Source organism: Salvelinus alpinus, chromosome 30 (genome assembly GCF_045679555.1).
Source record: "Salvelinus alpinus chromosome 30, SLU_Salpinus.1, whole genome shotgun sequence".
Classification (NCBI taxonomy): Eukaryota; Metazoa; Chordata; class Actinopteri; order Salmoniformes; family Salmonidae; genus Salvelinus; species Salvelinus alpinus.
Window position 1 is genome coordinate 45025939 of NC_092115.1, and position 71100 is coordinate 45097038.

Below are 71100 nucleotides of genomic sequence, written 5' to 3' on the forward strand. Positions count from 1 at the left end.
AGAGAAGAGATCCAGTCAGCCAGTTGTGGGAGCCCATCAACTCGATACCAACAGTTATGGATCATGCAGGCCCTGCAATAACATAATAACAACCCCTAAACGTCCTGGGGTAGGTAGGGGGTATTGGAGCTTAAAGAACCATCAATATGAACACATTCAATTACAGTCCTATCTCCACTAATCCTGTAGTGTTGGCCTTGAGAAAGCCCCTCTGGTTAAATTAGCCTAACATTTATTGATTTCATGCGTTATCCTCAATGCTGTAGACACATTGCTTAAGGCAGGTTACAGACAAGCGTATTGCCAACCAGAGCGGGTCAATCTGGGCTACGTGGTGTTGATTTATCAGAGCGTGAATCAAACTGAGGGCTCGGGTCAGCATCAATCAGAATCAAGAGGGATGGGTGAGGGCGGGGGTAAAGGTGATGTAGGGATATTAGATAGGGTTGAGGGTTAGGGATAAGGGGTAAGGGGATAAGGAGTAGCGCATAAGGTTAATGGAAGAGTTTACAGGGGTGAGGGGTAAGGGTGAGGAAAAAGGTAAAGGAAGGGTTAAGAAGATCCACTCGGCATTCAAATCTTTCCCATCATCTTGACAGGTTGGTTGAGTGATAGAGCAACCTGATACATTAGAATGCCATGTCTTTAATCTTATACAGTATAGGCATTAAAAAGCTCATTTATACGCCAGAAAGTAAAACTGATTAAAAAGATAGCCCCCCCCCCCAAAATCAGACTGTCAAATGTTTTGGGGTGGCAGCTTTGTAGCCTTGAGATTAGATAGACAGGCCAACAACTGAAGGGTTGTCGGTTTAAATGCAGAGTCTGATGGAATATGAGCCAAACACCGGAAGCTGAACCGGACTTGTGTCCATATTCCAAGCCCATCTGTTGTGTCAATCCTGCTAAATCCATTAGTACAAATCTGCAGGCTCTCAATCCAAAATGAATGGGAAAGATTGGCAACATAAAATTCCATGGAGATGAACTATCCCGCCAATGGGTCATGATGACAGCTAGCACCACGGTTAAAATACCTAGGTGGATCATGGGTTGATGGATCTATCTGGGAGCAAAGCAGGGAAGGGGGACAAGGCCACAGCACCTCGAGTCTTTAAAAACATTTTCAGATGACTCACCACTTTGTCGCCTAGTAACCGGCGAACTCCAACACAGCACCTACTGTATTTCCCGGACTAGCTAGCCCGCGTGCCATGCATAATTATATCCCTCTTTAGCCAATCACGTCGCCCCATTAAGAACACACAACTCCCTTACTGAGCTCCAGTCTGGGCACAAAAGTCAACAAATACTTTCTTCAGTAGCGTCATTCACTCAATACTGGATTCCCCTAGCAGAGAGAATGAGGAGAGGAGAGAGAGGGAGGGACAAGAAAAACAGACATAGCCTATGATTACTGAGTCATAACCATGCAGGGGCGATGATAAGTGGGGCTAAGGCCTGAAAAACATTGGCAGTTGAAAGTCCATGCTAGCATAATGGCCTTATATGTCAATATTTCAAACACGGGTAGACTTTTTTGATCATTTGAAATGCATAAGAATGACCCAACATACGTTTTCAGGGTTTCAAAACACTCATAAGCAGTGATTAAAAAAAGTTTACAAGGCCTTACAACTATGACAACACTGCTTTATAGTTACTAATGGTTTTCAATGGCCAGATCTTCTATATATCAAATATTTTAAAGACTAATTGCCTGGTGGACTATTGGCAGCTAATCCAGAGTTCTGCAGAGTCCCCCCCCGTCCCCCCCCCCCCAAGACATTTTCACCAGTTATCTACGGTGTCACTGTTGACGGGGCAAGAAGTTACGGCCAAAATTACTATCACATCACAACATGGTTTCGTTGGAGAGATCTTTTTCTAAAGATGCTGGGCGGGTGCTGAAAGATAAGAGTTAGCGAGGTGTATATGAAGACTCTTAAATGTGTAATAACGCCCTTCCAGAGATTCCAAAGCCCTGCTTATCATTCCAGGGCGTTGGCATCTCAACACTCAATCTGTTTTGGCAATGATTACTGTTTTTTCCTGTGCACATTTCAGAAGTCACTCCTTCTTTAGGCTGCGGTCTAGGCCGCCGCAGTGTTCTTCACTACTGATCCTGGAGATCAGGCTTTTGTTCCAGCCCAACACTAACATTGGTGAATCAACTAACTATTTCACAATCAAGCCCTTGATTAGTTCAATCTGTTTTATTATTGTTAGACTGGAACAAAAACCTGCGAACCCTTGTGTGTCTCAAGTTGGCCTACCAGGAATTCAGTTCCCTGGTCTACTACAGTCATCACATTCTTAATGCAGTCATAACACTACACCCATGTGACAATGTCATATGATCCAGTAGTTACGGCAGCCACACTGAAATATCCCGCGCGATCAGAAAGAGGAATGGTGACATGCACTGAGACGCCCTTTGACAGTTATCAGATAATACAACAGATGTGCCCTGCATGGCTGCTGCCGTCCCTCCCCCTCTCACTTTCATTAGGCAGCTCACACTCCAAGTGGTGCCACTTTCTGAACCTCAGTGTGATGTCTCTCTGACTCGAACCATGCCATTTCACTTTGTTCTGCAATGTTACTGTGACCCAACCCGTTGCAATGGAAGACACGGCAATGGATCTGCAAACACTGGGGCAACTCTGATTTCCCTCATCCAAAGTCAATGTAAACTTTAATACTCTTGTGACTGACATGGCGCACCAATTCTAATGTACTAAGTAGGCTTAGCAACTCTGTTTTCTCTTGTCGCGCCTGATATGGGGTGTGTTCAACTCTACTGATGTACTAGGCCTACTGAAGTTATACGAACTGTGTATGCATTCTATGCATCGACCCTTGTATATGGAAGTAAACAAAACATGTGTATTGACTCTCACAGTACACAGTAGAATTTACAACACAGAAGCCCAGAGGCGCAGAGAGAAACTCACGGCCATTATACAGTGGACAACATGGCAATACATCTCATCCCTGTTGCCCTGAATATAGCCCTTGATATTTTCTCAGTAGCCAATGAGAAGCGAACACTATTTCAAGGTCAACACCAGTAAGGGATTAAATTAGTCCTCCAATGTTGTGATGTGGGCACACAGACAAAAGTGACCTGGCTAAAATGATTAAACAGGGATACCGTAGTTAAGCAGCGTTTGTTTTCCTGACCTTCCTTGATGTCAGCGCTTTTCGGATCAGTGGCTGTGCAACTTGAACGTTGGGCCACATCGTAGCTGAAATCAACCGCAGCCATTCACAGCACTTCTGCATTTACTGAAGAAACTACAGGTATGACTGTTCTGCCTTCACCACGACGTGTATCTACCGTTTATCGCAAACTTCAACAAACAAACGCACAAACGTTGACATTTTTCACGTACCTGTCTGTCCTGACTTTGAATTTCTGTCTCCTCCTCAATTAGCTAATTTACAGCATGTTGCCAGGTATAGGCCCACACTACAGCAACAACAGAAAAAAAAGCACACGACACGATACTGACATCAGCAGGTCGATATTGTTACTTCAGTTTAAAAACAAAAGACTACATTTTCTATAGACCCCTTTCTGTGTTTACAAACATTGCCGCGCGGGGGCGATGCGCGCAAGTTGGTGGCAGAACAAGGGGGGGTTCATATAGGACGTCTGCAAAAATAGCCTCTATTTACATGTTGCTCGTGTTACGTGAGTGCATTTCACACTACTTTTGGATTATACTTGGATTTTAAGGCTCGTATGAATGTCCTGCTTAATATAATGCTTGTGTCATCATCGCAAATCAGCTGCATTATTCTGTTAAAAAAACTTCCAACTTCAACGGTAAAATTGTAAGAGTATGAGAACCCAAAAAAGTATATCTAGGCTATGTTGAATGGGCACAGATGGCGTAATCTTTCTTACTGCCGACAAGAGTCACTGACATCAGTGTGACGTGTACTGGAAAAGGGTCTATAGATATACACTGAGTATACAAAACATTAAGAACACCTGCTCTTTCAACCTGGTCTCAGAGCATTTCGTATTATTCTGTAAGTAAATCTGAGATACTACATTTAGTATGATATGTTACGTTTTGTACAGTATATATTAATTTGTGACCGTCCATCACCCATTTCGTATTATATATTACTAATGTGCTAAACGTACAATATATGATATGCAACTATGATACAGTAAAGGTTTCTTTTCAATGTCACCAAAATTAAATTTCGCATTGCCATTAATTTCCCTAAAGTAACCTACGATCCTCATTTGCCCATTATCTACAGATGCATTTCAGACCTCTGGGTCAACTTATGTGTTTACACAACACCATGACAGAGAGAGAGAGAGGAAGTCAGTCTATCTGTCAGCTGTCATTATCAGCAAGCAAACAGTAGTTGAGCCACTGTTCTGTGGAATGGGAGGAACTCCGAGCACGGGCTACAGTGTTGATACATGCCACTATGCACTCACAGATTGCATCCTAAATGGCACCCTATTCTTTATATAGTGTACTACTTGGTCAAAAGTATTGCACTAAATAGGGAATTAGGGTGCCATTTGCGAGGCAGCCACAAACAGCACACACTCTCCTAAACACACATGTACACACATACCTATGTGCTTATGTCGGCCAATGAACGTTGAATGACTTATTAGCACAATAACATTGGTTAAAATAACATTGGTTATTTTATTTCAAGCCTGTCTCACTCACAGACAAACAAAACAAAAAACATTATAGGCCTACATACATTGTAGTATAGCAGCGGTCGGCAACAGGTGACCAAAACCAGCCATGAGTGATTTTCTTGGGCCCCCCAAAGTTTTTAGTAAAAAGGAATTCAGCAAACAAATGGTTTAATTTCAGAAATCTGTTCCCAAGTATTCGCACAAATAAAAAAAGAGACATAATTATGTGATTGTGTCTTAATGTAATCAAGGTATACAATTATTGTTATTTTCAAATACAATCTTTTTTTGGGCATAGGTGTGATCAATTTGCAATTTTGCAGACTATTCTGGCTATAGACACAGTTGGGGTTAGCGCTGTAGCGCTTGGTCTACTAGACGCCACCCAGGTAACTTTCAGCACAGTTCACATGGCTGCTGTCCTTGTCCCGGTCGCAGGTGGAAAACCTCTGGATGTTGTAGTGTGAGAGGGCATCACCTGGTGAAAGAGGTTCAGGATTTAATTGAATTGAGTTGATCAATCGGGTCGAGTTGAATTGAGTTTAGATTGATTGTGAATTTAATTGAACTGTGAATCATTTTGAATCCAGATGTGGTATTCAACATAACACCCACAATAGAATAAGCAGAAACAATCAACCATTTTGTTTTCTACTGCGGTGAAAAATACCATAATATATTACAAATGAGTCATTCATCAATCTACCAATAAAGTGAGCAGCTCTGATTTCTATGCCACCTGCCCCGCCATCTTAAAGTTGAAGACGTGGAGCGTGTATCTGTCTTACTCTGAGGGTGTTTCTCAAAATAAATACTACTGTGCTCCGAGCACACAAATTGGAGCATGGGAGGGTCAGAGTATGAGTCCAAATCAAAGTATGCGAAACAGAGCACGGAGAGCACTTCTCGAATGCGTACTCCGTTTACACATATGTTGAATCTTGCTTCAATTCAAGCTTCAACGGAAACGATGCAAAGAAATAGGACGCAACAACGTACGAAATGACGCAAAATGTATTGAAATCACGGCAGCCATTATTTGAGCTGAAGCGAGAAAAAATACACTCCGACTTTGGAATGACATGTTGCCTATTCACATCTCGTACGTTGCCTGACTACAATACTTTATCTTGATACATTAATAAATACATGCTGTGTTAATTTTGGAATGTTTACCTGCCTACATACCATAGATCACAAGCACATAATAAGCCAATAGCGCTAACTGGCTGGCTACTAGTACTGTTAGCTAGCCAGCTGGCCACGAAGAATTGACATCTTGCATAATATTAGTTTTAGGTCATTTTTACCTGTTAAAGTATCTGGTTATCTACATTATTACGATTCAGATACAGTGCATTTGGAAACTATTCAGACCCCTTCACTTTTTCACATTTTGTTATGTTACAGCCTTATTTTAAAATGGAGGAAATTTTTTCCCTCATCAATCGGTACACAATACTCCATAATGACAAAGCAAAAACAGGTTTTTAGAAATGTTTGCAAATAAAAAAAATGGAAATATCACATTTACATAAGTATTCAGAGCCTTTACTCAGTACTTTGTTGAAGCATCTTTGGCAGCAATCACAGCCTCGAGTCTTCTTGGGTATGACGCTACAAGCTTGCCATACCTGTATTTGGGGAGTTTCTCAGATTCTTCTCTGCAAATCCTCTCAAGCTCTGTCAGGTTGGATGAGGAGTGTCACTGCACAGCTATTTTCAGGTCTCTCCAGAGATGTTTGATCTGGTTCAAGTCTGGGCACTGGCTGGGCCACTCAAGGACATTCAGAGACTTGTCCCGAAGCCACTCCTAGGTTGTCTTGGCTGTGTGCTTAGGGTCATTGTCCTGTTTGGAAGGTGAACCTTCACTCCAGTCTTAGGGCCTGAGCCCTCTGGAGCAGGTTTTCATCAAGGATCTCTCTGTACTTTGCTCCGTTCATCTTTCCCTCGATACTGGCTAGTCTCCCAGTCTCTGCCGCTGAAAAACATCCCACAGCATGATGCTTCCACCACCAGGCTTCATGGTAGGGGTGGTATTTGCCAGGTGATGAGCGGTGCCTGGTTTCCTCCAGATGTGACGCTTGGTATTCAGGCCAAAGAGTTCAATCTTGGTTTCATCAGACCAGTGCCTTTTGGCAAACTCCAAGCAGGCTGTCATGTGCCTTTTACTGAAGAGGGCCTTCTGTCTGGCCACTCTACCATAAAGGCCTGATTGGTGGAGTGCTGCAGAGATGGTTGTCCTTCTAGAAGGTTCTACCATCTCCACAGAGGAACTCTGGAGTTCTGTCAGAGTGACCATCGGGTTCTTGGTCACCTCCCTGACCAAGGCCCTTCTCCCCCAATTGCTCAAAGTCCTCCATGTCCACCCTCAGCTCTGTCTTCCTACCCCTGGACAGGTGATGGAGGGTCTCCAAACCGGCAACCCAATTTAGTAAACTACTAGTTATAAAGTAATGGATTAAGTAAGAACTTTACAGTCAGTGGTGAACATAACTTACACATATCTGGTGCAATACAACCCAGTCCACATCAATAAAAAGCCCTTACCCCAGCCAGTGGTCTCCTGCAGCATGCTCAAAGCCATTCTTGTAGTGGTCCAAGTCTGTAGAAGTTCACAGACCCATCAATTTGTCTCTGGAAGAACTGGGAAAGAAACACAAATCACAGTCTTCACTTTACCCCATCCCCTATGTTTTCTCTCACTGTTCTCTCTCTCTCTTCTCAGTCTCACTGTTCTCTCTCTCTATCTGTCTCTCATACTCACAGTCCATTTCACTCCATCAGTGTCCATGTCACAGTAGGCATAGACAACAGACGTGGGGCCAGCAGGGTAGATGGTAAACACTCCACTGTGGGTGAAGCTATTGTCATATACCTCTGAGCAGTCTTGAGGCTGGTTCTGAGAGACCACAGTCATAGAGAAGAGCAGCACCAAATGCGTAAAGCCCTGCATACACATACACAGGTTTAAAGTGGGTGGCAAAAAACTACTCTTGGTATACGACAATTCGGTACCTTGTTGACTTGTTATTTGGCAAAACAAGTCAACAAGACCAACAAGACCAACAAGCAACATTGCATACATAGAGCATCATGTCTAAAATGTACTGTCAAATCAAATCAAGTTTATTTTATATAGCCCTTCGTACATCAGCTAATATCTCGAAGTGGTGTACAGAAACCCAGCCTAAAACCCCAAACAGCAAGCAATGCAGGTGTAGAAGCACCTGTCAAACTGATTTCCTGTCCATCTCGCTCCCTCTCCTTTTCTAACACACACACACACACACACTGATGCTCATCTTCCCTGAGTTTTTGGAGCTATTGTGTAGCAGGGCTTTAAGTGACTGCAGGACCGCAAAGAGAGCCCAAGGATAACAGCGTGGGAACTGGAAAAGGTGTTTCTGACTTCGAAAGCATCAATTTTGAAACTAAATGGGGAGAGAAGGGTGAGGGAGTTTGACCTAGATCTAATTTTAGAGCTTTTAAAAAGGTGATAACAGAGACTTACTAGGCCTACATTAGACATGTCTAGAAAAGTCTAAAAATGTCTACACGCTTTCTATATGAATCACCTAAGTAGGTCGAGCTCATTCTGAAAAATAGGCCTAGTTTCAGTGATTGGACCAGATGGAGAGCATGCAGATGCAGATGAATGATAGATGACAATAAACAAGAGAGCGAGAGAACTGATACATTTTTAACTCGAGCAGAGAAGGTGGGAGGCATGGGGTCTCAGGGAAGAAAATGACACGCTCCTAGAAGGCCTACATCATGTGATTCTGACTGCAGTGGTGCCATTGGGAGGGTCATTTTTTGTTTTGTTTATAAAGAAAGGAAGAAAACGATGCTCCACATGGATCACAAACCAGGTGCTCGGCTATTACATCGATAACCGAGATGGGGGGGGGGGGGGGGGGGAGCATGTGACTGAAATAGTGTACGTACAGTTGAAGTCGGAAGTTTACATACACTTAGGTTGGAGTCGTTAACTCGTTTTTCAACCACTCCACAAATTTCTTGTTAGCAAACTATAGTTTTGGCAAGTCGATTGGGACATCTACTGTGTGCATGACACAAGTCATTTTTCCAACAATTGTTTACAGACAGATTATTTCAGAATATTCAGATTATAATTCACTCCAGTTGGTCAGAAGTTTACATACCCTAAATTGACTGTGCCTTTAAACAGCTTGGAAAATTCCATTAGAAAATTGCAAAAGGGTTTTCTAATGATCAATTAGCCTTTTAAAATTATAGACTTGGAGTAGCTAATTGACATAATTTGAGTCAATTGGAGGTGTACCTGTGGATGTATTTCAAGGCCTACCTTCAAACTCAGTGCCTCTCTCCTAGAGATGAATGTACTTTGGTGCGAAAAGTGCAAATCAATCCCAGAACAACAGCAAAGGACCTTGTGAAGATGCTGGAGGAAACAGGCACAAAAGTATCTATATCCACAGTAAAACGAGTCCTATATCGACATAACCTGAAAGGCCACTCAGCAAGGAAGAAGCCACTGCTCCAAAACCGCCATAAAAAAGCCAGACTACGGTTTGCAACTGCACATGGGGACAAAGATCGTACTTTTTAGAGAAATGTCCTCTGGTCTGATGAAATAAAAATAGAACTGTTTGGCCATAATGACTATCGTTATGTTTGGAGGAAAAAGGGGGAGGCTTGCAAGCCGAAGCACACCATCCCAACCGTGAAGCACGGGGATGGCAGCATCATGTTGTGGGGGTGCTTTGCTGCAGGAGGGACTGGTGCACTTCACAAAATAGATGGCATCATGAGGATTGAAAATTATTTGGATATATTGAAGCAACATCTCAAGACATCAGTCAGGACGTTAAAGCTTGGTCGCAAATGGGTCTTCCAAATGGACAATGACCCCAAGCATACTTCCAAAGTTGTGGCAAAATGGCTTAAGGACAACAAAGTCAAGGTATTGGAGTGGCCATCACAAAGCCTTGACCTCAATCCTATAGAAAATGTATGGACAGAACTGAAAAAGCGTGTGCGAGCAAGGAGGCCTACAAACCTGACTCAGTTACACCAGCTCTGGCAGGAGGAATGGGTCAAAATTCACCCATGTTATTGTGGGAAGCTTGTGGAAGGCTAAATTATTCTTTCTACTATTATTCTGACATTTCACATCCTTCAAATAAAGTGGTGATCCTAACTGACGTAAGACCGGGAATTTTTACTAGGATTAAATGTCAGGAATTGTGAAAAACTGAGTTTAAATGTATTTGGGGAAGGTGGATGTAAACTTCTGATTTTAACTCTATGTATGTAGGGGGGGAAAAGTTGAGGAAATCAAGGTATCTATTTGTCAGGTTAGGCAAGTGGCTAGCGATTAGATATTCTATCTCAATGGCACTACTTTCCACGCAGACATACGTTTGTCGTTTCAGCAACATGGACAGCGAACAGAGGCTCACGAATGTGATCAGAGAAAGGCTGTGGGAAATCAGAAAATTGGAGTTTGAGAACATGAGGCTGAGATGTTGGAAACAAGTCACGAAAGAATGCTACCCACCCCTACATTAGTGGCTGAATACGAAAGTGACTCAATGCTTCACATTTTCCTATTCTTGCTATTTCTTTAGTTTGTAGCCTGGTGTGGAGAGAACATGGCATCAGGGGCATGGCATCAACCTGAAATTGGCATTTCTAACACACTGACCCATTGTTTTTCTTGAGGCCCCGTGATAATTTAGTGCAACAACAACAAAAAACAAGTTAGACATCTGTTGGCCAGTCTGCCCCTGCATGGGACAGTTAGTGTTTGACTAACTGTCTATTGTCTTATTCAGAGAGCAGCGTCATGACTGTGAGAAGATATTCCATCTTCCAGTCCTTGGTCCATCATCACCCAGGGCCAGGGCATTTCAATGTGACCAGGGTGCAGATAGAGAGTTGGAATAACACTCTGATGGAGGCACAGGGGACAGCATAATGTGAAATGTGACATTTCTTTTGTTGTTTTGTTCATCCCCTGTCCCTCATCCGCATAGCCTAGGATTGATAAGAGTGCAACGTTACCCTCTTGTGAGGGTTCACTGTATTTCAGAGGAGGCTTATTATCATGCATGTGGCCAACATTGGCAATTTGCATTTATTGAACAAATACCAATAGTTATTTTCACACAATATCTTTTGCATAGCCAACAAATACAAATTATTATTTAAAATGTCCCCCATCTCTATTTTTATTTCATCATCTCATTTTATATTAGGCCTAGTGTATCTAGACGTATAATATCTAGGCCTACAGTAACCATAAGAAAGGCCCATTTATTGGGAAACAGTCTGAGGCAGATATGAAAATATATATTTTTTTACGTTTATTAAAGGCTCAAGGTGTTCAGTAAATGCAGCTTGTACATTTCAGATAGGCCTACCATTCACTCTTCTCTCCGTCCGGGGACACCGCAATGGTATGAGGGGGTTTGGAGCCCAGGGCAATGAAAACGGTCACCAGCCAGAAGGCTAACTGCGTTGCATGGCTTGTTGGGGGGGGGGGGGGGGGCAGGTATAACAAATGTAAAAGCTAAAACTCTTAAAAACAGATGTAGCCTGAGTTGGTCAAATAATACGGTCACCACATTTAAATTGTAAGAAAATAATAGGGTGTAAAATCTTGTGATGGAAACGTCATACATTTGCTTTTCTTAAAACTAATTTCTGTGTTTTATTCATGTGCTGTTCTATAAACCAATTTCTATGTTCATGCGAGTCGCTGACTGAACGAATCCTCACTATCAGTAGCTGCAATTTGGCAGTACGCCCAGACCTTGTTTTGAGAACAAAAGATATCTCAGTGTCAAGGTCTCAGCTTAAGAAGGCACATCTGTTGACTGAAATGCATTCCAGGTGACTACCTCATGAAGCTGGTTGAGAGAATGCCAAGAGTGTGCAAAGCTGTCAAGGCAAAGGGTGGCTACTTTGAAGAATCTAAAATATACAATATATTTTTATTTGTTTAACACTTTTGTGGTTACTACATGATTCCATATGTGTTATTTCATAGTTTTGATGTCTTCACTATTATTCTACAATGTAGAAAATAGTGAAAATTAAGAAAAACCCTTGAATGAGTAGGTGTTCTAAAACATTTGACTGGTACTGTAAAAGCAACACTTTTTTCAGGTGAGATCAGAATTTCTTGAAGTACTTAAACGTGTACCACAGGGGCCGGTTTTGGGACCTATTCTCTTCACTATTTATATAAACACCATTGGCCAATCTGTTAAAAATTGTAAATTTAATCTATATGCGGATGATACTATTATGTATGCTATTGCCCCGACTGTTGATCTGGCTGTATCAAAACTACAGTCAGATTTTATAGCTATGCAGGAATCCCTTGCTGATTTAAATCTTGTGCTTAATACAGGCAAAACCAAATTATGTACATGGTGTTTTCAAACTCTCTGAAGAATATTTCAGATGAACTACATGTTCACTCATTAGATGGTTCTCCAATCAAACATTTTCCTGCATATACATTTTTATTTATTTATGTAACCTTTATTTAACTAGGCAAGTCAGTTAAGAACAAATTCTTATTTACAATAACGGCCTACCAAAAGGCAAAAGGGCAACGGTGAGGAGGGGGCTGGAATAAAATATATATAGGACAAAACACACATCACGACAAGAGAGACACCACAACACTACATAAAGAGAGACCTAAGACAACAACATAGCATGGCAGCAGCACATGAAAATGCAGCATGGCAGCAGCACCACATGACAACAACATTTGGATTGATAAAGATTTGAAAAAACATCTAGATGAGCTGGTTAAGAAGCTAAGATTGAAAGTTGACTTTTTCTACAGAAACCGATTGTGCCTTTCTCTTAGCAGCAGGAAGCAGATTATTCAGTCAACCTTTTCATCTGTTCTTGATTATGGCGATATTATTTATCAAAGTGCAGCTGCTTCTGCTCTTAAACCTTTGGATGCCATCTACCATAGTGCCCCTTTGTTTTGTTACAGGTGACAGTTGTGATACTCATTACTGCATCCTGTGTCAAAAGGTTGTCTGGACTACGCTAAAGACACGTAGATATCTATATTACTCCCTTTTTGTTTATAAGGCCCTACTTCATGAACTTCTGTCTTATCTAACTTTGCTGTTGAAGTATAGGCACCTGGTTCCTAGGGTGTCCACCAAGCTAGATTATTATGCTTTTAGTTTTAATGTACTGTATTGCTGGAACAAAATTCTAAATACATTTCATGTTGATGTTCTGGTGCCATTTGGTCAAGTTCAAGTATTGAAAAATAAAATTGTAATATTTAGAGCAGGGTTGAGTAGATCACTTTCTAAATGTAATATGTTACAGTTACTACTTACCTGTCCAAAATTGTCATCAGCAACGCAACTTTTGGATTACCCAAACTCAGTAACATAATCTGATTATTTTCAGTTACTTTTGGATTACTTTCCCCTTAAAAAGCATTATGAAGAAAACAAAAAGGATCCATCAAACGCACTTGGTGTGTCATCATAGTGGTCTCTGATGTATTTTTCCCCTGCAAACCTGCAAAATATTTTTGCTGGTAACGTAACTGATTATAGTTCGTTTTTTTGTAGTTGGATTACATGTAACTGATAACTTGTAATCAGTTACTCCCCAATCCTGATTTAGGGTCCCATGGGAAACATGGACAGAAACTGCAGATACTACACTGTCATACTATTAGGCCTAGTAACATCACAATACCCCTCAGTTTACCTAAGCACAGTGTCTTGTTGTATGTAGGCATATGCATGGTACATGCCACATACACATGCACACTGGTAGCCTACTTAAACGCAACAAAATAGTAGGTGATCGGTTATGTGATTGAGACTGTTGCCTATTGGCAATCTCATCATAGTAGACAGTGCATGGGCACTGACTACTCAATAAGGTATTGTAGTTAAGTAGCAAGTGAGTGCGAAGAATGATAGATTTTTAAATGTGCACATTTTTGTAATATTAAACCAATCAATGACACCTCCAATTTCGACTATTTACTGAAATGCAATAGGATATGAATTTCATAGACTGTATTTAAACATAAATTGTCAATACTAGTTAAATCTGATATTTTACAGTGAGAACCTATTTATAATTAAGCAATAAGGCCCAAGGGGGTGTGGTATATGGCCAATATACCACGGATAAGGGCTGTTCTTATGTATGATCCAACGCGGAGTGCCTGGACATAGCCCTTATCCGTGGTATATTGGCCAGTGGTGGAAAAGTACCTAATTGTCATACTTGAGTAAAAGTAAAGATACCTTAATAGAAAATTACTCAAGGAAAAGTGAAAGTCACCTAGTAAAATACAACTTGAGTAAAAGTCTAAAAGTGTTTGGTTTTAAATATGCTTAAGTATCAAAAGTAAATGTAATTGCTAAGATATACTCAAGTATCAAAAGTAAAAGTATAAATCATTTCACATTCCTTATATTAAGCAAATCAGACAACACAATTTTCTTTATTTCATTTTCTTTTTACAGATAGCCAGGGGCACACTTCAACACTCAGACATCATTTACAAACAAAGCATTTGTGTTTAGTGAGTCTGCCAGATAAGAGGCAGAAGGAATGACCAGGGATGTTCTCTTGGTGTGTGTGACTTGGATCATTTTCCTGTCCTGCTAAGCATTTGAAATGCAACGAGTACTTTTGGGTGTCAGGGAAAATGTAAAAAGTACATTATTTTCTTCAGGGATGTAGTGGAGTAAAAGTAAAAGTTGTCAAAAATAAAAATAGTAAAGAACAGATACCCCAAAAAACTACTTTAAAGTATTTTTACAACACTGATATTGGCCATATATCACAAACCCGCGAGGTGCCTTATTGCTATTATAAACTGGTTACCAACATAATTAGAGCAGTAAAACTAAAAAATGTGTCATACCCATGGTATATGGTCTGATATACCATGTCTGTCAGCCAATCAGCATTCAGGGCTCAACCCACCCAGTTTATAATTGGATTTAGTTCCAATTTATAATTGGACATAGTTCCAATCTATAATTGGACATAGTTCCAATCTATAATTGGACATAGTTCCAATCTATAATTGGACATAGTTCCAACTTGTTGAATGAGGAGGATGAACGTTCTGTATCTTTTGTGACTTTATTTTTTCGACAGTTAATCTCGCGTGATTTCGGTGCGCCGTTAACACTGCGCAGTAGAAGATTGTTGTCCGCCATCACTGCAAGAGAAGCTAGGCAAAATTTGAGAGAAGTGTGACAACAACAGCGCATAGAGACGGACCCAAACCCAAGGGGAAGGTCGAGGGAGATCTTTACCACTTTGCATTTGAAGGCCTCCCTGTTGCAGCCTAAAATAGTATTTCATGTTAACTTAGAGACGACGGACGTACTAACTAATCATGTCCAACCTCAAAGGCGGCGTCAAGAAAGACACCAAGATGAGGATAAGAGCCTTTCCTGTAAGTAACGTTACTGGCCGGGTACGCTGAGACGCGAGTACCGGGGATGTCACTTGCTAGCTGTTTGATGCTAAAGATAGGCCAGACTAACTGAGCAAATACGTTTCACTGTCAGCTAACAACTAGCTAAACGTACTATTTCGTTGATTAATAATCGCTCGTTGGCTTGCTAGCTAGCCTGATAAGCATTGAGTCGATCGGGTTATGTTAGCTATTTGTACAAACTGGAAAATATCCACTACCTAGCTACTAGTTTACGTTAGTTAACTTGCAGTGTTGCTGACAAACCTGTCAGCCAGCTAGCTAACTTAACTAGTTCTCAGATTAACGTAGCTAACTGGCTATCTACATGGCTAGCTGGCTAACTAACCTACAGTATGTCAACTATCTAACGGTACCTAGCAAACAAGTTGCCAGGTCAACCTTAACTTGGCTACATAGCTAGCTAGCCTACCAAGTTCGCCAGTCTTAGTAACTAGCTTACTCGAGAAATGTCACTTTTAAAATGTAGCTAGCGAAGGTTGTTTTGATTATCATTCAGCCTGACCAACGTTAGATAGCTAACGTTAGTTGTTAAGCTAGTTAGCCAGTTTGCGAGGATAGATATGGTGCATTCATGTAAAGTTGGAAACTCGGAACTCCGAGTTAAAATTAACGTACTGTCCAAGTGTGAAACTCGGGCCTCATCTTTCTACAACGATTTTATAAATCGAACATTTCCGAGTTGCCTTGAACATAGCCAAAGATTATCTATTATATTGACAAGATACTCCAGTGGACCCACCAATATAGTCGTTTTTTCCCAAATTTGCTTAAATCCCACGTGCGTCCACATATCAGTGCATTCGTAACAACCAAACCATTACAATACAAATTTGACACTCGCATTGACCTCCATACAAATATTCCTCACTGTGGTCTTGTTTTGGGCAGAGTAAACGTCTTACTTCTCCTCTTCCTCTCACACAATAAGGAATTCCCTCGACCACGCCCACAAATTGGGGAAGGCAAACATTCTTTCCCATTGACCCCCAGTGTAAAAGAGCCAACTGGGTTGTAGTTTTTTTTTAAATACAAAATAACAAAACATGCAGAAAAGCTGCTGTGTTGTTCATTGTACATATAACCAGGTCAAAAATCAAGACCTATGGTTCGCAATGCTCCCACGTAGGGACATGGAGCCTGCGAGAAGAGTCCTTGTGGCTTCAAGCTATTCGAAATGGGAAATGTCGTAAATCGGTGTAGAAGTAGGCTACACGTAGCTGTGTGTGTGGGAAAACATTTTAATCACAGGTAAGACATTTAACTTGTTTAGTATAGTCTGTCTGTAACTCCACTCACCAGTAGTAGTTGTATAGTCTGTTTGTGTTGTGATGCTTGGCTAGCTAGCACTCACTCGTGGCTGCTAACAGCGTCATAAAAAGGGGCAGCGCCACAATATTGCGTTTTTCTAACTAGTGAGAACACTCGGGAACCGGCAATGCTGAAAAGTAATCTTTAGACATGTACTTTGCTTAAATGTAGTTTTGTAATTGACTAAAACAAGCAGACAAAAAAATTAATTATGTTTGAAAGAGGCAAAGTATTTGCTGTGAGACAATGGGCTAACCACAGGTTGTTCCCCACAGGTGGGAGGGGCCGCAACGTTTTATCTAATACCGACTGGGTCTATATAGGGTTTAGCATTCGCGCATGGGTGTCCTAGACGACTTCAATTAGAGCCTGGAAAATAACTAACAAAATGCTTTAGAGGGGTACTTGCTTCCCGAAAATACTGTTACTGAAGGCATATCTATAATCCCTAACTGCTTGTCTGCCCATCCAAATTGTATAATGTGTGGATAACTAAAGAAAGCTTCTGAGCCAAACTTCTCTCCAAACCGGCATCTATATATCTATCTATTTATATACTTGGCTGGGGTAGACAGTGGTAGGCTATGTGTAAGATCAGAAGTTATAGGTTTGGAGAAAAGTTGTCTCAGACAGTTTCTTTACAGATATCTGCACATTATACAGTCTGGGTGGACAAGGAGTTATGGATTATAGATGTCTAATAGGATTTTACAAATACCCCTTTAAAATAATTGTGGACTTCTAGGACACCCATGCGCAGATCTTGACTGTTCCCTAGCTGTGCTTTTCTGGTACTAAAGGTACCAGAAAAGGTAGCTGACTCAATTCCACGATTTATGATGGAGTTGAGCGATGACTAGTGTGGGCGGACTGGAGCCCCGACCAGTGTAAAAACTTGACGTTGACGCTGCTGTCTGTACACACTAATCACCACTCAACTCCATCGGAAATCGTTGAGTTTAGTCAGCTACACGAAATGTGAAGTATATAACTTGACTTGCTAGCTAGCCACTAATCTGTTGTCTGTCAGAACCAATTCATTATCTTGGCCTACTTTGAAACAGTTAACGTTAGCTAATCGAGGAGCACAGCTAACTACTAATGTTAGCTAACATTACCAGGTGGTTTGGTTATTTTTGTCAAGAGCTTTTGTTGATCAAGACACGCATTACACAACGTTGCTTACGGAGTGGAGTTTGGTTCTCTCTTACTGAGTACTATTATTTGGTGATCAAATAGTATTTTCCCTTTGCCCATTTGTCAAAGTTTATTAGGTGTTTTTTGGAGATGTGACTATTTATAGATATTTAAAAATAGGCCTGCTGTGTTGCAGAACTAGGTAAACATGGAGAGCAATATGCTGTAGTAGTCTTTATGTTGTTGAGAGGAGCCTCACATTGTTGGATGCCAGAATTTGGCAGCATATGTGAAGGAATGACATTGCAGTCAGGGCCCTGGGCTTAGCCAGAAGTGTACTCCATCTCAGTCCCTGAATTCTGCTCTCTGTCTCTTATCTTGCTCCTTCTCACACACACAGTGTTACACTCTGACAGCTTGAATGCTGCAGGAATAACGGCGGCATCTGTGACCCCCAGGGTTGCAAAATTCCGGGAACTTTCAATAAATTCCCAGGTTTTCTGGAAATCCTGGTTGGAGGATTCCCGGGATACGCAGGAAATCCGGAACAATGCAACCAGGATTTATAGAAAACCAGGGAATTTATCTAAAGTTCCTGGAATTTTGCAACCTTAGTGATCACACACTGTCTGTGTGTACCTGGACATGTAGCCAGGGTATGGGATATGCAGTTTTTGCCTGCCAACATATCTGCAGCTAGCCTGGCTGACGCGAGCCACGTGACTTAAAGCGTGGGGAGAGCTGTGACCACACTCGACCACAACATCAAAGAGCCATTACAGACTCTGAAGTCCAGAGGACTTGAAGAGTTAGGTTTTAGCCAGACTAACCCTCCACAGCCCCACTGAGAATAATAACTGAGCATGAGGATTAGGCCTAGTTTAGAAGTAGGGAGAAGCTGCTGTGAAAAACTGTTACTATTTAGGCAGTTTTTCCCCTTGGCACTTGTTGGAGCATCCTGTTCAGTTGTTTGCCCCAAAGTAATGGGATGGATTATATAGTTACTTTCTGAAGGGGAGGCACTCAGTGCGGAGGAGAGACTTGATGGAATGGCTCTCTCTCTTTTTAAACTTTGATCTCTCCCCCCCATTACTCCTCATGTGTCAAAGTGTGAGTTGAAAAGCCGTCTCTTGGTAGACAAACAATGAAGTCAAAGTTACAACCTCCAGCGCTAGCCTCTAGGTGTATGGTTGTGGCTGGAGTTCTTCTGCACCTAGCTAACTATTAAATGACATGACACTTTTCCCGAACACATTCTCTCCTGAATTAATGTGTTTATATGGGCAGGCTAGCATAACAACTCCACTGCTTTGTTGTAGTGATGGACCATTTCTGCATTAATAATGTCATCGCTTATTATCATTTTCATGTAGGCTAATGCAGATATTTAACTTCCTGCTGTGTACATTCTGCTATTGATCATTTCCAGTGCAGGTCCATCTTGTGGGTGATTTGTTATTCACAGCCTTCAACACCTATGAAACAATTGACTAATATCTCATCTGTGCAGATTTGCAGCACGAGGAAACAACACTTTGTAAGAATGAACGGACACATGTGAAAAGGGTTGAACTTTTCTGTTATAATTTTCTCTTCGCCATTGTGTCCTACTGCCATCTCTCCCCTAGATGACAATGGATGAGAAGTATGTCAACAACATCTGGGACCTTCTGAAGAACGCCATCCAGGAGATCCAGAGGAAGAACAACAGCGGGCTGAGCTTCGAGGAGCTCTACAGGAACGCCTACACCATGGTGCTGCACAAACACGGCGAGAAGCTCTACACAGGCCTGCGTGAGGTCGTCACCGAGCACCTCGTCAACAAAGTAAAGGACTACGCTTCCCACCACGCACTACTGTATTTATCTTAGCGAAAAGCATTTCCCATAATACGCTATGAAAGTGACCTCCGCCTTGTAGCTTATCATGTTTTCTCATTATTTTGAATGGTTTTCAAGTGCGAAAACGTACGAGAAAGAGAACACAATTGAAGATCTTCATGAAAGGCATCTGGTGGAAGTAAATTAAAGACTTTAGATCGGTGTCTACAGGCAACTTCAACATAGTCTCAGCAAAGATATAGCTTTTGTCGTTATCAATACTTATGTCTTTCCACAGGTACGAGAAGATGTCCTCAACTCATTAAACAATAACTTCCTGCAGACATTAAATCAAGCTTGGAATGATCACCAGACGGCAATGGTCATGATCCGAGACATCCTCATGTACATGGTAGGTGGCCTGCTTTCTGTCTTATCGAATGGTTATTTAACCATGAAAGATCAACCATTTTGTTGTGAGACTGAATTGGAGTGCCCTAGCAACCCTGCCAAGAAGCAAAACCACGGTCTGTATAGCGGGGATTTGCTGGAAAATATGCATGATTTGAATGAATCTGCAGAATTCCTGAATTCTAGTCCTGAATGATTCTGAAGATGTTAAAAACCTCAGATAGGCCTAATCAGTACTATTGCTTCTCTAGAAAGCTGTCTAGAGTATTTCCTTGAAGTGTAAATAATACATTCCTCTTATGATGGCATGACCCTGGCAGACTCCCCTCACCTCTACATCTCATGGCGAGTCGGTGGCCAGGCACTGGGCAGGCTCAGCCTTCTAGTAGCTGTTTGCCCTGGGCAGAACAAAGAGCTACTATTGTTTTATCTGCTTGATTTACTGTCGCAGTAAGGCCGTGTGAGTGGTTGTGCGAGGGTGTGTGTGTGTGTTTACTGTGAAAGCGCATGCGCCTTGGAGGTGGGGGGGGGGGGGCATGACTCGATACAACCAATGACACAGCTGCATTTGCGACTGCAGAGTTCTCTAAGGGGATTCTTTTGTTTCTCTTCCTCTCACTCAGAACTGAGGTTTCAGGCATATTTCATCTATTTCTCTCATGTATTACGGGCAGAGTATAGATTTGCATTGGTTAGTGTGACCAAGCTGACCTGCCTATCCAGTATCATATATGGCTTTTCAAAGCAGAAAACAAGACATTCTTCTGATTCCTTCATCTCTTCCCCCTTACCCCTGCCTGAACTTTTAATTTGCGTAAAGTAAGCTCTGGCTAACTGCAAATAACTTTCTCCTTGGAGGACAATGAAATAGTCAAATGTGTTCCATTCTAACTTATCTCCGTGTTATACTCCACTCCAGGACCGGGTGTACGTGCAGCAGAACAACGTGGAGAATGTCTACAACCTTGGCCTGATCATCTTCCGAGACCAGGTGGTGCGCTACGGCTGCATCCGAGACCACCTCCGCCAGACCCTGCTGGACATGATCGCACGGGAGAGGAAGGGCGAGGTGGTGGATAGGTACGGACTCTTCCAGGGTCTGTCTAACAAAAAGACCTGGCCCTCTATTCACAAATTGTCCGAGTATGAGTGCTGATCTAGGATCCGTTTTTCCTTACAGATCATGATGAGTATGTCAGGGGTGGGGGGGCAGGGGCTGATCCTACTCAATGCTTTGTGAATAGAAGTTCTGCCACTGTTTATCAGGTAGTGGCTATTTGGCGAGGCTGGTGTATGAAGGTCATGTGCTGGGTGACAATAGCTTGCTGTGTGATGTAAGGTTTAAGCTCTAAAACGGCTCCATATTTTTCTTTGACTGTTTTTGTATGTAAGCCTATCATAAGGGCAGTAGCATAACCTATTCATAGAGCACTGACCTTGTTTGTATGCTCTCAACTTGGGAGATACGCAGCCGAGGCTAATGCATGAAAACCCACACCATGACCGCTCTGGCATATGGTTTTTACTCAATGTGATCTCTTTTGAAGAATCTGTGGTTGTGTAAGGAATCATAAAACTCAAACCTTATCAAATTAAATGTATTTATGTCACAAAGTGCTATACAGATGGTTTTTACTCATGTAGTTGAGTCCAGCGTTATGTGCGTGTGTTCAGGGGAGCGATCAGAAACGCCTGTCAGATGCTGATGATTCTCGGCCTGGAGGGCAGGACTGTGTACGAGGAAGACTTTGAGGCCCCCTTCTTAGAAATGTCTGCAGAATTCTTCCAGGTAGGTTGGGTAACACTTTAAAAAAAAAATTTGAGTTGTTATTTTGTCTTTGTGATTGGACAAATCTGCTGAGATTGTTTGATGTTGTCATGGATGCTAAAACAAAACAAAAACTTAACCAAGCTATTACAAAACATTAAGATTCATTAACCTGTCTAGGACTGGGGAACCCCGTTCCGCTAGCGGAACCCCTCGCCAACAGCCAATGAAATTGCAGGGCGCCAAATTCAATCAACAGAAATCTCATAATTCAATTTTCTCAAACTTACAAGTATTAGACACCATTTTAAAGATAATTCTCGTTAATCCAACCACAGTGTCCGATTTCAAAAAAGCTTTTCGGCGAAAGCAGAACATATCATTATGTTAGGTCAGCAACTAGTCACAGAAAGCATACAGCAATTTTCCAACCAAAGAGAGGAGTCACAAAAAGCAGAAATATTGATAAAATGAATCACTAACCTTTGATATTCTTCATCAGATGACACTCCCGGGACAACATGTTACACAATACATGTATGTTTTGTTCGATCAAGTTCATATTTATATCCAAAAACCTCAGTTTATATTTGGCTTTGCCTCCAAAACATCCCGTGAATTTGCAGAGAGCCACATCAAATCACAGAAATACTAATTATAAACATTGATAAAAGATACAAGTGTTATTCACAGATTTAAAGAATATACTTCTCCTTAATGCAACCGCTGTGTCAGATTTTAAAAAAACTTTATGGAAAAAGCAAACCATGCAATAATCTGAGTACAGCGCTCAGAGACCAACACAACCCAAGAAGATATCCGCCATGTTGGAGTCAACATAAGTCAGAAATAGCATTATAAATATTCACTTTGATGATCTTTGTCAGAATGCACTCCCAGGAATCCCAGTTCCACAAGAAATTTTTGATTTGTTCCATAAAGTCCATCATTTATGTCCAAATTACTCCTTTTGGTTCGCACGTTCAGTACACAATCTAAACTCACGCCGCGCGGGCAGGTTCAGGCAAAAGTTCAGGCAAAAAGTCATATTACAGTCTGTAGAAACATGTCAAACGAAGTATAGAATCAATCTTTAGGATGTTTTTAACATAAATCTTAAATAATTTTCCAACTGGAGAATTCCTTTGTCTTCAGAAAAGCAACAACAAAGCAAGCAATGGAACAGAGCTCGCGCTCACATGAGAGGGTCACGAGCTCAAAGCATTCTGCCAGACCTCTGACTCATTCCCCTCTCATTTGGCCCCACTTCACAGTAGAAGCATCAAACAAGGTTCTATAGACTGTTGACATCTAGTGGAAGCCTCAGGAGGTGCAACATGACCCATATCGCACTGTATCTTCAATAGGGAATGAGTTGAAAAACGACCAACCTCAGATTTCCCACTTCCTGGTTGGATTTTTTCTCAGGTTTTTGCCTGCCATATGAGTTCTGTTATACTCACAGACATCATTCAAACAGTTTTAGAAACTACAGAGTGTTTTCTATCCAAATCTACTATATATAATATGCATATATTAGCAACTGGGACTGAGTAGCAGGCAGTTTACTCTGGGCCCGCTTTTCATCCAAACGTGAAAATGCTGCCCCCTATCCATAACAAGTTAAGTCAGTGACACTTCGCACTATCCTAACCCAAAATAGCGATTTTCCAACATGTAGGTGTGACATATCTTTGTTTGTGGTCATGCAAATCTTGATGGCCTAATGATGCATCCTTTTTACACTGACTACATTCTGTGCGGGCTTAGTCATTTTGATAGCCGGGGATGTGATTTCCTGCATTTCTGACATTTATCTGCCATTTTATATAGGAACTGATTTTCCTGCCCTGATCACATACCTTCTATCACCTTCTTTTCTGTCCTCCAAGAGTGTCTGAATAACCCCAACATCATGATCCTCAAACATGCTCTGCTAATCTATCCCCTCTTTTAGATGGAGAGCCAGAAGTTCCTAGCGGAGAACAGTGCCAGTGTGTACATCAAGAAGGTGGAGGCCAGGATCAACGAGGAGATAGAGCGGGTGCTGCACTGCCTGGATAAATCCACAGAAGAGCCCATTGTCAAGGTGGTGGAGCGGGAGCTCATCTCCAAACACATGAAGACCATCGTGGAGATGGAGAACTCTGGCCTGGTCCACATGCTCAAGAACGGCAAGACCGAAGGTAAACAAGGAAAACATGCTTGTTTTACAGGCATCAGATTAAGACTGAATTGCGTTATAATCCTTACTAATGAGAACTACGTGTGTGTTGAATTATTTCTGGAGACCTGGGCCCATTTTTCAAAAAGCGTCTCAATGGAGGACTTCTGATCTAGGATCAGTTTCTCCTGTCCATATTGTCTTATTCATTATGATCTGAAAGGGAAAAGGTATCCTATATCAGCATTCCTACTTTGAGACTTTGTGAATATGGACCCTGGGCTGAGGGGGATCTTAATAAGATTGAGTCAGGCATGTTATCCAATGGTGTTGCACGGTATACCGGTATCACGGTACCAAAACGTCATGATACCAACATTTTAGCAACTGGTCTCTTGTATGCGCCAGTCCAATTTATGTCCACTTCACTTTCATGCGCATCTCACGTGTAGCAGCTGTAATCCACCGGCTGCATCCCCTTCCAACCGTCACTCACCTGCTTCTCTCAGTCCGCTCTTCCTGCACATCCATTCCTCCATCAGTTTAAAAAATATATATAATTCAGCCGTAATGGCGAGCGGGGATGCAGACCCTGATGTTTGTTATATTTGTAAATGTTCTATATTGGAGCAGTGCGCAGAGCGTTCAAAGTCATCGCCTGGTATAAACAAGAGCACAGGCAGTCTGCGTAGGCTTTGCAATTGCACATTTGTTGTCACGCAGCCTCTGAGTGACCGAGAGGAACACGGAGCACATCTTCGCAACAGGCATGCTTGCAGCTTTGGTTTTATTTAATTTCACAAAACACGTCTCGGGCCGTTTAAAACTAATCCCGGGTCGCTAATTGTTGGTTTAATAACCAACAACAATGCTCGGTCATGTTATATAGCTATCAAAAAAAACTGTTAGCTTGACAGTAGGTCTTGGAAAATTTGATTGGCACAGTAAGAATGGAAACAGGTCTGCTACTCATGAGATGCGCTTCAAAGTTAGGATTCATATAGGCCTAATGTAAGCCTAAACTATATTTAAAAATGATATCTTTCTGGTGCGCCTTAGGCACCAAATTCTAGCGTTTTTAAAGTTGGGAGTTGAGAGGTGTGTGTGTTTGAAAGCGAGACTGTGAGGCAGTGTTTCCACTACAGTAATTTAGCTGCAAAATTGTTGCCGCCTCGCCCTCAAAAATATGGAACACGAGAAAATATTTCTGCAGTCGCACTTTGAAGATGCTAGTAAAGTCAACTTTTACTTTCTCTGCAAACAAAACAAGTAATTAATAGTTTATCTATTTAACATCTACGAGATCGGTGACCCCCCCCCCCACGGGACGGTTGCGCTAATGTGATTAGCGTGAGGTTGTTAGTAGCAAGAGAATTTCTCAGGACATAGACATGTCTGATATGGGCAGAAAGATTAACACGAATTTAAGCTAACTGCACTGGCCAATTTACAGTAGCTATTACAGTGAAAGAATACCATGCTATTGTTTGAGGAGGGTGCACTGTTATGAATTTGAAAATGTATCAATAAGCCAATTCGGCACATTTGGGCAGACTTGATACAACGTTTTGAACCGAAATGCAATGGTTCATTGGATCAGTCTAAATTGCTAAGCTGGAACCCCCATAGTAGAGTAGTTCATCTATTTACCTGGTCGGCTTGTTTGTTCTGTGAGAAATATTCCTCGAGGCGCATTCAAGTTGCGAGCGCCATAGGCAGGTAAACATGGGTTCTGACATTGTGGGAAACAGCAGTTTTAGTGGCATTTGATAAAAAGAGGGGAATCTGCACTATTTTAAACCGGCATGATTTAAGCACGTTACGACTCTGCAATTCTCTGAGTGCATAGGGGAGAGATGGTGGCTAAATGTAACACGGGTCTATGACCTTAAAACATTTTCACTGCCCTGGAAATCTAATTAAACTAATTACTAGCAGGGCTAGAGCGGTGTTTGTCAGACCATGAGAGATTACGAAAAATCTGTCTTCTCATGAAAACGTCTAAAGCGTCCGGACAGTTTGGCCTACAAAATAATGACCCCTCTGTGGAAAGGTGAGTCTCACGAACGCGTACATGCCGGTTGGAACACGTACATGCCGGTTGGAAAGCGTACATGCCGGTTGGAACGCGTACATGCTGGTTGCTCTAGGACGCTCACAAGACTTGTCTGAAGATCCCCGGTAATTCCTGGAAGTATATATGGAGATAGTTTAGTGCCTAAAATAAGGGTATAAATACATAAATCATAGTTTCCTGATATTTCTTGTCTCAGATATAGGACCGACACGTCAGAACAAACTGTCTTTTGATGTTTTAGTTTGATTGTTCCTTGTAGTGAATCTGTTATTCAATGCATTTCTATGAGCTAATAGCACTAATGCCAAATTCAATGTTTCAGCAAATATTTTTTTAATATACAGTTCCGGTTAAGTTTGGACACCTACTCATTCAGTGAAGTGGGTTTGTTGCTGTTGCCAGTCTTAAAACACTCTGTCAGCCTGTCTGGTTTCCAGCATATTTAAAAAGATAGTGTTTAATGTTGAACATGATCTGGCATACGTTGACTCTCTCAAACACTCTTAATAAATCAGTTGGAGATCAATAGTTTCTCACTCACTCGGGCATTTACAGGTTCAGTTTAATTTGCTTCAAATGCATCTCTTGAGCTCTGCATGCTCACCTGACAAATGAACGCTGTAACCATGGCAAAGCCAGACACCGAGTTAGACAGACGGTGCATATCTAACAGTGCTTAAACAATGTAATGTATCATTGCAATTTTGAGTGTAGGTCTGTATATTTTGAGTGTAGATCTGTATATTTATGAAGTTCCTTCATAACCCATCTATTCTTTCTTCCTTTCCCTCGCTCTCTCTACTTCTCCAGACCTGGGCTGCATGTACAAGCTGTTTAGCCGTGTGCCTAACGGCCTGAAGACCATGTGTGAGTGTATGAGCTCCTACCTGAGGGAGCAGGGCAAGGCTCTGGTGTCAGAGGAGGGAGAGGGCAAGAACCCTGTCGACTACATCCAGGTACGCTGGGCCTAATCTCAAAAAATCTAAGATTGTCAAATTCAAAACATACCCATAACAAATCAGGGTACTGAGTATTTCCTGAACAGGGAAAAAGTCAGGACTAAAAGTCTAAAGTGTTTCAAATAATATGAGTAACTACCCCCATAAGCATTGAAGCTAATGTTCCAGACCACTCTTTTACGGCATCCCCAAGAGTTGACCACTTTGACTCTAATAGTATCTGTGTTTATGTTAATGTTAAGTGTGCTGTGGTTTTTCTTTTAAATAAAGTTGGATTTGATTCCCCCTCGAATAGGGCCTGTTGGACCTGAAGACGCGGTTCGACCGCTTCCTCCTGGAGTCGTTCAACAACGACCGGCTCTTCAAGCAGACCATCGCCGGAGACTTTGAGTACTTCCTCAACCTAAACTCCCGTTCCCCCGAGTACCTCTCCCTCTTCATCGACGACAAGCTCAAGAAGGGAGTCAAAGGGGTACGTCACCGTCGTGTTCAATCTTCTAAATTTGACGTCACTACACTTCAATGGGATAATCTCATGTGGTACCCTATTCTCCACCAGGTGCTCTGGCCAGAACCACACAGTGCACTGGCTCTGGCCAGAACCACACAGTGCACTATTTGAGTATCATGAAGTGCATCTGTTGCTGCCTTAACACACTTATCCTTTTTGTATCAATAACATAAACATAACATAAACATAAACATGCTTTTGTACTTTTTTAAAAACTTTTTCAAACTATTCTAACACATATCCCAACCCTCTCTGTCTTTTGGCATGATCTCCAGCTGACAGAGCAGGAGGTGGAGTCGATCCTGGACAAGGCCATGGTGCTCTTCAGGTTCATGCAGGAGAAGGATGTGTTTGAGAGGTACTACAAACAGCACCTGGCCCGGAGGCTGCTCACCAACAAGAGCGTCTCGGACGACTCGGAGAAGAACATGATCTCTAAGCTCAAGGTGAGGAGAGGGCGAGTCAAGTCTGCTGTCAATTAAAATTGACATTTTTTTTTTATCCAATGAATTTTGTATTCATGAATTAGATTTTCAAGAGCAACTGAATGCAAAAAAAAAGTTTCTGGTTGAAACTGGTGTATGTGGCATCAATATTAGTCAAACATTTATTCCAGTGCCAAAATTGACTAAGAAGGGTAAGTAGGATCATTTTGGTCATGAAGTCAGCATATTCCAAAACTGAGTTTGTTAGATTTGTGTACCTAAGGGTCAGGGTCATATTCCAACATTCTAAACCCATTCGTGAGCGTCTTTTGTCCCGCCTCGACTTGTTTTGTAACATGATTCCCTCTGGACCACTGCCAGACAGACGCACACTCTGGTAATGGATAGTGAGAAAGTTATGAAGTACTACACAACGCCAAAGCGCACACATCGCCAGTGACTTGATGAGCTGATTCATCTGTGGCCTGCCTGCTCTATGTGCCTGCTAGCTACTACTAGCTAGCTTCATTGACAAACCCAGAGATGGAACTTAGCTAGCTAGTGATTTTGGGCACTGACAAACAGCGTGTAGCTTGTGCTTTTATTTACGATAGTTTGGCAGCTTTCTGATGATGAAGTTGAGACTGATGATACTCGGTACACTGACTAGTTTTTTCCCCGTGCACATTTCTTTTACTTGAATTTCTGCACCAAACACCTTAGCTAGATGTAAAATTGCTTGACTAAGACATCTGCAAAAATGTCAATTTATGACAGATTTCTTGATTTATCTTAGATCAATTCTGACTATTTTGAGGAAGTGATCGTGGCTATGTTGTTGCTACGGTGTCTCAAGAGGGACAAACACCAGTAACTGCCAGGGTACGCTATGCAAACCTAACACACCCACATCGAACCACACCCCCAAGACCCTAATCTAATTCTTCTTAATGAGCAGCAGAAAAAACGTTGAATCGGTGTTCAGCCCCCCCCCCCCCCCCTTAATTAATAATAAAAAGTTACATTGTTACTTTTTATTATTAATCAGGAATTTAGGATGTTCTTAAATCTTCTATCTTAGCGTTAAAAATGGACTTGTAGCTGTTTGACCCGATTGTCCGTATTGTGCTGATCCCATCCCTGAACCAGTATGACTTACTACGCTGTGTTGTCTCTTCTCTGTGTAGACTGAGTGTGGCTGTCAGTTCACCTCTAAACTGGAAGGGATGTTCAGAGACATGAGCATCTCCAACACCACCATGGACGAGTTCAGACAACACCTACAGTCCACGGGGGTAAGACGGTGTTGCACTACTGTACCTCTCCGCTCACAACACACACCTGATCGTACACCTTTCTAAACACTCACACCTGGTAGTACACAGGCATCACTCAAAAACACACCTTAACAGTTCACAGGTTTAAGATATGATACCCTGGACCCCTTTTGTGTCTTGGTTTTTGTTTTCATTTTGTGACCGTGTCTGCTGTTTCCTCCAGGTGTCTCTAGGGGGGGTCGACCTCACCGTAAGAGTACTCACCACTGGCTATTGGCCCACGCAGTCGGCCACGCCCAAGTGCACCATCCCCCCCTCCCCCAGACATGCCTTTGAGGTCTTTAGAAGGTAGGATTCATTCTCTTTTTGCTGTTTTTCCACCTTCAATTACAACGATACAATAAATTGCATTACAGGCACCTCTTTAATGCAACTACTAGATAAACCAACTCCTTGGTTGATGAAAAGTATAGTTTGTAACCAGTTATTTACCTCCCCCTGCAGGTTCTACTTGGCCAAACACAGCGGCAGACAGTTGACACTCCAGCACCACATGGGCTCAGCAGACCTCAATGCCACCTTTCACGGTCTCATCAAGAAGGTGAAGGGCCCTGCCTGCCACAAATGGATGGAGGGGCTAGCTTTCCTAAATGGCAATTCTCAACTTTTATTACCCTGTCTCACTTTCTCTTCGTCTCTCCCTTTTCTACCTGCCTACCGCTTCAGGAGGATGGTTCGGAGGTAGGAGTGGGAGGAGCACAGGTGACGGGCTCGAACACCAGGAAACACATACTGCAGGTCTCTACTTTCCAGATGACCATCCTCATGCTCTTCAACAACAGAGAAGAGTCCACCTTCGAGGTAAGAGCCAGACACTTGTATAGGCTTGTCAGTCTCAATCACATGGACGTGTTAGACATCAGATAAATGCAGTCTTCTATTTCTTCTCCCGTTCATCGTCTTCTCCCGTATATTGTTTTACTCTGCTTCCCTTTTATTTCTCATCCTTCCCCTTTCTGCTCCCTCCCGTCCCCACTGTAGGAGATCCAGCAGGAGACGGACATCCCGGAGAGGGAGCTGGTGCGAGCGCTGCAGTCGCTGGCCTGCGGGAAGCCCACCCAGCGCGTCCTCACCAAGGAGCCCAAGTCCAAGGAGATCGAGAACGGCCACGTGTTTACAGTCAACGATCAGTTTACCTCCAAGCTGCACAGAGTCAAAATACAGACAGGTGTGTAGTCTGGGCCTTAGATGTTGATCTATATTCTGTCTGTTATTCTAATGAGATTGAATTGATTAAACTGAAAACTACCCGGCCGTATCACATTGGTTTCCCACTCTGGTTTGGGGAGCGAAAGGCTTTTGTGGCTGCAGTTAGGGTCAACTTCTTAGCTATTCCTCATTTAACCTCTGGGCATGTTGACCTTTGACTTTGCCCTGATGACCTGTACTGAACATTTCTTTCCCTCCCTCCCTCCAGTCGCTGCTAAGCAGGGGGAGTCTGACCCTGAGAGAAAAGAGACGCGGCAGAAGGTAGACGACGACAGGAAGCACGAAATTGAAGCAGCCATCGTCCGCATCATGAAGTCCAGGAAGAAGATGCAGCACAACGTCCTGGTAGCAGAGGTGGGTGTGGCCTTGACGTGTTTGTAGTGGTGGTGGGCGTGGCCTTTAGGTCCTGGTATCGGAGGTGGGTTTATTTTGATCCACATTAGCTGAATAAGCAGCAGCTATTCTTCCTGGGGTCCTCACAAAACATAGAACATGACAAAATACAGAACACTAATAGACATAAACAGCAACACAAATCTTAAACTAAGAACAAAGGTCTTCACATTTTGGTAGCAAAGGTGGGTGTGGTCTTAACTTCCTGGGCTAAAAAACTAGCTCAATGGAGAATATACATTAAATGTTTAGTCCCGGATTAAGCCTAATCTGTTCTGGGAAAACCGCCCCGCAGGGTCTGCACAGAACTCTGCCTTTGGCTTTACTTCTCGACTCTGAGCCAGGTGTGGAAGAGACACTTTATAAATATATTTATTTTTTTTTAACTCTGGATTTGAGGCAATTTGATTGAATATTAGATTTAGTTTCTCAGCTCATTTTTATGAATGTGGAAGTTGCATCCTGGAGTATTTCAGTAAGTACTTTGAGGCGATTCTTTTGAGCACAAGTACCAACTTAATCATGTTATGATTTCTAATTTCTCAGAAGTTTGATTGTGCTGAAATGTCCTGTACTATCTTTTGAGCCAGAGAAATGATAGTGTAGTGTCTAATAGTGCTATTGTACTTCCTCTCTCCCCAGGTAACCCAGCAGCTGCGGGCCCGGTTCCTCCCCAGCCCCGTGGTCATTAAGAAGCGCATTGAAGGACTTATAGAGAGAGAATACTTGGCACGGACGCCCGAGGACCGCAAAGTCTACACCTACGTTGCATAAGTGGAGGAGAGGAGCATTGTGGATAAGGAGAGATGGAGGGGTGTTTTTTTGGACTGTTGTTCGCATGGACTGGGAAGTTCCTTTTAAAAGAAATGCTGGGAAGCTGACTCCTCCCTTTACTAAAAATAAAAAAAGTAAATGGCAAAAAAAAGTACAAACAAAATCCATGAAGCCTTGTAGATTTTAAAAATCAGGCCCACTACTCTTCTTACTCCCTGTGAGAACTTCAACATGTATGGATTCCAGCTTCAGGCTTTTCACTGTTTTACCCTTGTAGAGATCAACCTTAAAGAATCCCTTGGGAAAGATGTGAATGCACCACATTATTTTTGTTTTCAATACTGTATAAAAATTAGAAAATGAAATATTAAAAACAAAAACGGCAAATGTGGATTGCTACAAAAATCAATAAAAAATATTGAATATTGAGGCTTTATTACCCACTTTGGGTAATTATTACCCACTAATTTTATCCAGATCCTTCAGGCTAGCTACAAAATCGTTGCATTTTTAAGCGTGTGTCCTGAAAGATTCAGACCGATACATCATCTGGGTTCAAGTCCAAGTTCTTTATTACCAACGAAAGACATTGAGGACAGGTTAGGGATACTTAAGAGTCAAATGAGAAACCATGAATACTATGATTTGTAACTTTCAAACTGTAGCGTCAGAATGAGCTACCTACCTCAAGGTCTATGGTCACATACTGAACCTTTAAACTATAAATAGTAGTTTTCACTAAGGGTCGATGTACATTGACATCAATGCACGACAAGTGGAAGTTAGGAATTCTAAGAGCTGAATCAATTAGAATTGGTTAGATAAGAAAGTTTATCAAAGTGGTTGTTTGGTTACATTGGGGTTGCAGCTTGAGACTGGATAAATACTCTTATGGTGCTGGTGGGTCACAAGACCTTTCAATAAGTTGGGTCAAAACTGGGTTGTGTGTCGGTGCGAGGCTGCTTTGCAGCCTGGGCCAAGATCTCTAGCTGGGTCATAAAGGACCGGACCTCCTCGGGGGAACTGTGGGTCCAGGCCAGGGGCAGGTGGGCCGGGACCGCCCGCCGATCTGAGAAAAATCACACCCAGCCCATTAGTGTTACAGTGTGCACTGACTGCTGCAGGGAATGCATTGTCATTTTCTGCTCAGCCCTAGTTGATTAAATGAAGTAAATGCAAGTCAATTTAATGAAACATTTTAGGGGATCCCCACTGGTACTAAAACACACTGGTGTTAAAAAACACACCTTGGAAGAACTTTCCGCTGCGTGTTTTGCTAGCAGCACGGGTCAGTGCCAGCCACACCACAGTGTCAGCTCCCTGCTCTGCACTACGCAGCCTTTCCCCCATCATCTGGTGGAACTGAGGCATAGATGTAGAAACCGCTGGGGGGGGGAGAAATGTCATCTGACTGCACCAATTAACTAACAATCTTATGTTTACAATCAATATTTGCAATTCACAGCACATTACTCAATCTGTATAAAAGTATCTTCAATCAGTGTATACCCTAATATACGGTACATGATTCAATGTGTCTGTACACATTATTTTGGGTGTGATTTCTATCTGTATCTATCCCCCTGACCTCCCCATGGTACCTGGTCTCTATCCCACTGACCTCCCCGGTCTGTCTATCCCCCTTTTCTCCCCATGGTACCTGGTCTGTCTATCCCCTTGTCTCCCCGTGGTCTATCTGTATCTATCCCCCTGTCTCCCCATGGTACCTGGTGTGTCGGCCCATCCAGGGTGCATGACGGAGAAGTGGATGGCTGGGTGGTGTTTGGCCCATTGTTCTGTCAGCACCACCTGCTGTCTCTACAGGGGACAACAATATAATATGTGCTAATTTAGCAGATGCTTTTATCCAAAGCGATTTACAGTCATGCATGCGTACATTTTTCATATGGGTGGCCCCGGGAATCTAATCCACAATCCTGGCGTTGCAAGAGCCATTCTTTACTTACTGAGCCAAACAGTTGGCAGAGCAGCACACTGACACTCACTAAAGGGATCATATCACACAGGTATCTAACATATACATGCAATACAATCTTAATGTGTGCTGTACAACATTACACAGCCATGCAACCCCAGGCAAGGTATCCTACCACAGTGGAGGCAGCTGAGGGGAGGATGGCTCATCATAATGGCTGAAACAGAGCGAATGGCATCAAAGACATGGAAACCATGTTTGATACCATTCCATTAATTGTGCTCCAGCCATTACCACGAGTCCCCCCCCCCCCCAAATAAGGTCACAACAACCTCCTGTGCCCCCCTACCGTCGTTGGAACCCTGTTCTCCTCTCCTACCTTATTCTGGGCGTAGACCATGGTGCCGTCAAAGGAACCTTTTGCAGACTGGAGGTCATCAGGTTGGAGTTTCTGGACCAGCATGCCCCCTGATGTTACTGTTATCTGGGAGGACAGGGGGGGTGAGAGGGTGGTCGTCACTAGATGGCTATGCCAGAATGGACAAAAGAGACAATGTTGCAGGATATTGGCCAACATTGACAGATATTTATTTTTATTGTAGAAACTCCCACGCCGTCTCCCCACGCAATATCCAGACCATTGGTTTGGTTGTAAATTAGAGTATCTATCCATCCGTGTGTGCATATACCCACCACCCTCGCATCCCTGCTCTTCTGAAGTAGTGGAATGAGGCTCTGGGTGAGAAGATACACTCCTAAATGGAAGGGAGGAGAGGAGGAAAAAAAAGAGAATTATACCTCTACAACTCATTGATCACCCTGTATAGACAGTAAGTCTTACCCAGTGTGTTGGTGGCAAAGTTCTTCTCCAGACCATCATCGTTCACCTCTCTCTTGTTCATCATACACCCAGCATTATTAATCTGAGCCAACACAGAGAAAAAGCATAACCCACTCAATAACTCCTTAATTAATATTCACTCTTATTCTCAACACATTCAATGCTCCATAATGGAGTTTAGCAAAAAACGATTAAAAAAGTGGAAGAGGGAAGAGAAAAAGTCTGTGGTGCCTACCAACACATTGAGGGAGGGGTATTGCATCTTAAAGGACTCAGCAAACTCACACACCTTGTGTGTCTCGGACATATCCAGATGGTGAACGTATACTTCCTGGAGTGAAAAGTAATACAATAAACCTTTGCAGTATGGCCAGATGTTGTACATTATACTGTATATAGTTGAGTTTGACACAAACACACACACACACACGCACACCAGTGGCCGGTGGCCACAACCGGTGGCCACAGCCCCCCCTGAAATCTGATTAGACACTCTAGTGGCCACACCAGAAATTCTGAGATCTGATAGGTCGTCTCTAAATATATTCATAATTTTGACCAAGACGTGCACCGACAGCAAAACTCAATCTCATTGGAGAAAGCATCCGAGCGGGCGAAACAGCGCCCCGCTGTCTTAGAAGACAAATTCTTATTTACAATGACAACCTACAGTTGTGCGCAGCCTTATGGGATACCCAATCCTGGGAGTCGAACCAGGCTGTCTAGTGACGCCTCTAGCACTGATGCAGTGCCTTAGAGCACTGCGCCACTCAGGAGCCCTAATTTAATGTGTTGAATAATCATAATTGTATTTTTTTAAATCCACCTTACATCAATGAAGGTTCAAAATGTTTTCGCCCCCTGAAACTGGGTCTGTGCCCAACCTTAGCCACCCCATTTAAAATGTTTTGAACACGCCACTGATGCGCACACACACGTCAAGCTTACTGTGTTTCCTGTCTCCCTGACAATATCTTCTTTGGCCTTCTCAGCTCTCTCCTTGTTCCTGCATAACATGTGGACTGTACCACCTGGCAAACCAAAGAGGGAATGTTGGTAAAACAGAATCATGATTCTTCTGTATGACAGCATTACACAGTGCAAGGGTGGTGGAGTTGCCTTCCTGACCAATCTCTGGTTCCGTACCTTTCTTAGCTATAGCCATGGCAGTGGCTTTCCCTATGCCACTGTTAGCTCCTGTTATTATGAAGGACCTTCCTACCACAGCCACATCCAGCTCCTTGGCCACAAAATGTTTAGCTGCTTGCTCATAGCCACTCCTGTTGGGAAACACAACACACCAATCAATCAATTAATGAACCAATCCGTCTAATGCAACAATGCCATCGCATTGTATGTCGAAGTAGACATACCTCTTCTTTGCAATGACATAAAAACCCAAAGAGCAAGTTTGAAGTCAGGATTCTTCCGTCAGCTCTTATAAAAACTAATCAGCTGTTGGGGTGACTGAAGGAGAATGCGACCTCAAATGACAAGACACTTCATCTGTCAATGGGACTATTGTAATGCGAGTGAAAAGAGGGGTTGTGTGTGTGGCTGGTAGTGCCATACAGTGATCTACATTTGCATATGGCCTACTGTAACAGTAAGAGTAATATCCTTGCAGATGATGATCAAATAGACAAATATTTGATCGTTATTATAAACCAGGAGCAGCATAGAATACTCTGAGACATGGGTACTTGCAAACAGTGTCTCCACCAACTACCTTCTCATATACCCACAAAAACAAAAAAACACCTTCAAAAAACTACTTTCTCATATCCCTAAAAAAGCCAAATGCAACAGATTTATGTCGTTTTGCAATTCACTGACCTTGTGTATTCGTGAATTCCTTTGAGAAACCAGACGATGTTGCGATAGAAAGACATTGCTTTTCATGATCAAGTGCTCTCTCCTCCGAAGCCTGTTGAGTTGTGGCCGGTTTACCAAGCCCACTGTAGCATGGACTGTGACAGACAAGCGTCACGTGTGCCTACTAGTTCATTTCAGAGTTTAGTGTTGCCCTCTCTAGTCTGTTCTGAGAACAACAACTGCACCAGCCTACAAAACACTTTGTCAGATGACACAATCGTTCGTTGATTATTTTGTCTACTTTTGTAAAAGGGATAGGCCTATGTCTGCTCTGCCCATGATCAGTACTAAAACAAAAAAGCTCAATCAAATCAAATGTATTTATATAGCCCTTCTTACATCAGCTGATATCTCAAAGTGCTGTACAGAAACCCAGCCTTAAACCCCAAACAGCAAGCAATGCAGGTGTAGAAGCACGGTGGCTAGGAAAAACTCCCTAGAAAGACCAAAACTTAGGAAGAAACCTAGAGAGGAACCAGGCTATGAGGGGTGGCCAGTCCTCTTCTGGCTGTGCCGGGTGGAGATTATAACAGAACATGGCCAAGATGTTCAAATGTTCATAAATGACCAGCATGGTCAAATAATAATAATCACAGTAATTGTCGAGGGTGCAACAAGTCAGCACCTCAGGAGTAAATGTCAGTTGGCTTTTCATAGCCGATCATTAAGAGTATCTCTACCACTCCTGCTGTCTCTAGAGAGTTGAAAACAGCAGGTCTGGGACAGGTAACACGTCCGGTGAACAGGTCAGGGTTCCATAGCCGCAGGCAGAACAGTTGAAACTGGAGCAGCAGCACGGCCAGGTGGACTGGGGACAGCAAGGAGTCATCATGCCAGGTAGTCCTGAGGCATGGTCCTAGGTCTCAGGTCCTCCGAGAGAGAGAAAGAAAGAAAGAGAGAAAGAAAGAGAAAATTAGAGAGAGCATACTTAAATTCACACAGGACACCGGATAAGACAGGAGAAATACTCCAGATATAACAGACTGACCCTAGCCCTCCGACACATAAACTACTGCAGCATAAATACCTGAGGCTGAGACAGGAGGGTTCAGGAGACACTGTGGCCCCATCCGATAATACCCCTGGACAGGGCCAAACCGGCAGGATATAACCCCACCCACTTTGCCAAAGCACAGCCCCCACACCACTAGAGGGATAACTTCAACCACCAACTTACGATCCTGAGACAAGGCCGAGTATAGCCCACAAAGATCTCCGCCACGGCACGCCTCCGCCACGGAGCTAGTTTCTTATGACAAATGTTTTTAGTTTTTAGGGGTGCAACTGCATCTAGGGTATTGCGCAAGGTTAAATTGAGTTCCTCAGTTAGGTAGTTAAACTGATTTTTGTCCTCTGACGTCCTTTGGTAGGCAGAGTGAGTCTGGAAGGGCATCAAGGAATCTTTGGGTTGTCTGAGAATTTATAGCACGACTTTTGATGCTCCTTGGTTGGGGTCTGAGCAGATTATTTGTTGTGATTGCAAACGTAATAAAATGGTGGTCCGATGGTCCAGGATTATGAGAAAAAAATTAAGATCCACAACATTTATTCCATGGGACAAAACTAGGTCCAGAGTATGACTGTGACAGTGAGTAGGTCCAGAGACATGTTGGACAAAACCCACTGAGTCGATGATGGCTCCGAAAGCCTTTTGGAGTGGGTCTGTGGACTTTTCCATGTGAATATTAAAATAACCAAAAATTAGAATATTATCTGCTATGACTACAAGGTCCGATAGGAATTCAGGGAACTCAGTGAGGAACGCTGTATATGGCCCAGGAGGCCTGTAAACAGTAGCTATAAAAAGTGATTGAGTAGGCTGCATAGATTTCATGACTAGAAGCTCAAAAAACAAAAACGTAGTTGTTTTTTTGTAAATTGAAATTTGCTATCGTAAATGTTAGCAACACCTCCGCCTTTGCGGGATGCATGGGGGATATGGTCACTAGTGTAACCAGGAGATGAGGCCTCATTTAACACAGTAAATTCATCAGGCTTAAGCCATGTTTCAGTCAGGCCAATCACATCAAGATTATGATCAGTGATTAGTTCATTGACTATAACTGCCTTTGAAGTGAGGGATCTAACATTAAGTAGCCCTATTTTGAGATATGAGGTATCATGATCCTTTTCAATAATGGCAGGAATGGAGGAGGTCTTTATTCTAGTGAGATTGCTCAAGCGAACACCGCCATGTTTAGTTTTGCCCAACCTAGGTCGAGGCACAGACACAGTCTCAATGGGGATAGCTGAGCTGACTACGCTGACTATGCTAGTGGCAGATTCCACTAAACTGGCAGGCTGGCTAACAGCCTGCTGCCTGGCCTGCACCCTATTTCATTGTGGAGCTAGAGGAGTTAGAGCCCTGTCTATGTTGGTAGATAAGATGAGAGCACCCCTCCAGCTAGGATGGAGTCCGTCACTCCTCAACAGGCCAGGCTTGGTCCTGTTTGTGGGTCAGTCCCAGAAAGAGGGACAATTATCTACAAATTCTATCTTTTGGGAGGGGCAGAAAACAGTTTTCAACCAGCGATTGAGTTGTGAGACTCTGCTGTAGAGCTCATCACTCCCCCTAAGTGGGCGGGGGCCAGAGACAATTACTCGATGCCGACACATCTTTCTAGCTGAAAACAGTTTTCAACCAGCGATTGAGTTGTGAGACTCTGCTGTAGAGCTCATCACTCCCCCTAAGTGGGCGGGGGCCAGAGACAATTACTCGATGCCGACACATCTTTCTAGCTGATTTACACGCTGAAGCTATGTTGCGCTTGGTGACCTCTGACTGTTTCATCCTAACATCGTTGGTGCCGACGTGGATAACAATATCTCTATACTCTACACTCGCCAGTTTTAGCCAGCACCATCTTCAGATTAGCCTTAACGTCGGTAGCCCTGCCCCCTGGTAAACAGTGTATGATCGCTGGATGATTCGTTTTAAGGCTAATACTGCGGGTAATGGAGTCGCCAATGACTAGGGTTTTCAATTTGTCAGAGCCAATGGTGGGAAGCTTCGGCGTCTCAGACCCCGTAACGGGAGGAGTAGTGACCATAGAAGGCTCGGCCTCAGACTCCGACTCGCTGCTTAATGGGGAAAACCGGTTGAAAGTTTCTGTCGGCTGAATGAGCGACACCGGATGAGCATTCCTACAGCATTTCCCTCCAGAAGCCATGAGAAAGTTGTCCGGCTGCGTACAACTTTCTGCATACTAACCTCAGTAGCCACACTGGCAATGTAATTTTAAACACTTTTAATTTAGCACATTTTGCATCCGTAGGCTACAAGCCTAGTACAGTAGTCACCTCAGATATGATCAAAGGTGCTGTATAACTTCCGAACAGGTGTAATGCTGACAACCAATCCAGAGGCAGATAATTGGTGACGTGGCCTCCACAGGTCTATTCCTACAGGGAAGAGGAGTTGTTCTGTTTTTCTTTCCTCAGGTCGAAGACAGCGTCCAGGGTGGAACGACGACAGCTATGCGCTCTTCAAGTTGTCTGACCCGCTGTGCGAGGGTGAAGTTATTTGACTAACTTTTAGTAATCATTAACGACTGGAATTTGACTCAAACTATCCTCAAAATGGTGAGTTCGTTTTCAGGTACACGACCCGTTGTTCTAATTTAGTGATGATTCAGAATATTCCGACAGTCCACTGGACTACACCTGTCGCTACCACAAGGTGATTGTGTCTGACTCAGTTTAAACTGTATACCGGATTGGTATTTGTAATTCATCGTTTGCCCTCTCTATACACTATAATTATCTTGACACAATTGTGTAGTTTATTTCTAAATGTTAGGTGTGTTTTGAATGAGTAAAGTATTTCTGCTGAAGCGACAGTCGGAAGTAAGTTGTATTTCCTCGAACTGCACTCCTCTGCGGAACAGGTTTCGTCGCTTGGCTGGTGACTCTGCAGCCATGGTGACAGTTGAAACCTGGTTCAGGCAGGTGTATTTGGCTATACAGGCTTAGGCGTCACCCAGGTAGCAAAAATAGGTGTTTTTTTTAGGTGTTGGATTGGTTGTCTAAACATTCTGAATGTATTCAAATACGCGTTCGGTTTTTGTTAAAGTGTAGGGGACAGATTACGTTTTGTAAACTTTTGTCATAGGTGTCATCAACGTTTGGTTAACGTTTATAGTAGGTGTATTTTACGACGTTGGTTGGGTTTCAAACGTCCAACGTTGTCCATTGTTTAACAAAATTTGGTAATAGGTGTTATATGCGACCATGGCTTCAACTAATAAAGACAGGAAATGTCATATATATATATATATATATAACCAGCAAGGAAATACAATATAAAACTGTTAATGACTAACTATAATTGGATTGGTAATTATTTACATGACTGAAAAGGGAACTTACAGATAACATTTTATTTATTTAACCAATAAGGAAATACAATATAAAACTGTTAATTACTAACTATTGATGAATTATAATTGGATTAGCTGATTCAGGCTGATTTGAGGTAGTATGTAGATATGGTTAAAGTGACTATGCATATATGATGAACAGAGAGTAGCAGTAGCGTAAAAGAGGGGGTGGTGGGTGGGACACAATGCAGACAGCCCGGTTAGCCCATGTGCGGGAACACTGGTTGGTCGGCCCAATTGAGGTAGTATGTACATGAATGTATAGGTAAAGTGACTATGCATATATGATAAACAGTAGCAGCAGTGTAAAAAGAGGGGCACACAATGCAAATAGTCCGGGTAACCATTTGATTACCTGTTCAGGAGTCTTATGGCTTGGGGGTAAAAACTGTTGAGAAGCCTTTTTGTCCTAGACTTGGCACTCCGGTACCGCTTGCCATGCGGTAGTAGAGAGAATAGTCTATGACTGGGGTGGCTGGGGTCTTTGACAATTTTTAGGGCCTTCCTCTGACACCGCCTGGTGTAGAGGTCCTGGATGACAGACAGTTTAGCCCCAGTGATATACTGGGCCGTACGCACTACCCTCTGTTGTGCCTTGCGGTCAGAGGCTGAGCAATTGCCGTACCAGGCAGTGATGCAACCAGTCAGGATGCTCTCGATGTTGCAGCTGTAGAACCTTTTGAGGATCTCAGGACTCATGCCAAATCTTTTTAGTTTCCTGAGGGGGAACAGACTTTGTCGTGCCCTCTTCACGACTGTCTTGGTGTGTTTGGACCATTCTAGTTTGTTGTTGATGTGGACACCAAGGAACTTTAAGTTACCTAGCATTAGTGTTGAAGTAAACAAACATGGCTGTACCCATGAAGTAGACCCTTCGACAGTTTAATGTATAGTTAGGCATAGCTACTGCTGTTACTTTGCTCATGTTTTGCTTCATAGATTACTACGGTATTTAGCTAGACTAGGCTAAACATCCAGCTGTTGTATTAGCGAGCTACGATGGAGTCGATCATACAAAATAATTATTCCGAGAAATTACAATGAACATTTTCATGTAAGTAAAACACTTGTTGCGTACTGTTAATGAACACAAAATATCTGATGAACTCCACCTGTCCTTCCTTTGATCGGTATTTGTTGCCCCCCCTCTTTGTGGCATCTGCTGCAGACCTCTGAATGAGATTGAAACGCATCATAATTCTGTTTAATTAGTAGTAAAGCAGCACAATATGGTATTATACTGTAGGTCTAGGACAAGGAGGCCAATGGATTCTGGGTAAATAGATGCTGGTTGTCTTCTGATCTATAAGTAAAGAAGGTTCTACTAGGGTGTCCGGTGTAAATGTGCATCGACTTGTTGTGACACTTAAGAGTTAGATCTTTGAATGGCAACTTTTTTTCTCCCTTTCATACTGAACTGTGACCACAGTCTGCTGGTCCCAATGTGCCCTATCAGCCTCCACAGTCTTCCCCACTGTGTTGAACCCATACTGAGATAGGATGTCGAGTAATTAAGAATTTAATTAGGACTGGCCACCCAGAAGAGGACTGGCCACCCCTCATAGCCTGGTTCCTCTCTAGGTTTCTTCCTAGGCTTTGGCCTTTCTAGGGAGTTTTTCCTAGCCACCGTGCTTCTACACCTGCATTGCTTGCTGTTTGGGGTTTTAGGCTGGGTTTCTGTACAGCACTTTGAGATATCAGCTGATGTAAGAAGGGCTATATAAATAAATTTGATTTGGTATGTCTGACAGAACCAATGAAAAATGTGACCTACAGTAGTAGCCCTATAATACTTTGTCGGCCTGTGTTTATCTTTTTGTGTTGAAGTACCTCCTGTGAGAGCATACCAACTGTTTGCGAAAATTCTCCTCTGTTGACATCCGCTTACACAGAGGCTTCAGTCAGGTCAGCCACAGAGTCTAACGGTGATGGGAGAATGTCGAGGTCCTCAGCTATGGTCGATGGCCTTGTAGCATTAAGGAGCCTCAGTTGCTCTCGCTGGTTCCCATGTATAATGTCTAGTTTCAGCAGTACCTGTGTCTGGAAGGCTTAACAAGACGTCAACATTGATTAGAATGGAGACGCATAATTGTGTCCTGGACGAGCTGTTTTTTTGCAGAAAGGAGGGGGAGTTGCTATTTTGCCAAAAGCACTGTTAAATCACAGACCAAGACATCATTGCAATTATCTCCTGAGACTGAACAGCACTTGCGGATGCAGATTCCTTTTGTTGGAGACCTATGAGGATGGATAGGAGGTTTAGCGTAAAGCAATTCGTTCATTCTAAACGGTGCATTATGACATTTCAGAAAAACACACCGGTTTTGGTTGAGGGGAAAATAGAGGGATGTGTTGATACTGTTGGGTACTACTAAGAGAGGTTGACTGTACTGTAACAGATATGTAAAATTCTTACTGGATGCTACAGGTAACGCTAGTTCACCAGTTGTTGTTTTGCCTGGTAGGCTTGTATGAAGTTGTTGGATAAAGATTGGATAAAACTCTGGTATGTGAATTCAATATGCTATTAGTCAACACCAAAGATAAATGGACAGTGACGCACATTGTAGATCTCTACTTCTCCACCTCAGATTTGAAATGAATGTAATTTGACGATACTCTATATACACTATATGGCCATAAGTATGTGGACACCTGGCCATTACACCTATATGAGCTTGTTGGACATCCCATTCCAAAACCATGGGCAGTAATATGGAGTTGGGCCCCCTTTTGTGGCTATGACAGCCGCCACTCTTCCGGGGAGGCTTTCCACAAGATTTTGGAGTGTGTCTGTGGGACACAGTCATGCTGGAACAGGAAAGGGCCTTCCCCAAACTGTTTCCACAAAGTTGGAAGCACCCAATTGTCTAAAATGTCTTTCTATCCTGTAGCATTAAAATGACCCTTCACTGGAGCTTAAAGGCTCAGCTGGATTTATGCACCTGTTAGCAATGGGTGTGGCTGAAACACCTGAACTCAATCATTAGTAGGGGTGTCCACATACTTTTGGACATATAGTGTATGTCACTGTCCAAAATGTTGGTAACTCTTTGTAGGCCTTTCCTTTTTGCGGGATATATTTTGGGTACTTACAAATCATAAGAAGCATGATTTATTTGGCATTGCATTGGGCAAAAATTCGGTTCGTTGTGAAATCATAAATATTTTTTTCCATATAAGACACGTTGTCCTGATATCTGGGCGGTAGGGGTAAACAAAGGTTTCTCTGGAAAGCAGGGTTCCATAAAGAACTCATCTATATCAGCTGTTTGGTACAGCTGGCTGGAGGAGGAAGACTCTTACGAAGAGTGAGTTACCAAGTGCTACAGCTGGTTCCTTGACTGGCTGGTTGGCAGGCTGTAACTGTAGGCAGAAAACAGAGATTGGCATGTTTCAATGCAAGGTGACTTGATCTAAGTTACGTCTAAGTTACGTTGAAACATCAGTGTCAGCGAACACACCCGGGGCTTGGCTTGAGAAATCCGAAGCAGCAGTAACTTACTTGGCAAAAGGAGAATGATGATCCGAGGGACACGAGGCAAGGGAGTAACGTTACGGCTGGTTAACTAGCAGAACGGTAAAGTCAGTGTTAATAAGCCTAGTTGACTCCTAACGTTAGTCAATTTAGCTAGCGTTACGTTAAGTGAGTCAACGGAGTTTGGTAAGCTAACGTTAACTTACTTAATGTTAGCTAGCTAACTTCAGGCATTCAGTTGTTTAATAATCGAACATCAATACTGATTACATAATCTAATGTTACATGTTATCACACATACAAATGACCCATTGACCCGACGACTTTACTGCAGTGAATTCGCTTAAGTGACGGTAAAAAAAAAAGAAAGTATTTTTGGCACTCAGGTGATCGCGCGTATCGGGTTTCCGCAAAAAGTACCAAATTCCTACCTATTGGCTATGTTGAAATGGGTTTCAAATACATTTATTTTGAAACGTTAATTTTGAAACTTTCTGATAACGTTTAGAAACATTGGCCAAGAGTTCCCCTTTCATTACGTGTCAAACAGTACCAAATCTCAACCTATTGGCAACTTTGGAATATGTTTCAAATATGTTTATTTAGGAATGTTGGGAGAAACATTGTTACGTTTGTTTTTGCAACACCAATATACAACCTGTCTCAATTTAAGTCCAATGTTGGTTTAGGTTCCAGGAACGTTTTGTGCTACTTGGGAGTAGCCTATTTGGGACTCTGAACAAAGTATCTGCCGTGACCTTTCAATATCTTTTAATATACAGTATCTCTAAATGAAATTTTAGAAAGGTATGGCGTTTTCATTGTAGAAAACCTTGCTTTTCTGAGTAAACTTTGGGGTCTATATTATTTATGTAGCCTACACTGTCTGTCCTTCCTTGTCAAATTGAAGAATCCCTCAAAGGTCCCTGAAATATGAATATTTTATTTTGCCTTTCATTGACAACGATACACATCAGCAGTGCAAGGTTGAGAAAAAATATTTATTCTGAGAAATTAACTTGAACTGTATTTTGTATTCTGTATGTACTCTATGTTCTTGTCAGACCAAAGAATGGATCAAATGTCCCTGAATATAAATGGATTTGCTGGTGTTGCCACAGGTGGCTCACTTCAACAGTTGACAACAATACACATTGCCCAGATATTCAAGTCAACAATTGCAGGAAAATGAAACCAGAGAGCCTTTTGCCCTAGTCACTCAGATTCTAAAACAAAGATCACGTTGGACATCTAGCTGAACAAAGCAAGGAAATGTACTCTCTAAACAGTACGAATACATCTCCTCAACTCTTTTGGAAACAAAACCATAGACCCAACCTTTTGTTAGATGCTATCTGCTTACTTTTTAAAATGTTTTTTTATTTAACTAGGCAAGTCAGTTTCAAGAAGAAATTCTTTTTTTACAATGAACTTCCCCTAACCCGGACGACGCTGGGCCAATTGTGCGCCGCCCTATCGAACTCCCGATCACGGCCGGTTGTGATACAGCCCGGGATCAAACCAGGGTCTGTAGTGACGCCTCTAGCACTGCTTACCTCCACCCCCCCCCCTTTTTCTTTCATCTCAGGTTGAGGTACCTTTTTATCCCTCCCCGTCTTTCCCTTTCTGTCTTTTTCTCAATTTGACTTCCCTTTGTATTGTTAGGTTAGTAAATTAACATCTTTACTGGACTGCCTCAAACAGAGCCCTTGGGGTGCCCTTTGCCCTCCTTTGTAAAAAAAAAAAAAAAAGGCGTTTTATTTTTTTTACTGATCTTATTTTATTTTTGGTCTCTTCTCACTTGTAGCTTCAAATGCAACAAATTGTTTATCAAATTAGGTAACTTCTCAAACTCGTGAATCTTGGAAAAAGTCCTTTAGCCACCGCGAGTGAGGCAGTGCGTTGCTCCACTCGTCTTTGTCGCGTGCACGAGCTGTCCATCGGCACCGAGCGGTGAGTTTGAAATTAATACTGCCAGTAGTAGGTTCCTTTGGATTGCTAGCACGTGTTGTCTCCCGGTCAGGGACAGGATATTAGCTAGGATATTTGACCGAGTATCCTAGCTAACTAGCTGATTCATCTAGCCTACATTAGAGATGATCAGATGATCTAGCACACCCCATTAGTATTTATAGGAAAGATACTTCACTAATTCCCTTTTATCTTTGGTTTTAGCTTGCTTAGCCTACAATGTGTGATGACTGTGTTTTTGCAGAAAATTAAGGCCCATGATAAAACAAAGAATTTGGCTACAGGAGCAGTAGGAAAGTATGAATAGAATTGAAGAATGGGGGGGCAGCCTTACCAAAAGGTTTATGCATGGTGTTGATGGGGCTCCAGGGAAGAGCGAGTTAATACAGGGGGCCTTGTATACAGCTCGAGTCAGGCATCATTCGGTGACTCGCTGTGTGTCTGATTTTTCAGTTGAATACGCAGATTACTTTTATCCATATTCTTTTATCCATATTCTTTTAAATAAACACAGATTCAGTCTGGCCCTACTCATAGATAACCACTATCTGACATGACAGGGTTGGTGTACTGCATGCTGTTATTGCTGAATTGTCAGTGTTTACTTGAAGGAAGGATGCATTCTCAAAATATTGGAACCCAGCATCCTTCCTGGCCTATATTTCTCTTTCTCCTCTATGTGCTCTCAATGCGGTCATGTATGGCTCAGTTGGTATAGCATGGTTCTTGCAATGCCAGGATTGTGGGTTCGATTCCCTGGGCCACCCATACGTAAAATGTATGCAAGCGTGACTGTAGGTCGCTTTGGATAAAAGCATCTGCTAAATGGCATACGTTATTGTTGTATTACTAACCTTCTGGTGCATCTTGTCCTGTAGATGCATTTCCTGCTGCTCTTCAGTCGCCAAGGCAAGCTCCGCCTCCAGAAGTGGTTCACGCCCATCCCTGAGCGAGAGAAGAAGAAGATCGTCAGGGACATGACCACCATGGTGTTGGGACGGAAACCACGCTCCTGCAACTTCCTGCACTGGAAAGACCTGAAGATCGTCTACAAGAAGTGAGAAGGGGAGTGTACAGGAGGGAGGGGGAGGGGAGATGAATAGCAAGCGGTGTGCTCTCCTCTCCTAAGGTTGCTTATCAAAAGACTAAAGTGGCTTCCTTCTTCATATTCAATAATCTGAACTCTAACTGTATTGCTGTATTACTCTGTTATTCCTCTCACCCTCCCTCTCTCACCCTCTCTCTCTCTCTCTCTCTCTCTCACCCTCTCTCTCTCTCTCTCACCCTCCTTCTCTCTCTCTCACCCTCCTTCTCTCTCTCTCACCCTCCTCTCTCTCTCTCTCACCCTCCCTCTCTCTCTCTCACCCGCTCTCGCTCTCTCGCTTTCTCTCTTGGTACGGTAGGTATGCCAGTCTGTATTTCTGCTGTGGTCTGGATGCTGAGGAGAATGAGCTGCTAGCCCTGGAGGTGCTGCATCGCTATGTGGAGCTGCTGGACAAGTACTTTGGCAACGTATGATTCTCTCACACAGCACTCTATTTGTTTCGATCTCTCTCTCTCTCTCCCCTCTAATTTCCTCCCCCTATTTATCTTTTTCAACAAACTGCATTGCCTGCAAAGTATGTATTTAACACCGTAAACTGATTTGTGCTAGACTCGACTCTACATCTTGAACCTTGGGTACTTTTTTCTTCCTCTCCCAAGGTATGTGAGCTGGACATAATCTTTAACTTTGAAAAGGCTTACTTCATCCTGGATGAGTTTCTGTTGGGGGGAGAGGTACAGGAGACGTCCAAACAGGTCGTATCCCGCTCCATCGAGGCCTCAGACATGCTACAGGAGGTGAGTGAGAGACCGCGCTCAAGGTAGATGTTGCCCATGACACAGATCTAGGATCAGTGTTTTCTACTTCCAATCTTAACTGAGACTATTTGGGGGAGAATTGCAAAAAACTAACCTTAGATCAGTGTCTAGAAGCAACATTGTAAACGCTTTATCTTATGGTCTGATATTGACCCGTTTTCTTTACATATGATTTGCCTGGTACAATTATTATAGTTACATAATTAACCTAATGTTTATTTAGGATTTAATGCACCATTTAGTAACAAGTAGTTACCAATTTTAATGAATTCGTTTAAAGTAGGTACTGAAAAGTACCTATTTTACCCTATAATTCCTTAGTAAAAACCTGATGAAAGTGGACTGTTGAAATGGTGTCAATGTCTCATGGGTTGAATGTGCTGTTGGCTGACTCCTGATGAGCTCTCTTCTCCTGTCTCATCGCTAATAGGCTTCCTTACATGACTCATATTAACTGGTTTACTTATGGCTCTATCCTCATTCTGTCTCTGTCGGTCTCTGTCTGTCATGAGCGACTGAACCAATTTAGATTCTTCTCGCTCTCTCGTTGCTGTACGTCTGCTTTGGCAGGGGCTGTCTACTCTCTGTACTATCCATCCAGCCTCTCTGTGGCGCTACAGGCACTAAGCGACACTGCATGGCCCTTTTTGGTTTTACTTAGGGATGGGTATTTGAAAACTCGTACTCGGCATGTTATTGTGAAATGGGGAGGGGGTTTGCGGTATGCTATTGGTCGTGCCAATTACTGGTTGTTCTGATACAACTGAAAAGGAAATGTTACATCATTTTACTGCACTTGACATAGTCCATAAACAATAAGTTAATCTTAGAATTTTACATTTTGTCAGCGCTTATAAATTCCACCTGCTAAATTGTTGCATTGTGAGTGTTGAGTACTTTTATTTGACTATTAACAAACAAATACATACCTTGAATCGAGTACTCGCGCCCATCCCTAGTTTCACTATCTGCTTGCTTAGGAAATACAACTAACATTTTGATCCTAGTCTCTATTGCATGCTATCTGAACAGTTGCATCATCACTCATTTGATTCTTCATCACCTTCATCATCATTGCTTTAGGCTGAGGTTGACAACAGTGATTATGATCTGGAGCTTGGATGGCCTTGAATTTGGACAAAGGTTAGAGGCTAATGATTGTGATTATATTAGTAGCATAGTGCCGTGTGTAAACGTTCTATGCTTATGTCTTAATGGATGTGAGCTACATACAAAGATGTTATGTAGGTGTGATGGAATATTCATGACATTAAAACAAGGCTTGTTGATATGGAGATCACACAATGAATTTGTCCATCTCTCCTCTCCAGACCATGGAGGAATACATGAGCAAGCCTGCGTTCTGATACTGGAACCGGGGACCTACACACACAAGAAGGAATGTGGAATAGAGGACCTTTCCAGAACTGGAAGTCTTCCTACTCTACGGAATCCATGGAATTACGAGTTCTAGAATTCTATTTCTATGATGGAATCTGTCTGCTGAGGTGGGCAGGACATTTTATCCTGGATTGAGTGTTCTAAATACTGCTTTATTTTTCCTCGTAAGATAAGGATGAGACTTTAGCTGTTATTATTGATATGATCACCCATCCCCCTGGATCCTTGAAGTAGTTACTGAAAACTGGTTATAACAATCCTAATAATATCACCACGAAGTGCTTTTGAATCAATTCTTGATTTCTTCAATGACATGTTGTGCATGTAAGATGTATATGGAAATTGAATTTAGAATATGTATTTGAAGTTGAGTTTTAAATGAATCTTTTAGACTAGCCTTGTTTTGTATAATCTTGGTTGGGACTAGCCTTTTTGGAAAGGGAATTATTTATCTGGGTGAATGTTACTGTTTGTTTTTTATATAACTAATTATTGATTTTGAATGTTGAAGACTTTTGGCATTAAAGTGTATTTTGATACCTGAATCTTCTGGGGATTTGTATTTCTGTTGTCGGCTAGACTATTTAATGTTTGTCATTTGTTTTATCTGCGGTAGATGTCCATGGTCTTGAAGTTTGATTTTCAAACTATTTCACTTAAGCGCGCGATAAGCATTGATAAAACAAGCACATTTATCTGTATATTTTTTATTTATAGGCAGCCACTGACACTTTAATCGTACATCTAATTCTGCTTCAACATTATTTAGGTCCAAGCTTGCTCTAGAAGAATGAAAAGAACATGCGCTTGTGGAATCCATATACAGTTGAAGTCGCAAGTTTACGTACACTTAGGTTGGAGTCATTAAAACTCGTTTTTCAACCACTCCACAAATTTCTTGTTAACAAACTATAGTTTTTGCAAGTCGGTTAGACATCTACTTTGTGCATGACACACGTAATTTTTCCAACAATTGTTTACAGACAGATTATTTCACTTATAATTCACTGTATCACAATTGCAGTGGGTCAGAAGTTTACATACACTAAGTTGACTGTGCCTTTAAACAGCTTGGAAAATTCCCTAAAATGATGTCATGGCTTTAGAAGCTTCTGCTAGGCTAATTGACATAATTTGAGTCAATTGGAGGTGTACCTGTGGATGTATTTCAAGGCCTACCTTCAATCTCAGTGCCTCTTTGCTTGACATCATGGGAAAATCAAAAGAAATCAGCCAAGACCTCAGAAAACAAATTGTGGACATCCACAAGTTTGGTTCATCCTTAGGAGCAATTTCCAAATGCCTGAAGGTACCACGTTCTGTACAAACACCATGTGACCACGCAGCCATCATACCGCTGAACTGAAAAAGAGTGTGCGAGCAAGGAGGCCTACAAACCTGACTCAGTTACACCAGCTCTGTCAGGAGGAATGGGCCAAAATTCACCCAACTTATTCTGGGAAGCTTGTGGAAGGCTACCTGAAATGTTTGACCCAAGTTAAACAATTTAATGCAATGCTACCAAATACTAATTGAGTGTATGTGAACTTCTGACCCACTGGGAATGTGATGAAAGAAATAAAAGCTGAAATACATCTTTCTATTCTGACATTTCACATTCTTAAAATAAAGTGGTGATCCTAACTGACCTACAAATGGGAATTTATACTAGGATTAAATGTCAGGAATTGTGAAAAACTGAGTTTAAATGTATTTGGCTGAGGTGTATGTAAACTTCCGACTTCAACTATATATAATCATCAATGTAGGTCTAGTGATCAGTGTATTATAATAAGACAACAGAACGCAGCAAGAAGAAAATAATACCGCTAATGCTTTATTAGTCTCCAACTTGTCACACATTATTGAGCACATACAAAATTGTTTAGAAATGAGCATATATATATACCACAACAACCGAAAGAGTCCAACAATTACAGCGCTTGCAGCATCAGGGGGTTGGAAGGCAGGATGGTGACGTCTTAATCTCTAGCCTATATCAGGGAATGACATTTTCACAACGTTACAAGATTGGGAACTCACAAACCCAGATATATACACTACACACACACTGCCTGCAGCCCAGCACACTGATATACGTTATATATATGTATATATATATATAATATATGATTTCCTTTACTATATATACACATTTTATGTAAACTAGGAGAATGGTTATTGATAGTATAAACATTATTTATTTAGTAGAGGATGTCTTAAGTCGCTTGTCTTCACGGCGTAGCCTACATTCCAGCAACCGGTTTTCCGTGATGCTCCTTTTCCTCCTCCGTTTCTGGAGCTGCGGTCTCCTGTGGAACCTGATCTTTCACCTGCATCTCCGCGGGCTCCACTACCTCCTCATTACCCTCTGAATCTCTCTTTGTCATTGTGTCCGCTTGGTCAAAGTAATCTTTCATGGCTTGTTCGTATAGCTCGTAAGGAAACTGTCCGGTCGCCTGAGATTGGGTGTTGCGTTTGCTGATCGTGCTGGGGTACTTAGTTAATATTTTGGCCGCCAGAAATGTCATCATCTCATCTTCGTCCGCCTCATCATCGTTGTCAGATTCTCTCTTAAAAGGCATCTTGTTGAGCTCCGACATAAATAAGTTTTCCCTTTGGCCGGATGAGGATGGGATTTTTGGAGCAGCCATGGGAGGCGGTGCTGGTGCTAAAACTCTCGCCGGGGCGGGTGGTGCTGAAACTCTGGGCGGGGAAGGGGCACTCTTGAGCGTCCGCCGACTCACAGGATAGTCGTTGCTGATGGTTTCCATTTCTACGATATTCAGGAAGTTTTCCTCGTCCATGTCTTCAGGAGCGTTTTTGACTGGCAGTCTCCGGCTGTAGTATCTGATCTTCGGTTTGCTGCTGGTCCTGTAGCGGGAGATGGCTTGTGGGTGATGGTCTAGTTTTCTGATTTCCTCAGTGATCAGCATGTCGATAAGGTCCTCAGGGGGGATGTGGAGTTTGAGGGAGATCTTTAACAGCTCGTTCAGGGCCCGGGGGTCCACCAGGGGGTGGCGGATTAGTCTCTTTTTTTGCTCTCCGGCTTGCCTCTTGGCTGTCTCGTGTTCGCTCATTCCCAGGATCTTCAACAGGTAATAATCTACTAGTTTAGTATCTTCCTCTGGGTCCTCTTTATTCTGGCCGGCTCTGCGCTGCATCTGCATTCCGTCGCCCTTCTCTTCCTCCTCCTCGTCATAGTTCTGCTGCAGAGCCCTGTCGAACTCCTCGTGGCTCCTGTTCACCACCTCCTCAGTCTCGACATTCTCCTCTACAGGAATCCACTCCTCCCCACCCGCCACGTCCTCGTAGGCCAGGTTCCTCAGACTGAATAAATCGTCGTCGTCGTCAAAGATTTGGCGCTTCTGGTAGTTGGAGGTGGATGGTTTCCCCAGCTCTTTGAAGATCGATCGCAGGTTGGTGAGGCTCTGAGGGGTGTATTTTTCCTTCAGGTCCTCTGCTGCGCGCTTGGGGTTGTCTCTATGTTCCTCGTCCTCGAACATCAGCGGGTACTTCTTGTGCGGCCTCGGGAAGCCACCGTAGGCAGGCGTGTTCACGGGGCTGCCTGTGCTCGCGGAGGGGTGCCTGTGCACGCGGCGGTCATTCCCCGGCACCACAAGCGCGGGTCTGGGGGGACTAGCGGGCTGCTCCTGGAGGGTCCTGAGCAAAGCTCTCACCAACTGCTCAGCCGGGATGTCCTGCTGCCTCTGGGCCAGCGGGGAGGACTGCCTTTCGGGTGCACCTTCGCCCTGGAGAGAGGCGAGCTGGAGGAGGACGCGGAACTTCTCCACCTCATCATAGTCTTTTGTTGGCTCCTCTCTCTCTTGACCACCGTCTGTCCGCTGCTTCAGGCTCTCGATGTACTCCAGGGCTTTGATCATGTCGGAGCTGGGCGGGTAGACGGCGGGTTGCAGTTCTTCGGCCTCCCCGCCTCTGAGCCTGTGGTAGCGAGGGCGGGACGCGCCCTGCACAGAGAATGCATGGAGGAGGAGGCAGGCGAGAGCAACAGCTTTTCCTGTGGATAGTTTGAAGAGTGACAGCATCTTATTACAGCCTAGAGAGAGACAAAGGGATGAGTTCAATACAATGATATGCCTGAACACAGGGGTGTCAGGCACCCATTATTTTAGAGGGGGCACAAAGTGTTTGAAGATGGGGGGGGGAGTTGGAGAATTTATCATTTTTGAAACACCTGAAACAGGTTTTTCCTGCAATCTAGAGCCATAATCATTATTTTTCTGCATAGGTTATCTAAGCAGACCTCTTTACCTGTTCAATTATCATTTCAATAAATGATGCACATTGATTCTGTAGCCCTTTCCTGCAGTCAAATTACCTAGCTAGTGGACTCATGGGTGGAATGTTATTCATATTTGTAATAATTTCATAATTAAAAACCCGCCGAAAATCCAGTGTTTATATTTGAAACGGTTTTGTTATATTTCAGTCTTCTGTGATGTATATAAAGTGTAATATTGGGAAGCAAACTCAAAATTGAATACATTTCAACCCTATATATGACATGGTACAAGGTGTCTTCTTTTTTTTAAGCCCATAACCATGTGTGTGAGGTGTATACTTCTGTTTCAAGTAGATTTGTTTAAGACCCTGATTTAGCCCACTGCAGTACAATTAAGTAACTGTTATGCTTTAGGCTTTTAGCACAACTGCCATACTTGTATATGGTATCACAGCCCAAGAATTAAAGCATTTTTTGTATTTTCTGAACTTTAGCAGCCTTGCCAGCAGGCATGCTAGCTAAGACACAGATATCCGTTTTCTGCCACATCAACAGAACACCAAATTATGGAATTTCTCGGAAGAATGGTGTCGCATCCCTCCAATTGATTTCCAGAAACTTGTAGAATCTATGCCAAGGCACATTGAAGCTGTTCTGTGGGCACTTTATGTTGGTGTTTCCTTTATTTGGGCAGTTACCTGTACTTAGACAAGCTATTCTAACTTGATTGATAGTTTGAAATAGCTTGGTAGCTAGTTATGAGGTTGGGAGATTGGGAACCTGTCTAGCTGGCTAGCTAAAGCCAACTTAAAAATTGCTAGGTGGCTGGTATTACAAAGAAACAACAAAACATTTGTTTTTATTTATTCATCAATAAGGAATAAATAGACTGCATAGCTTGATCAAATGAATTTGCAAACATACATCCTGCAAGTCCTGCCCATCACCAGCAGCTAAAATCAAATCAAACGCTCCTCCACTGATGATACTGTCTGTGTGACAGGTTAAAGGAAATACTAATAGCCTGTTATACATTAAAAAGTATTAGTAAATTCATAGTATGTGAGGATCTTAAAACATCTAAGGTTAAGAAGATCATGCATTCAGTATTAGTTGATAGATTGATAACATTTATATAATTCTGTTAAAATCCGTCAAGCATACAAAGGGTACGAATTGTGAGAGGAATGTGTAAACGTTATGTTGATTCCTTTATGTTGTCGTGGATAAAAGTGCTAATCTGTGATCTACTAAATGCTCTTAATCTATGAGCCTGAGATCGATTGCTCTGGTCTCCACTCAAGTTCACGGAGAATTCGCGGTCTTTTTCTCATTGCACTAAACGTTCAATGAGTAAACATTCCGTATCACTATCGTGATTCTTTCTACCCTTTTTCAGGTACATTATTGATGATTAAAAAGAGTAATTTAAATGTAATAACTTGATAACATGTCAAGAGTGTTTAAGGTTTGTTTAGTAACATGTTGAGGAAGTTGGTTGGGTTTGCAGAGAGTAATGTGAGCCGTGCTCAGTTGCAGCTAGCTTCGTACTGCTAGGTACTGCTACGTAGCTGCCATTTTATGTCGATTGTGAATGAACGTGTGCGCTGTTGGTAAGATGTTTTGCGGCGTTATTTGTGTGGTTGTTTTTCAAACACTTTGTTGCCTGTTGATGAATTGTGTTATGGTTTACTGAGTTAAAGCTTTGCTTGACAGTTATATTGAAAACAGTATTTGTTTCAGTGATGTACAGTGTATACTGTTATGATTTGAATAAGCCTTGTACCCTACAAAACCTATCGTTCCTGTAGATCTGTTGTTCTGTAAAATGTGTTATTTATGTAAAATGATTGCACTAAACGTTCAATGAGTAAACATTCCGTATCACTATCGTGATTCTTTCTACCCTTTTTCAGGGGTGTAACATCTGTATGCACTAGAGTATCTAGCATCCTGTCTGGCATATTTACATTTACATTTAAGTCATTTAGCAGACGCTCTTATCCAGAGCGACTTACAAATTGGTGCATTCACCTTATGATATCCAGTGGAACAACCACTTTACAATAGTGCATCTAACTCTTTTAAGGGGGGGGGGGGTTAGAAGGATTACTTTATCCTATCCTAGGTATTCCTTAAAGAGGTGGGGTTTCAGGTGTCTCCGGAAGGTGGTGATTGACTCCGCTGACCTCGCGTCGTGAGGGAGTTTGTTCCACCATTGGGGTGCCAATGCCATATCTTTGCTCCATGGTGCACCTTGGAAGGAACAACTTAATAGGGAGGGTGTGCCCCCTCGCAAAATACCAAAATACACTGACAGATCTTTTTATAAATAATTATGATAAATCATGGGCTTAAAAATGAAGGTTAGTAATTAATTCAACATCTGACAAAAAACCTATGGGCTGCACATTTTTTTAATTTTTTTATCTGAGATGTTATCTTTACAATTCTTAGAATCTACTAATACTCTTTAAAAATAATAATTATTTTAATGAAATGTCCCCAATGTCAGTTCATTGATAATCCATAGACTATAAGTGGTTATTCAATGTACAAATTATAAAAAGTTGGAGAAGTGGGCTATATTTGCGAATCATTCTGTTTTAAATGACTATAGCCTTACATCACAGGATGAGTCACTGGCCGTTGTCAGGGCAACCTTTAGCTTGTGGCTGCCTTTCTCCAAACCTTCATCTCTATTAAAACCCATATTAAACCAATTTCGCGAGGGATAGAATCAAAATTACTTCACATCGCAATTTCGCCCAGTGACAAAATACATGAATAGACTATTTGGCATTCATCACAACAACACACAGCTATCACTTATTCAAATAAATTCCAAATGATTGCCGAGATCTGATAAGAGATAGGAACTTGAGCGAGGAGAGATGAGGAGAGACAAAATCAAAACATGGAATGCTAGAAAGCCCACACATGAACCTACAAAACATCTTAGTCTTTGTTTGAGACATGATAAAAGTCATACGCATGAATTTTTACCTTTGGCAAGATGCTCAGACCGGAGTAGTGAACGTGTATAGCATCTCCTCCCAGTCTCAGGACGAGCGGTTCTGTTTTCAGCACCAGGACAGCTCCCAGCAATATATGAAGCAACACCTGATTCGCGCGTCATCACAGCAGCACGCACGCAATAACCAGTCTTTGGAAATCCATAATTATACATTATTTAGGCTTATGATATGGCATGCTAAGAATGCTAATGTGCTAAAAATATATATGGATGTTGTCTGTTTCTAGCTGTATCAATTCTTATCTAAACTTTAGCTTTGTGAAGGCCAATAACTAGCAATTTGACAACAATTCGTATAGCATTTAATTGTGTAGCTTCATTTACCACCCTATTCAGATTGCAATTCTTGTATTTGCTAATGAGGCACACATTTACTCAGCAACTAATTAGCTTGTTTATTGACATCCATTGCAATGATTTGCACTAATGGGATTACAAGAACAAGGCGTCACAGGGTGTTGTCGTATCCTATCCTATTATATCCGTCCCTCTCAGGAGACAAGGAGTTAAATCCCCAGCGATGACTCACTCACTGAACCCACCTCCGAGGAACGCCGAAATCGCTGTCGCAGTTTACTCTCACTCTCTCTCTCTCTCCCTCCCTCCTCCCCCAGCGGAGGTGCGATGCCGGTCAAATATAAACGCAACATGTAAAGTGTTGGTCCAACACACAAAAAAAAGCTTATTTCTCTCAAATTTTGTGCACACTATTTTTTTTCTTCTCGTGTGCATTTTTCCTTTGCCAAAATAATTAATCCACCTAACATATGTGGTTTATCAAGAAGCTGATTAAACAGCATGATCATTACACAGGTGAACCTCCCCCTGCTGGGGATAAAAGGCCACTCTAAAATGTGCAGTTTTGGCAGCACATGTAACCATTCCAGCCCCGGACCTCCACATCCGGCTTCTTCACCTGTGGGATCGTTATTTAAATTGACTGATTTCCTTATATGAACTCAGTAAAAATTTTGAAATTGTTGCATGTTCCATATTTTTGTTCAGTATACATATTTTTCAGGATGTGTATCCCTGAAAATAATCAGAACTCATGTAAACATAACAGTGTTGAAAACATAGCTTGTCCAAAAAAAGTGGTCTCTTGGCACAACTTACAGTTTACTCTGTAAGTAAATTGGGGTAAATTGGGCATAGGGACAGGGTAAATTGAACCACCTTGGGGTAAGTGGGTGATGCTATACTGTGACTGCTGGTAGGTCAACATTTAATTCAGATCTCATTGTTCAATATCATGTACCCTTCCATTTCTCTGCTACTATACACTGAGTGTACAAAACATGAAGAACACCTTCCAAATTATGGGTGGTGTGGGGGTGTTCGCAACATAATATTTGGAAGGTGTTCTTCATGTTTTGTACACTCAGTGTATAGTAGCAGAGAAATAGAAGGGTACATGATATTGAACAGAGAGATCTGAATTAAATGTTGACCTACCAGCACCCATTGTCACGACACACTTCTCAGTAGTTGATATATATATTTTTAAAACCTTTATTTAACTAGGCAAGTCAGTTAAGAACAAATTCTTATTTACAATGATGGCCTAGGAACAGTGGGTTAACTGCCTTGTTCAGGGGCAGAACTACAGATTGTTACCTTTTCAGCTCAGGGATTCGATCTGGCAACCTTTCGGTTACTGGCCCAACGCTCTAACCACTAGGCTACCTGCCGTCCCATATTCAGACTTACCTTAAGTAGGTGTATAATGGACTTGCATGCGTGGTTCCCTTGGATGCGTTGAATACATTGATTTGAACCGTTGCAAACCCTCCCACTTGCTGGACAACAGATTTTCTCGTAGAGTTTACATTCAATAGCGTTTTGGGTACATTTATCTAAAGCCATCCCTTTAAATTTGGTACCTTTAATTACGTTTTTTTCAATAGATTATATTGAGAAAGGGTTCAGAATATTAGGTATCAATGCAATAAAGCCATGTAAATACACACATATTTGTCTCCCTTTCAGCACAAATTGGTAGATACAAAAATACTCTCATCTTGTCTATTATATATTTAAGGATAGGAAAATATTTATGAATTATATATATTTTTTAAAACAGGTTTGGAGAGCCTTTATGAAGAAAATGAATCCTAAAAGTTGCCATATTCAATTGTTCAATCCATGAAATATTGGACAGTGAGAAAAGTGCACAATAGTCTCTATAGAAGTCTATAAATCTACCTTAATGATCCTCACTAATCACGGAACTGTGATGACTACAGTCCTGTCGTCATGAACTGTGCGCCAGGCTCCAGGTTTAAACTGTTATGTATGGTCTGCATTCCACAATGATTCAAAGAGGCTACATGTCCCAAATGATTGCACAACTGTCACGTCTGCTCTCACTCCCCCTCTCTGGCTCTCGAGGGTGCCAGGCTGCCCATCATTACGCACACCTGTCACCATCGTTACGCGCATCAGCGCTTCATGGGACTCACCTGGACTCAATTACTTTATTGATTACCTCTCCTATATCTGTCACTTCCTCAGTTTCTTCCATGTGTCTGCGTTATTGTCGTTATGTTTCCCCTGTCCAGACGCTGTCCTTGTTTGTTGTATGTCGGTTATTTGTTAAATGTTCACTCCCTGTACTTGCTTCTCGTCTCCCAGCGTCTGTCCTCACCACAACTTGTAATGCACTAGCCTTATAGGATCCTTTAATCCACTATTGCTAGTGATCCTCAGGAACAACCACACTAACTTGACAGGTAAACTAAGGATGTAATGTAACAAGGTAAACAATGGGCCACCTGTCATTGATGACCACGGTAACAATGGGCCACATGTCATTCCGAGCCTAAATAGTATGCCTCATTCCATTTTCTCTGCAAAATGCTCTCATGGTCAACAGAGCTGATCATGGACTGTTGGATATTCAGACAAACTATAGCAACACACTATTGCATTTCTATTGTTTTGTAACTAATTACAGAATAAAGTTCAATGTAACACTTCTTCACAATAATGAGTAAAGCCTGAGTCACCTTAGAAGTTTACACATAAGGGAATGTACATAAAAACAGCATACAATAAGTGTACTGGACAATTCATTGGTGCCTCTGCATTAGCATTATAAATTACAATATGTTCAGAATTGTATGTATTGATCAGACATTTATTTGACCATTTACAACAGGCCAGCATAGCCAAAATATTGATAATTTGACCCCCCAAACAAATATTAGAGCCATAAGCCTAATATAGGCACCCGGTCGCCCTACAGTGTGCAGCAGGACCCATTGATTTGTACAATTTGTAACACTCATCTCCCATCTGAATGCTTGAAAGAAATTATACAAAGTAACAAAATGTTTTCTCTCTGGGAAATGTACCAAACCTAAGGGATAGATCGCAATTTACTGGGGGGAGGGGTGGTCCAAAATAGGGGAGGGTTGTCAAACGATTTTTCTTGATTTGGGGCGGGTAGTGAGTTTTTTATTGGGCACAGGGGAGGGCAGTGAGTTTTTTCCCCTCATTAACATTCACACTTTTGCATGTTTTACTATATCATTTCAATCCATCCTAGCCAGATTTCCTCATCATGCGCCTTCCCTATATCAAGCTGTTTTGGTACTTCCCTTATGAACTATGCTTTTCCGTATTGGTAAATGTTACTATACCACAGGTCAGTATTGTCTGTCTACCCTGCCCTCTATCCGCCATTTATTGTGACAATAGTGGCTGGCGGATCGTTTGTCAATAGGCTAACTAGCAATCATACCACACATAAAAACATTCAAAGCTGCATACATTTTCTATATGAATAGACCAGAACAAATAGGAATAGCTGACAGGCAGTGGACAAGGCAGGTGCATCATTCAGCATGAAAAAAACTGAAGACATGAAACACACAGCTCAAAAAGCTCCCCTATTGATCTTGTTTAGGGACAATACGATGATCCTACCTAGACTATAGTAGCCTACAACGCCACAATGCAATGAATAATTGCATTATTGTTTTCAAGTGAGTACACAATTCTACTCTAGGCTGCAGGGGAAAAGTCATTTGAATTGTGGATAATTGTGGATAATCTGATAACCCTCTGAATTTACGAACGACCAAAAGCGCACGCCGACACACTGGAGGTAATTTACAAACACACCCTAAACAACTACTGGTCAACGCAAAGGAGTGGCAGGCTTAAAATGATAACTGTGTGTATCAACAACATGCCAAAAGACCGACCCAGTTATAGTCACTAAAAATACAATTTATTGGTGGGAATTTCTATATCGAGGGAATGTATTTGATTTAATGGTATTCACACACTTGTATTACTCAACCTTACGAATCCTCATAAAACCCAGCAAATTGAATCCTTTAAATGTCACCCATTGACGCCTAAATCACTTCTCAGGGTCCCTCTACCTTCCAAAGTGCATCAAACTGTTCACTTAGAGACCCATAAACTCCCAGCATTCACCCATAAGTGCTCTTACAATTCACCCTTTGCAATGCCCTTCACATAACCAGCACGTCACTTGCTCTCATCATGTACAACAACTTGAGCTTTTTGCATTCCCACCAAGCTTGTAGCCATTGAAGTACTGACTAATTCCTCCCTCTTTACCCCCCCGGTGTGCTTCATTTAGGTGTGCTTCATGGAGGACACGTTTCATTTGACTGCTATTGGAGGTGTTTTTCTTTAACATGCCAACAGCTGACTATTCTCTAGGCTAGGGAGAGCAGAATTTGTGTGTGTGTGTGTGTGTGTGTGTGTTTGTGTGCGTGCATGTAGTATTTGCTTGTGTATGTATACGTGCTTGTGTGTGTGTGTGTGTGTGTGTGTGTGTGTGTGTGCGTGTGTGTGTGTGTGATAAGGCTGCTGTATAATACCTCCGCATCATGTTTCTGACATCATCACTCCCTCCATTCATAAAAATACAGCTTTTAGCCAGTGGGACAGAGATTCAGAGATTAGGTGATATGGGGGTGATGGAAACATCCAATCTTCTGCATTACTCATGTACATGTTATGTTGTGTGAGTTCTGCATTATGAAATGCTTGCCCTTGCCGATTGAGGGTGTGTGTGTGTGTGTGTGTGTGTGTGTGTGTGTGTGTGTGTGTGTGTGTGTGTGTGTGTGTGTGTGTGTGTGTGTGTGTGTGTGTGTGTGTGTGTGTGTGTGTGTGTGTGTGTGTGTGTGCGCGCACGTCTTCCTGACACCGATGGAGAAGTGTGATGCTATGACTCTCTCTGACATGGCAAGCTTGTTATCACCCTGTCCACAAAAAATCTAACCGTCTGGAGGTTGCTGTGGTGTGTGTGTGTGTACGTGTGTGTCTGTGTGTGTGTAACAGCGTAACAGATGCAGCTGTCTGTCTGAGTGTGTGTGTGGGAGGGACTAGTCTGCTAGGGACTTTCTCGACACATTAATTGCGTCTTTTTAAAAAAAGGCGGTAAAACCTTGAAAAAGGGGAGCTTGATGAGAATTTGAATTTGTGAAACAGCAGTTGAAAGTGGCACTCTGTGTAACACTCTCTTTCTTTGAGCCGGATGAAGTACGAATGTTATGTTGCAAAGAGATTGGAGGTTAGCAGTTTAGTACAGGAGATAGAGAACGGGACTCTGGTGTCGAGTTCGGCTTGGATACTGATTTAACTCCTAGCTGGGTGTGAGGGGCAGACAAATGAGTCCCTGGCCGTCCAACTCCAGCACCACATAAAAGATGACTTGTTACAGAAACCTTTACTAAAGAGAGGAACGGTATGGTTCTCAATTAGAGGCAGGTGTTTGACGTTTCCTCTGATTGAGAACCATATTAAGGTAGGCTGATTCCACTGTTTGTTTGTGGGTGATTGTTCCTATGTCAGTGTTGGTGCTACACGGGACTGTGACGGTTAGTTTGTTTTGTCATTTTGTATAGTGTCTTGTTTTGTTTGATTAAATTCATTATGTCTAATTACCACGCTGCACATTGGTCTTCTGATCCTTCTCGCCTCTCCTCGTCTGAGGAGGAGGACGACGTAGACTGCCGTTACAAACGGACTGGATCAAAGGCAAAGACGCAGGGGATACCCCCAAAACTGTGACAAGGGGTGTGAGTAAAACTTGTTTGAGTCAATTAGCTGAATTATATCTAAAGTTGTTATTCCATTCTAGCCAAATCAGCCAGCTCTTAGGTTGATCTGCGTTTAATTATTTACATTAGAACATCTGTCTTCAGATTACACATTTGATCAATTCCTCAATTGCTTTTCAAAACTATTAAGACATACAAAATGGTAGAGTCTTTCACGCATTTGTGATATGCTGTGTTCCCAGTGTGACATAGAGCTGCCATCTCAGTTCCCCTTAAAGCCTCTTTATAACAAACTGATGACTGAGCCTGTGGTGCCTCTTCAGAGTCATCCAGGCCTGTGCTGTGAAATGTTCCATACTTACTCACATAGTAATGACGTGAAGGCACACACACACAATGATGTTTATACATTTTCTGGAACTGAAATCTATGCAGTTGCGTGTGCAGATGTGTTTTTAATGTAAATTTGATTGGTGGATTCAAATAAAAGTATTTCAAATGTGTGCATGTGTGTGTGTGTGTGGGGGGGGGGGGATAGGCTGCTGCACCCATGGCAGTGAGAGTCACAGTAAATTAGTGTAATTATGAAAAGTGCTCATCGTGTCATGCACATAGTTACCTCATCCTCATGGCCCTCTCGCTCTCTCATTATTACTGTACAACCTCTCTCGCTCACCTCCTCTCATTACTTCTCCCTGATCCCTTTATAAGCTCTCCATCTATCTCCCTCTGTCTCTCCCTCTCCCTGTCATATCTCCATCTATCTCCCTCTGTCTCTCCCTCTCCCTGTCATATCTCCATCTATCTCCCTCTGTCTCTCTCTCTCCCTGTCATATCTCCATCCATCCTCCTCTGTCTCTCCCTCTCCCTGTCATATCTCCATCTATCTCCCTCTGCCTCTCCCTCTCCCTGTCACATCTCCATCCATCTCCCTCTGTCTCTCCCTCTCCCTGTCATATCTCCATCTATCTCCCTCTGTATCTCTCTCTCCCCATCTCTCTCTGTCATCTACTTGCCTCTCCTCATCATGCTCTCCAAAGTCTCTACAGTGAACTGGTTCACCAGTAGTGTTTATTGGGATGTCAGTCACAGCCTACAGAGTATTAGTCAGCTCCTGCACACACAACACACGCGCACACACCCACGCAGACAATGAAGCTCCAGCTCAAGGCCTCTTATGCCGCTATCACTGTGTATGTGTGTGTGTGTGTGTGTGTGTGCGTCACAGCTCTTGGGATTCATGACATTCATATTTCCGCCTAGGAGCCAAGGTAGGAGTATAAGCTCTTTGTCGAGCCAAATTTTAATGAATGGTCATGACCTCGGTTCCCATCACCGATGTCATTATGTTCTATTAAGTTATTCTGCTTTTATTTGTAACAAATTGAATGTGCGCGTAACATTGACAGAAAGAGAGAAAGAGAGATTACATTCATCTTTCATTGTCTTTCATTGGGTGAATTGATCACTAATGTGGCTCTCGTCGTCTCTGTAGACCAGAGGATGAGACAAAGGAGTGAGGGGGAGAGAGAGAGGGCTGAGGAATGAATGGCACACAGTTGCCATGGTTCACCTTCCTTTGAACTAAGGTATCCATGGTGACTTCTTCTCACAACTCATCTCTCTTGACTCTCTCCCACCCAGGGTCAGATTAATGCAGGGGCTTACTGGGGCTGAAGCCCCTTATCCCAGGCCTTTGGTGGGCCCAAGCAGCAGTACATTTTTATACTTTTTTAAAAGTACAAAAATGTAATAAAAGAATAACCCGTTAGAAACCATAATGGCCGTCAACAGCCTTTCTTAAAATTACTATAGCGTCCGCGAACAGCCTTGTCTTTCTAACAATAATATCTTTGTCAATATTGCTGGACTAACTTGCTAACAAACTGTTGTCGTATTCGTGTGGCGGTTGTCGTCAACCAGAAACTGGAAACAGGATATGCTGTCATTCGACCTTAAAAAACGTTTGACTAGAGGCTGTATCTTTGTTGGTTAGTGATATGGATTCGGAGACGTCGTTGCACTCTGAAAGCGATGATGTCGAGGGGAGTGAAACAAGTCAACAGCAGATATGTGTTTGGTGCTGTTGCTGTTTGGTGCTGCGAAACTTGGGGAACAGCTCTCAGATTAGCGAACCCCGTCATGATCACTTGGTTGGTACCGGCGAGCACATCAGCGGTAGAGCAGGAACTTGAATGATTCCTCTCCGTTTCATGGAAACGGTTGCAGTGTTTAGCTGTCTACAGTCCTCGAACTAGTTGGTTGTTTGGTCTTGTTTTTGCCGATGTAATTCCTATGGAAACCTCCCAAGCTGCCTGCTATAGCTAGCTAGTTGTGCGTGGCGGTACATTTGGGCTGCCCTTCCGATACTTCAACCTCAGATGTCACTTTCAATAGCTAGCCATACAGACGACCAGCTAACTAGCCACCGAAATGGAGATTAGAGTAATTTTTGTTTATCTTTTGGGTCTAGGTTATGGTTTTCCATGTTTGTTAGGTACAGATATTCATAGACTATACATTGCCTCATTTTCCTACCCTTTAAAATATGAGCTCTTTCTGATATTTCAACCTCAGGAGGCTGAAGAAATTCGGCTTGTCACCAAAAGCACTCACAAACTTCTACAGATGCACAATCGAGAGCATCCTGTCGGGCTGTATCACCGCCTGGTACGGCAACTGCTCCGCCCACAACCGTAAGGCTCTCCAGAGGGTAGTGAGGTCTGCACAACGCATCAACGGGGGCAAACTACCTGCCCTCCAGGACACCTACACCACCCGATGTCACAGGAAGGCCATAAAGATCATCAAGGACAACAACCACCCAAGCCACTGCCTGTTCACCCCGCTATCATCCAGAAGGCGAGGTCAGTACAGGTGCATCAAAGCAGGGACCGAGAGACTGAAAAACAGCTTCTATCTCAAGGCCATCAGACTGTTAAACAGCCACCACTAACATTTAGCGGCCGCTGCCAACATACTGACTCAACTCCAGCCACTTTAATAATGGGAATTGATGGAAATTTATGTAAAAATATATCACTAGCCACTTTAAACAATGCCACTTAAAATAATGTTTACATACCCTACATTACTCATCTCATATGTATATGTATATACTGTACTCTATATCATCTACTGCATCTTGCCATCTTTATGTAATACATGTATCACTAGCCACTTTAAACTATGCCACTTTATGTTTATATACCCTACATTACTCATCTCATATGTATATACTGTACTCTATACCATCTACTGCATCTTGCCTATGCTGTTCTGTACCATCACTCATTCATATATCTTTATGTACATATTCTTTATCCCTTTACACTTGTGTGTATAAGGTAGTAGTTGTGGAATTGTTAGATTAGATTACTCGTTGGTTATTACTGCATTGTCGGAACTAGAAGCACAAGCATTTCGCTACACTCGCATTAACATCTGCTAACCATGTGTATGTGACAAATAAATGTGATTTGATTTGATTTGATATTTGTTCACATAGCCAATTAACACGTTGCTTGTTTTGTCCTGTTTCTACCGCTGTAATTCATTTGGAAACTGTCCCAGCTTCGTAACTAATCAGCTGAAATAGGTTAACTCGGTAGTTAGTCGGTCAGGCAAGCAAACGAGAGTCGGAGGCAACGTTGTGCTTCGCTCGCGACGCTGTCACTCGATCGCCTCACTCCCTCCCTACAAAGACAACCAGCTAACTACGCCCACCAAAATAAACGAATTATTCTAAGCCTGTTCTGCTAAATTGCACAGTGTCATCCTCGTCACCTTTTACTTTCAACGTCCTAAAAAAAAGAAACAATAGTTGAGGATGTGTTGAATCTGTAAACCATTGTGCCACATACTTTCACTTCCTACCATCTATGAAAAGTTATGCGTCCACGGGTATTGAAGTGTGTGTACCCGATATAGCCTTTAGGGTTACGATCTTACCCATCGATGAACATATTCACGAACATCCTTTTGTGTACTCTATCCTGTCCGACTGTCCATCAGTCTGACATACATGTGTAGCACACCATGACCTGAGAAACACACACCGGCAACAGGTCCAAAAGAATAAAGACCTGTCTATATACAGTGTGGTAACACTGTGCAAATAGTTAAAAGTACAAAAGGGAAAATAAAAAAACATATATGGGTTGTATTTACAATGGTGTCTGTTGCTTACCGGTTGCCCCTTTCTTGTGGCAACAGGTCACAAATCTTGCTGCTGTGATTGCACACTGTGGTATTTCTCCCAATAGATATGGGAGTTTATCAAAATGTTATTTGTTTTTCGAATTCTCTTTCTCTCTCTGTCTCTCTCTCTCTCTCTCTCCCTCCCTCCCTCCCTTAGTCTGTTCCTCTAGGTCAGTGAAAGCAACGGAAGTGATTTGGAGAGTCAGGGCTCAGAAGCAGAAGCAGAAGGCAGGGAGGAAGAGGAGTTAGAAATTATGGGAGGGATCGAGTTGTGGAGAGAGAAGGCAGGAGAAGAGAGTGGAGGGAGAGAGGAAGAGGAGAGTGAAGAGGAGTGAGAGGAGAGAGGATGGAGAGGAGAGAGGAGGGAGAGAAGAGTGGAGGAAGAGGAACAGGGAGAGGAGGAAGCAGATGGAGAGGAGGAGGAACAGGGAGAGGAGGAAGCAGAGGGAAAAGAGGAAGCAGAGGGAGAAGAGGAAGCAGAGGGAGAGGAGGAAGCAGAGGGAGAGGAGGAAGCAGATGAAGAGGAAGAAGGTGAGCACACCCGATAGGGGAGCCGACGTTTCCACGGAGTGTGTCTGCCCCAAGTCAAACCATTCACCCTTGTACCACATAGTCTGGACCTAAAGTGAAAGTGGCAGGGGTGTTGGAGTTGTTTTTGAAAGTAGTAGGAGTCTGAGTTTTCTTTCAGATCTGTTGTTTAACACCAACCTGTCCGCCACCACATCCAGTTCACTGAATTGTTATCAAAGTAGGCTATTATTTCAAAAGTTGGCGTCAGGCCTAGTCTGTATGAGCCCTTATTGAGAGAGTTAAAATACATTTTGAAATAGACTCTGGATAGTTGTTTGCATTTTTACAGAAGTAAGAATAGCCTACTTTGTGTTTTGAAATACTTTCTGAATATTGTCCTCTGGTCACATAAGTATAATATATTATACTTGGTACATCTTGAGTGAGTAATTTAGTCAAATTTACTACAATTGAAATACTCTAGGGTTTTTTGTTGCGTTGAGATTGAACGAATTGAATGAATCCTCACTATCAGTATTTGCAATTTGGCAGTACGCCCAGAACCTTGTTTTGAGAAAGGGATATCTCAGTTTCAAGGTCTCAGCTTAGAGAGGAAGCCTCGTCGGTATTGGTCTGAGACAGGTGTGCTGGAGTCAGAGCAGATCCCTACCAGCTGCAACTCGTTCCATAATCAAGACCTCTACAAATACTCAGTCCTGTTTCTTCTACTCTGCCAGATCGTAATCTCTTCTCAGTCAGTTCATGGTGCTAGCCATTTATGATTACGCAAGATCCTGTTACTCTGCTGTGCCTGTTTCCCTGCTTGACACCGTTTATCCTCTAATTGCAGTTACCGCTCTGGCTCCTGTCTCCTGTTCCACATCTCACCACCCAACTACCTTGCTATGGATTTTACTCACCACCACTACCTTGGATTCCCCTCAGGTCCTGTTAACCCTGTTCTACTCAGCCAACTCCAACCTCAGTCTCCACTTCTGTTTTTTCTGCAACTCATCCAAGCTTCCCCGGATCTGCACTCCATATCTCTCTGTGTAACAAATATTTTGGTTCATTCATCCCTGTTTCCTCATCTGAGTCTGCTCTTGGGTTCCCCTGTGTCACTCCGCTTAACACCGAGTGTTCCATAGTTCTCTACTCTACCTGCTAAGCTACCAGTCTGACAAAACTACATGTACAAAATCCTATATTTGTAAGTATGGTGTCTAGTTGAGGTCAGTGTTTGAAAGCAGCTTGGAATCAAAGGAAGCACCGGAACCACGCCGAAATCAGTGGGATCTCGCATTTTGCAACGCACGATTTGAAAAAGCATGTGAACAAACAAAGCTTTGTTTTAAGCCTTTTTGAAACCTTAACCCTTAACGTACCCAATAGAATTCATGCCTAAACTTAAGTTTCAGTTATACCTTTTTTGTTTGACTGACAGCTAAGATACGGCTCCACATGGCGTAATTAAAATGTCAAGCCGTGGCGTAATTCTGTAGCTGCAGTTACGCCACGGGTTGGTGTTTAATTTGTTGATTGGGTTGGGTATTTGGTAGCGTTCATGATACCGTTGACCTTAACAGGGGCCCATGAAAAGTGGAAGCATAACAGCCTCCTAACATCAAAGATCCACCACAATATTTTACAGTAGATGTGAGGTTATTTTCTGCATTCATCCTTCTTTCGACGCCAAACCCACCGCTGGTTTGCGTGGCCGACGAGCTCTATTTTAGTTTAATCTGACCATAGCATCCGGTTCAAATCCAAGGGCCTCCAACACAATGTAACTGGTTTCTCTCAAAGGCTTTTTTTCTGGCAACCCTTCCAAAGTACAATTGTAGATTTAGAGAATGTTGTTCATAAAATCAATTGTCCAAAACGGAAAATTGTTTATCTCACGGAATAAAGGTTACTGTAACATAGTGCTGAGTGATTCGTGCTTTTTTATATATATTTTAAAAATCATGGTTTACATTTTTGGTGTTCTGTTTTTTTCTGTTGACATTAAATGCGTTATGCATTATGTGGGTTGAATGCTGTAACACAGAATAAAACTATTAATAAAAGTCCCATGATGGTAGTGAATATAACTTATTAACCTAACTTATAACTTATTAATAAGTTATAATAACTTATTAACTTATTAACCATAATTTATTCACTTTACTTTAATAAAATATTTTTTGGTGATGACTTTATTTAATTCCAAGTCATCTTCTCATCTCTATAGAGCTGCTGCCTATGCTGTCTGACAAAATCACTATTTTAAGTAGTTCTTCAAAGTAAATAAGGCATAGTTTTATGACTGCTGAATACCAACTATCAATCACATAGATCATGTATTTTCAGGCTCGCGAAGTGTTCTCTCTTCTCTTCTCCATGTCTGCGCCGCACAGACCGGATGAGTTTAAACTGACACGTAATGGATTATGGTCATTGTAGTTAATTGCCAAGTTTTCTGCACTAAGCTATGTCGAATGTTGGCCTGTTGGAACTGCAAACTACATCGCACAGTTCAGGCTTGATCTGATTTATCTATAGAGAAACTGCCCATTGATCTCACTGAAAAAAAAACGAACAAAATTTAATTCAAATAATTGAACCGACTTCGGTCAATTAGTCGTTTAAAAACCGAAAAATAACCAACATTTCAGTTATATCGCTCACTACTATTGTAACAGTTTTCCTTGGTTTGGGTTTATTTAAATCCTTCTCACGTGCGCAAAGCTAGCAGCATCCAAGTAATCATACATTTAGAGCGACCCGGTCATAACACCCATGGTCAATTTGGTTTGACATTCGATATCCCTATGAGGCTAGTTATGGGTGTAAATATAATTGTTAAAGTTTTTGGAGCATACAAAATAGCTTGAGTATTTGAGTATTCGAGTATTCTTTGCTCATCTTAATCAAGGGTTCCAATCATTTGACGTGACTTTATATCCTCCTGACAATCTACTCTCATCTTCCTCCTCCTCCCTCTCTCTTCCTCCTCCCTCTCCTGCCCCTCGTTTCACGCTGAAAGAGTGTTCCTGTCCATTCTGTCAGTACGTTCTGTCGCAGGGGGTTCCTAACCAGCTGCATTTATGAGGTGATTAGCACAGAAATATGCTGACGAGGAGAGGAGAAATAAGAGAGGAGAGGAAAGAGAGGAGGGGAGAGATAGAAGAGGAGAGGATAAGAGATGAGAGGAGTGGAGAGGGGATGAGAATAGGTCGAAGAGGAGATGATGAGAGGAAGATGGAGAGGAAAGGATACGAAAGGGAGCAGAGGATAGAGGAGAGGAGAGATGAAAGAAAAGAGAAGGCAAGGAAGAGAGGATGAGAGAGAGAGAAGAAGATGAGAGGAAGCCGGGGTGCTCTTTATTAGGGAAGAGAAGAGAGAAGAAGGGCCTAGAGGTGTGACTCAGAAGACTGCATGAGACTATTGGTATTTTATTCACAGAGAGTGTCAGACAGACATTTATCTCGTTACCTATGCACACTTACCCTTTCACCAAAAAGCATAATACCTGGGTAAATGCAAAATCCTTTGACAGATATTTGAATGATATTATCTCTCTTATCTTTCCAATCAGTGAGCATCATAATGTAAAACTTTCCTCTTTTTTACAATGTCCATATGTTGTTTTTCTTTCTTGTGTTCTCTGCTTCTCTCGTCTATTCAGTTTTCAAACATACAGTATGTGCTCTTAACTTTCTTATCTTCTCCTCTGTTCATCCCAATCCCCTCCTCTCCTCCACACTCTTTCTCTCCTCCGCCTACCTTTGTCACATTCACTCGTTCTACTGTGTGTTTTTCAGACTTTTCC

The 71100-nt window shown here is 42.3% G+C and overlaps 4 protein-coding genes and 1 long non-coding RNA gene across 10 annotated transcripts; 2 read left to right on the top strand and 3 right to left on the bottom strand.

The window, feature by feature from the left end:
* The first annotated feature begins 3210 nt into the window (after positions 1-3210).
* Positions 3211-31934, top strand: LOC139559577 (cullin-3). Of its 3 annotated transcripts, none has more exons than XM_071375682.1 (16): positions 3211-3306; positions 19286-19483; positions 19776-19889; positions 20808-20968; positions 21563-21677; positions 23614-23842; positions 26708-26853; positions 27152-27328; positions 27643-27813; positions 28980-29087; positions 29293-29417; positions 29574-29670; positions 29796-29930; positions 30111-30297; positions 30547-30692; positions 31374-31934. In XM_071375682.1, exons 2-16 carry the CDS (start codon positions 19286-19288, stop codon positions 31503-31505), a joined length of 2241 nt encoding a protein of 746 aa, XP_071231783.1. In that variant the 5' UTR covers positions 3211-3306; the 3' UTR covers positions 31506-31934. The 3 variants fall into 3 exon arrangements, with proteins under 3 accessions (XP_071231783.1, XP_071231781.1, XP_071231782.1); XM_071375680.1 differs by lacking the exon at positions 3211-3306 and adding an exon at positions 14893-15167; XM_071375681.1 differs by lacking the exon at positions 3211-3306 and adding an exon at positions 16322-16460.
* On the bottom strand, positions 4668-16659 carry LOC139559579 (uncharacterized). The gene is made up of 4 exons (XR_011671792.1): positions 16509-16659; positions 7458-7640; positions 7241-7336; positions 4668-5168 (listed from the first exon to the last, which is right to left on the bottom strand). It is a non-coding gene; the product is annotated as an uncharacterized lncRNA (long non-coding RNA).
* A 119-nt stretch (positions 31935-32053) lies between the features above and the next one.
* Positions 32054-36264, bottom strand: LOC139559578 (dehydrogenase/reductase SDR family member 12-like). Its single transcript, XM_071375684.1, has 10 exons — positions 36119-36264; positions 35429-35562; positions 35231-35313; positions 34518-34613; positions 34283-34364; positions 34135-34196; positions 33821-33925; positions 33233-33323; positions 32753-32890; positions 32054-32574 (listed from the first exon to the last, which is right to left on the bottom strand). Exons 1-10 carry the CDS (start codon positions 36172-36174, stop codon positions 32423-32425), a joined length of 999 nt encoding a protein of 332 aa, XP_071231785.1. The 5' UTR covers positions 36175-36264; the 3' UTR covers positions 32054-32422.
* Positions 36265-38918: 2654 nt separating this feature from the next.
* Positions 38919-49794, top strand: LOC139559933 (AP-1 complex subunit sigma-3-like). Of its 4 annotated transcripts, none has more exons than XM_071376404.1 (6): positions 39438-39739; positions 46864-47042; positions 47389-47497; positions 47690-47827; positions 48932-48991; positions 49180-49794. In XM_071376404.1, the coding sequence occupies exons 1-5, from the start codon at positions 39737-39739 to the stop codon at positions 48977-48979; spliced, it is 477 nt and encodes a 158-aa protein (XP_071232505.1). In that variant the 5' UTR covers positions 39438-39736; the 3' UTR covers positions 48980-48991; positions 49180-49794. The 4 variants fall into 4 exon arrangements, with proteins under 4 accessions (XP_071232508.1, XP_071232505.1, XP_071232506.1 ...); XM_071376405.1 differs by lacking the exon at positions 39438-39739 and adding an exon at positions 43798-44116; XM_071376407.1 differs by lacking the exon at positions 48932-48991 and having other exon boundaries at positions 38919-39739.
* Positions 49795-51063: 1269 nt separating this feature from the next.
* On the bottom strand, positions 51064-56646 carry LOC139559816 (secretogranin-2b-like). Its single transcript, XM_071376182.1, has 2 exons — positions 56499-56646; positions 51064-53306 (listed from the first exon to the last, which is right to left on the bottom strand). Exons 1-2 carry the CDS (start codon positions 56629-56631, stop codon positions 51496-51498), a joined length of 1944 nt encoding a protein of 647 aa, XP_071232283.1. The 5' UTR covers positions 56632-56646; the 3' UTR covers positions 51064-51495.
* Between the last annotated feature and the right edge of the window lie 14454 nt (positions 56647-71100).

Excerpts from the sequence above, each read along its gene's own strand:
- LOC139559577 (XM_071375680.1), top strand. The coding sequence starts at position 15,108 with ATGTCCAACCTCAAAGGCGGCGTCAAGAAAGACACCAAGATGAGGATA. Across the intron at positions 23,843-26,707 it reads CAAGAACGGCAAGACCGAAG|ACCTGGGCTGCATGTACAAG; the intron begins GTAAACAAGGAA and ends CTACTTCTCCAG. Across the intron at positions 29,088-29,292 it reads AACACCTACAGTCCACGGGG|GTGTCTCTAGGGGGGGTCGA; the intron begins GTAAGACGGTGT and ends TGTTTCCTCCAG.
- LOC139559578 (XM_071375684.1), bottom strand. The coding sequence starts at position 36,174 with ATGTCTTTCTATCGCAACATCGTCTGGTTTCTCAAAGGAATTCACGAA. Across the intron at positions 34,614-35,230 it reads TCAGGGAGACAGGAAACACA|GAAGTATACGTTCACCATCT; the intron begins GTAAGCTTGACG and ends TTTTCACTCCAG. Across the intron at positions 34,197-34,282 it reads CTTTGCCACCAACACACTGG|GAGTGTATCTTCTCACCCAG; the intron begins GTAAGACTTACT and ends CCTTCCATTTAG.
- LOC139559933 (XM_071376404.1), top strand. Across the intron at positions 47,043-47,388 it reads CTGAAGATCGTCTACAAGAA|GTATGCCAGTCTGTATTTCT; the intron begins GTGAGAAGGGGA and ends TTGGTACGGTAG. Across the intron at positions 47,828-48,931 it reads CCTCAGACATGCTACAGGAG|GCTGAGGTTGACAACAGTGA; the intron begins GTGAGTGAGAGA and ends TCATTGCTTTAG.
- LOC139559816 (XM_071376182.1), bottom strand. The coding sequence starts at position 56,631 with ATGACGCGCGAATCAGGTGTTGCTTCATATATTGCTGGGAGCTGTCCT. Across the intron at positions 53,307-56,498 it reads GTCTGAGCATCTTGCCAAAG|GCTGTAATAAGATGCTGTCA; the intron begins GTAAAAATTCAT and ends GTCTCTCTCTAG.